Consider the following 66,077-nt stretch of genomic DNA (forward strand, 5'->3'; position numbering starts at 1 on the left):
TCTTCTAAACTCTAGTGAATACAGGCCTAGTCGACCCAATCTCTCCTCATATGACAGCCCTGCCATCCCAGGAATCAGTCTGGTGAACCTTCGCTGCACTTCCTCGATGGCAAATATATCCTTTCTTAGGTAAGGAGACAAAAACTGCACACAATACTCGAGGTGCGGTCTCACCAAGGCCCTGTATAACTGTAGTAAGACATCCTTGCTCCTGTACTCAAACCCTCTTGCAATGAAAGCCAACATACCATTTGCCTTCCTAACTGCTTGATGCACCTGCATGTTTGCTTTCAATGACTGTTGTACAAGGACACCCAGGTCCCTCTGTATATCGACACTTTCCAAGCAATCACCATTTAAACAATATTTTGTCCTTATGTTTTTCTTACCAAAGTGGATAACTTCACATTTATCCACGTTATACTGCATCTGCCATGTGTTTGCCCACTCACTCAACCTATCTAAATCGCCTTGCTGTGTCTTTGCATCCTCCTCACAACTCACAATCCCACCTAGTTTTGTGTCATCAGCAAACTTGGAAATATTACATTTGATTCCCTCATCCAAATCATTTATATATATTGTGAATAGCTGGGGCCCAAGCACTGATCCCTGTGGTATCCCACTAATCACTGTCTGCCACCCCGGAAAAGACCGTTTATTCTGACTCTCTGTTTCCTGTCAGTTAAACAATTTTCAATCCATGTCAATACATTACCCCCAATCCTATGTGCTTTAATTTTGCACACTAACCTTTTATGTGGGACTCTATCAAGGGCCTTCTGAAAATCCAAATACACTACATCCATTGGTTCTCCCTTATCTATTCTATCAGTTACATCCTCAAAAAACTCCAGTAGGTTTGTCAAGCATGATTTTCCTTTCATTATTCCCATGTTGACTTTGTTTAATCCCGTTGATATTATCTAAGTGTCCGGTTATCACATCCTTTATAACAGACTCCAGCATTTTCCCTACTACTGATGTCAGGCTAACTGGTCTGTAGTTCTGTGTTTTCTCTTTCCCTCCTTTTTTAAATAGTGGGGTTACATTTGCCACCCTCCAATCTGCAGGAACTGTTCCATAATCGATAGAATTTTGGAAGATGACAACCAATGTATCTACTATTTCCATGGCTACCTCTTTTTTGTACTCTGGGATGCAGATCATCAGGCCCTGGGGATTTATCGGCCTTCAGTCCCATTAGTTTCTCCAACACTGTTTTCTTACTAATAATCATTTCCTTTAATTCCTCTTGCTGACTCGACCTTGGTTCCCTAGCATTTCTGGGACGTTATTTGTGTCCTCTTCCGTGAAGACAGAACTGAAGTATTTATTTAATTGTTCTGCCATTTCCTTGTTCCCCATTACAAATTCTTCCGTTCCTGTCTGTAAAGGACCTACATTTGTCTTCACTAATTTTTTTTTACATACTTGTAGAAACTTTTGCAGTCGGTTTTTATGTTCCTTGCAAGTTTACTCTCATACTCTATTTTTCCCCTCTTAATCAATCTCTTGGTCCTTTTTTGCTGAATTCTAAACTGCTCCCAACCCTCAGGCTTGCTACTTTTTCTGGCAGCTTTGTATAACTCCTCTTTGGATCTAATACTATCCTTAATGTTTTTTGTTAGCCATAGTTGGGCCACTTTTCCTTTTGTGTTTTTACGCCAGAAAGGAATGTATAACTGTTGCAATTCATGCATTCGTTCCTTAAATATTAGCCATTGCCTATCCACCGTCGTGCTTTTTAATGAATCTTCCCAATCTATCATAGCCAATTCATTCCTCATACCTTCGTAGTTTCCTTTGTTTAGATTTAGGACCCTAGTTTCGGATGGACTATTTCACTTTCCTTCTTAATAAAGAATTCAATCATGTTATGGTCACTCTTCCCTAAAGGACTCCGTACAACAAGACTGTTAATTGACCCCTTCTCATTACACAATACCCAATCTAGGATAGCCTGTTCCCTGGTCGGCTCTTCAACAAACTGGTCTAAAAACCATCTCGTACATACTCCAGGAATTCATCTGCCACAGTATTATTACTAATTTGTTTTGACCAGCCTATATGTAAAGTCACCTATGATTACTGTAGTACGCTTGTTACATGCATCTCTAATTTCCTGTTTGATACCGTCCCCTACACTACAACTACTGTTTGGAGGCCTATAGACAACTCCCACCAATGTTTTCTGCCCCTTGGTGCTCCTTAGCTCCACCCAGACTGATTCTACATCTTGATTTTCTGAGCCAATATCCTTTCTCACTATTTATGTTAGGAACTGTATGTGTTAACTTGTCATGGTGTAATTACACCCTCCTGCAACTGTCTATTTAGGCACCAGAATCTTCCTTTCAGTTGTTCATTTTCAATGGGAGTTTCAGGTGTGAGCCTCATTGTGGCATTCCTCCACTTCACCGGTGGTCTTTCTCAAGACGTGGTCATATTGGATATCCCTTGTCTCCAAGATGCCAGCAAGCACCTTGCCCTTGATTCTGAAAGCATGCAGGGACATTGGACTGCTAAAGGATGCATATGGGGCATTCATAGAAATTTACAGCACGGAAGGAGGCCATTTCGGTCCATCGTGTCCATGCCGGCCGACAGAGAGCTATCCAGTCTAATCCCACTTTCCAGCTCTTGGTCCATAACCTTGTAGGTTATGGCACTTCAAATGCACATCCAAATACTTTTTAAACGTATTGACACACAGAAACCTATGAAAGAAAGAACTTGCATTTTCATAACACCTTTCATGACCTCAGGACGTCAAAAAGCACTTTACAATCATTGTTGTAATGTAGGAAATTTGGCAGCCAATTTGCACATAGCAAGCTCCCACAAACAGCAATGTGATAATGGCCAGATCATCTGTTTTTTTAGTGATGTTGGTTGAGGGATAAATATTGACCCAGAACACTGAGGAGTATTCCCCTGCTCTTCTTCGATGCCTGTAGTCCTGCCCTAATTGGACATTAAGGGACTGAAATCCCTTTCAGTTGACACGATCACGTGTGGATTGACCATGGGGGACACATAAGCCAATATGTACAATCTACAGGGTGCACTGCAGCAGCTCACCAAGGCTATTTCAACAGTACCTACCAACCCCACAACTCCGACCACCACGAAGGACAAGAGCAGCAATGACATAGGAACATCCATCACTTCCAAGTTCCCCTTCCAAATCACACTTAACTTAGACATACACCAATGTCCCTTCATTGTCACAATATCCTGGAATGCCCTACCTTAAACCATTGTGGAAACACCATCAACACAAGGACCGCAAGCACTTCAAGGAGAAGGTCCACCACCATCTTCTCAGGACACATAGGGCTGGGCAATAAATGTAGCCATTGCCCTAGAACAAATGAAAAAAAACACCTACAGCCCTCCATGCCCCCAAACTCTCTGTTCCTCTCACTTTAGCCACTTGTCCATCCCCTCTCACTTTACCTCACCACTGATGACCGTGCCTAAGTCTCATTTTCTCGAATTTCCTCGCTAAATCCTTCCTCCTACTTGAAGACTTTGCTTAACACCCAACCTTTTTGACCAAGCTGTTGGTCACCACTCCTAATCTCGACTTCTTTGGCTATGTTTTTGCTCATACTTCTGAAAAATGCATTGAAATGTTCCTTCTGCATTAAAGGTGCTATATAAATGCGAGTTGTTGTTGATAGGTAGCATAAAACTGTTTTGCAGCAATGTAGAAATGGCAGTGTAATGATATGCTAAACGAATCCCAAAGTCAGAACAGCCAGCGACTAGTTAATCAATCTACAGCTTAGAGGGCAGTTATTCTTGAGGGAATTAGTGTACTCCCAGTCACTTGATTTTTTGGGTGCGAGGAATACCTGGAATCTTAAGAGAACATGTCAAACAAACATCCATGTTATGTCCACCAAATGTTTTAATCTTCTGCCTTTTAAAATCTTGTGTTCTTTTTATTTGTTCTTGAAATGTAGCCGACACTGGCTAGGCTGCATTTATTGTCGCTCCTTTTGCCTTATAACACTCCTGTGAAGGGCCTTGGTACGTTTTACTACATTAAAGGCGCTATCTAAATACAAGTTGTTGTTGTTGTAAGAGCAGCATTGTGCCAGAAATCCATAACAAGAAATTCACTTGTAATAGATTTAAACTGAAACACTTCATTGATCGTTTGCACTGCTTCCAAGATATGTGCGGCCAATTCCTCTGCTGCTTTCTTACAGTTTTGCCCTCCCCATACAAAAGACCAGTTCACATAAGTTTCCTAGGTTTTCACGAATAATATGCTTGTGTAGATTTACACCCCAATATTTAGGTGCAGCACAGCTCAAAGTCACCTGATATTGGCATAACTGAGATTTCTGGAGTTTGATAACAATTTCTTTCATGATTTAAAAAAAATCTTACTGACCCCTGCATTATATTTAAGTGTCAGCTGTAAATCAGTGGGTAGTGATATACTCATAATAAAGGGTAAGGCTGAGTACTGTGTGTAATGAGCAAGTGTGACCTTAGCTCCTTTAATAAGATTCCAGAGTGCAGGTACCTCGTGGGTGGCCTGCTGAAATACTGTGATCTCCCAAGGGATGCTGGGATCCCTTGGGATTCCAACAGATGAACACTCTGGTGGTCAGGTGTCATGCAGGTTACAAAGGGTTAAATACATAACATCACTCCCCCGTGAAGTCAACAGTACAGTTATTTAAAGGTGAGACGATCTGGGGCTTTACTCTTCCTTGTCGATTGTCTCGGTACACATGCGGGTGTGGGTGAGTTGGTCAGTTCTTCACTGGGCTGTTGGGCAGCCGGCCTTGCCGGGCTGCTGGGGATGGTGAGTTCGGTTTTGTGGTCAACTATGATGTCAGTTGCCACTTGTGTGTGTATTGGAAGGTCAAAGTTGGTGGTGTCCTCTTCAGGTTGTTCATAGCTGTTGGTGAACCGCAATTTGATTTGGTCCAAATGTTTTCTGTGCATTTGTCCATTGGCCAATTTAACCTGAAACGCCCTACTCCCCTCTTTGGCTGTGACCATGCCAGCGAGCCATTTGGGACCATGTCCATAATTGAGCACAAACACAGGATCATTGATCTTAATATCACGTGACAAATTTGCGCAGTCATGGTACACACTTTGTTGATGACGCTTGCCCTCCACGTGATCATGGAGATCAGGGTGGACAAGAGAGAGCCTTGATTTAAGTGCCTTTTTCATGAGCACCCCGGTGAGTGAATGAGGTCTGGTGCGGTAGCTGAGCAGCACTCGGGACAACCAGGTCCGCAGGGAGCCTTCCGACACACGTTTCAAGCTTTGCTTGATGGTCTGAACTGCCCATTCTACCTGGCCGTTGGATGCGGGCTTGAACGGGGCAGATGTGACGTGTTTGATCCCGTTGCGGGTCATGAATTTCTTGAATTCAGCACTGGTGAAGCACGGCCCATTGTCGCTGACTAGGACATCAGGCAAGCCGTGCGTGGCAAACACGGCTTGTAGGCTTTCAATGGTGGCTGTGGACTTGCTTACAGACATTCTTGCACATTCAATTCATTTTGAGTAAGCATCCATAACAACCAAAAACATTTTGCCTCGGAATGGGCCCGCATAGTCTACATGGATCCTCGACCACGGTTTGGAGGGCAACGACCACAAACTTAGCAGTGCCACTCTGGGTGCATTGCTCAGCTGAGAGCAAGTGTTGCACTGGCGCACGCATGACTCTAAATCTGAGTCGCTGCCGGGCCAACACACATGGGATCTGGCTATGGCTTTCATCATTACGATGCCAGAGTGGGTGCTGTGCAGTTCACATATGAATATGTCTCTGCCTTTCTTGGGCAAGACCATGCAATTGCCCCACAATAGACAGTCCGCCTGCAGGGACAACTCGTCTTTGCTTCTGTGGAATGGCTTAATCACCTCCTGCATCTCCATTGGGACACCGGACCAGCAACCATGGATGACACAGTTTTTTTACCAAGGATAGTAAAGGATCCTGGTTGGTCCAGGTCCTGATCTGGTGGGCTGTAATGAGGGACTTCTCGTTCTCGAATGCCTCCATGACCATGAGCAAGTCCGCTGACTGTGCCATTTCCACCCCAGTGGTGGGCAATGGCAGCTGGCTGAGAGCATCTGCGCAGTTCTCTGTGCCCGGTCCGTGGTGGATTACATACTTGTATGCCGACAGCGTGAGCGCCCATCTTTGGATGCGGGCAGAGGCATTGGTATTAATCCCTTTGCTCTCCGAGAACAGCAATATGAGCGGCTTGTGGTCAGTTTCAAGCTCAAACTTGAGGCCAAATAAGTACTGGTACATTTTTTTTACCCCATAAACGCACGCCAGTGCCTCTTGTCAACCATGCTGTAGGCCCTTTCGGCCTTGGACAAACTCCTGGACGCATAAGAAGTGACCATTTGCAAAATCCCCGATTTGTTAGCCTGTTGGAGCACACACCCGACCCCGTATGATGACGCATCGCAAGCTAGCACTAATCGTTTACAAGGGTTATATAGGACAAGCAGTTTGTTAGAACACAACAGATTTCTGGCTTTCTTAAAGGCAGCCTCTTGTGAATTCCCCCATACCCAGTCTTCTCCCTTGCGCAGTAGCGCATGCAGGGGTTCTAGCAGGGTGCTTAACCCAGGTAGGAAACTACCGAAATAGTTAAGGAATCCCAGGAGAGATCACAGCTCCGTCACGTTCTGTGGTCACGGCGCGTTCTTGATCGCCTCCGTCTTGGCGTTGGTGGGTCTGATGCCATCTGCTGCGATTCTTCTTCCCAAGAATGTGCCAGGAAAACACACACGATCCAACCGACTAAGAACCTCCTCCAGATTCTTCAGGTAAGCTCCATGGTGTCCCGACCTGTAACCAATATGTCGTCCTGCAAGGAGCCGACTTTAGCAGGCTCTCCATGTTCTGCTGGAAGATCGCCGCGGCCGACCGAATCCCGAACGGGCACCGCTTGTAGATAAACAGATCTTTGTGCGTGTTGATGCAGGTGAGGTCTTTCGAAGACTCCTGCAGCTCCTGCGTCATGTAGGCCGAGGTCAGGTCCAGCTTGGGGAACATCTTCCCTCCAGCCATGGTCGCAAATAGGTCTTCTGCCTTGGCTGGCGGGTACTGGTCCTGCAGCGAAAAACGGTTAATCGTTACTTGATAGCCCCCACAAATTCTAACTGTACCGTCCTCCTTAAGTACTGGGACAATCAGACTGGCCCACTCGTTGAATTCCACCGGTGCGATGATGCCTTCACGTTGCAGCCTGTCCAGCTCAATTTCCACTTTTTCACGCATCATGTACGGTACCGCCCGAGCCTTGTGGTGGATGGGTCGCGTACCGGGAACCAAATGGATCGGCACTTTCGCCCCCGAGAAGCTTCCGATGCCTGGCTCGAACAAAGATGGAAACTTGCTCAGAACCTGGGTACATCAGGTGTCGTCGACAGACGAAAGCGCTCAGATGTCGTCCCAGTTCCAGAGGACTTTTCCCAGTCAGCTTCTGCCAAACAACGTGGGGCCATTTCCTGGTACAATCCACAGCGGGAGTTCATGTACTGCTCCGTCATAGGAGACTTTGACTTCTGCACTGCCAATTACAGGGATTAGTTCCTTGGTGTAAGTCCTTAATTTGGTGTGAATGGGGTTGAGCTTGGGCCTGTGTACCTTTTTGCCCCACAGCCTGGCGAAGGCCTTTTTACATATAATGGACTGACTTGCCCCCATTTCCAGTTCCATAGATACTGGAATGCCGTTCAGTTCAACTTTCAACCTTATTGGTGGACATTTCGTGGTGAATGTGTGTACCCCGTACACTTCTGCCTCCTCAGTTCGAGTCTCCAATTCAGCCTGATCCATGGTGGATCGATCTTTCTCTGCAACGTGGTGGTTTGCAGGGTTTTCAGCTCACCTGCACATTCGTAGGAGGTGACCCATTGTTCTGCAACCATTGCACGCATAGCGCTTAAAGCGGCATTGATGGGGCCGATGATCACCTCCACAGCGCCAACAAGGTGTTAACTGCCTCGTATTAACGATTGATGGCAGACTCTGGGTCATCTGAGGTCGGGCCGCAGCAGCCGGTGTGTACGTTCTGCCATGTACATTTCTGCTCAAGACCGACGTTACTTTATGCACAGTACTGGCCGAAACTTCTTTATTCTGTGAAATCTGCTTGGTGTTGTCGCTGGTGAACATAAATGCCTGGGCTATCATTATGGCTTTACTTAGATTCGGAGTTTCTACAGTCAACAGTTTGCGAAGGATTGTCTCATATCCAATGCCCAGTACAAAAAAGTCTCTGAGCATTTGTTCTAGGAATCCCTCAAACTCACAATGTCCTGCGAGGCGCCTTAGTTCGGCGACGTAGCTCGCCACTTCCTGGCCCTCCGATCGTTGACACGTGTAGAACCACTATCTCGCCATCAAAACACTTTCCTTAGGATTTAGGTGCTCCCGGACCAGTGTACACAATTATCCGTAGGATTTCTCTGTTGGTTTTGCCGGAGCCAGTAGATTTTTCATGAGGCCATAGGTTGTTGCCCTACAGACAGTTAGGAGGATCGCCCTTTGTTTGGTAGCATTCTCGTCCCCTTCCAGCTCATTGGCCACAAAGTATTGGCCACGTCTCTCCATGAAGGCCTCCCAATCGTCCCCTTCTGAGAACTTCTCCAGGATGCCGACTGTTATTTGCATTTTCACGCGGTTGTTCGTTACCTCGTCGCCAATTGATACACTCATAATAAAGGGTGAAACTGAGTACTGTGTGTAATGAGCAAGTGTGACCTTAGCTCCTTTAATAAGATTCCAGAGTGCAGGTGCCTCGTGGGTGGCCTGCTCATATACTGTACTCCCAAGGATGCTGGGATCTCTTGGGACTCCAACAGGTGGGCCCTCTGTGTCCAGGTGTCATGCAGGTTACAAAGGGTTAAATACATAATAGGTAGCACCCTTGCCTCTGAGTCAGAATATTGTGGGTTCAAGTCCCATTCCAGGGACTTGAGCACATAAATCTAGGCTCACACTCCAGTTCAGTGCTGAGGGAGCTCTCCGCTGTACTGTCGGAGGTGCCGCCTTTCAGATGAGGCGTTAAACCGAGGCCCCGTTGGCTCTCTCAGGTGGACTTAAAAGATCCCATGGCACTATTCGAAGACGAGCAGAGGAGTTATCCCTGGTGTCCTGGCCAATATTTATCCTCAATCAACATAACAAAAACAGTTTATCTGATCATTATCACATTTCTGTTTGTGGGAGCTTGCTCTGCGCAAATTGTTTGCCTCGTTTCCCACATTACAACAGTGACTACACTCCAAAAGTACTTCATTGGCTGTAAAGTGCTTTGAGACGTCCAGTGATCATGAAAGGCACCATATAAATGTAAGTCTTTCTTTTTCCTAGTTGCCCCGAGAAGGTGACAATGAATTGTTGCTGCCCTTGTGGTGACGGTGGTGCTAGGTAGGGATGTTCAGGGTATTGACCCAGTGACGATGAAGGAACAGCAGTACATGTCCAAGTCAGGTTGGAGTGTGCCTTCGCGAGAACTTGCTGTTGCCCATTATCTTGCTGCTTCTTTTTGTTCTTCTTTATGGTAGAGGTCACAGGGGCTGGGAGGTGCTATCGAAGGTAAGCTTGGTAAACATAACGTAAGAATTAGGAGCAGGAGTAAGCCATTCGGCCCTTCGAGCCCGTTCCGCCATTCAATAAGAATCTTCTACCTCAACTCCACTTTCTCGCACTATCTCCATATCCCTTGATTCCCTTCATATCCAAAAATCTAGCGATCTCTGTCTTGACTATACTCAATGAATGAGCCTCCACAGCTGTAGTGGTTAGGGAATTCCAAAGATTCACAATCCCTTTGAGTGAAAACATTTTTTTTCATTTCAGTCCTAAATGGCCGACCCCTTATTCTGAGACTGTGACCCCCTAGTTCTAGACTCTCCAGTCAGGGGAAACATCCTCCTAGCATCCACCCTGTCAAGCCCTGGTGAGTTGCTGCAGTGCCTCCTCTTGATAGTACATAACCACACCTGGTGGTGGAGGGAATGGATATCAGATGCATTTTATACAATAATGTTGAGTTAGATAACAAAATGTTTTTTAAATGTATTTATTTATTAGACCCTATTATAAATCATTTGGCTTCTGTTTTAAATAGCATCTAGGTAGCAGGTGCAGTTGGAAAAGTTCTAACGAAGTGAGTCACAGGATAGGACCGTGTGCTTGTCTTGTGATAGTCTGTAGTAATTTGACCTCAAGGAGACAGATCAATGAGGCCAAATCAATGACAGGGATCACAGCAGGAAAGGACCTGATTTCTGGAAGAACGAGGAGGGGGAAATTCCATTTTCTCTCTCTCTTTCTCTTTATTTTTAGAAGCGAGTGCTAATGTTTCACACCATGTGCAGGCCGTGTGATTGGAGATTGTTTTTTTTTTCGGCTGACAGTTTGCACAAGTCGTTTTTTTGAACTTACACCTTACGCAAAGCAATGATGAAATAAGTGAGATCCACCACAGCAGGTGGCAGTGCCAAAAAAACTCGGGTGTTTTGACAGCTGCCCTTTGCAACGAATTGCCTCACCTAAAAACAAAATCCCCCAAAAAATATTTCCGCGGTTTTCATATGAGTTCCAATAACAAGCTAATTAGAAAACAACTGAATCAACATTCCTCATACTGATTGCAGCTGAGAAACAAAAAGTAGAACAGTAATTTTGGTCTATTACAAGAGTTGATAATTGCCTGCCCTTTATATATATATTTTTAATTCATACTGGCATCCGAGGTCTCTGCGGCAGTGGCTGATGCATCCATGATAGAGAAAAGAGTGGCCTCAGGACCTCTGTAGGCCTGTGCTACAGATTTTCCTAGAACTACCACACACTCCGGGGTAGACTGTGCGCTCCGCACATATCCATCATGGTATCACAGATGTACTCTTCCAACTGACTCCTCGACCGCTGATGTCCCCATACATTTGGTGCTCCTCAAAGTATCCTTCCAGTAAAGGTAGAACAACAATTTGCATTTATTTAGCGCCGTTAACATAGTAAAAATGTCACAAGGCACTTCACGGGAGTGTTATAAAACTAAATTTAACACCGAGCAACATAAGGAGATATTAGGATAGGTGACCAAACACTTGGGCAAAAGAGGAAGGTTCTGAGGAAGAACTTAAAGGAGAGAGAGGCAGCGAGGCGAAGAGAATTAGGGAGGGAATTTCTGAGCTTAAGGCCCAGGCAGCTGAAGGCACGGCCACCAATGATGGAGTGATTAAAATCGAGAATGCTCAAGAGGTCAGAATTGGAGGAGTGCAGAGTTCTCTGAGGGTTTAGGGCTAGAGGGCGGAGCGGGGCGGGGGGGCGAGCCATGGAAGGATTTGAACACAAGAACCTCTGAGATTTGTTTCCTGAGGCTTCTCATCCAAGGTTGGACCATCTGGACAAAAATATCTGCTTCCTCATCTCCCACTCCCCCACTCCCAGATCCCCTTGCCCACTTGTGTTCTATGTATCATCCTGTACACACCCCCTTCTGGCTTGTTGTCTAGTGCATCCCAAATGGCCATCTTGGCAGGGAGTGGGCAAGTGCCAGAAAACTCCTGGCAAAGCCAGAAGCAGAGGAGCCTGGATGCTGGTATCCTTTTCCCTCTATTCATGATGGGTTGGTACAAATGCATGTGGGAGAAAGGAATAGAAGGTTATGCTGATAGGGTTAAATGAAGAGCGGTGGGATGAGATTCATGTGGAGCATAAACACCGGCATGGACCAGTTGGGCAAAATAACCTGTTTCTGTGCTACAAACGCTATGTACAAGCTATGTAAATGCAAGAGGACAAGAAGAGAGATCAGAATGAGTAGCTGAGGAGACGTGTGACTTCATAGAATAGTATAGCATCAAAGCAGGCCATTGAGCCCATCGAGACCGCACTGGAAATATTACAATAATATTGCTCCACCTTACCAGAACTGAATCTCAAATCTTCTCCATAGTACTTAGTGTTTTTTGTGCAACTTTGGTGTATTAATTGTACAAAGCATTTCTAACTCTGGAGTGGGACTTGAATCCACAACCTTCTAACTCAGAGGTGAGGGTGCTACACACTGAGCCAGCACTGACACTGCCAATTGGTAGATGGAATTAAATTAGGGTTTCATCATCAGGTTCACTGTTACATTATGTATGGTGCAGCATGAAAAGGAAGACAAGTTGAATGTCATGACGAAACTGTTCTTGGTACCTACCACCTAATTACCCCATCTCCCACAAAGAGAGAATACAGCATCATGATCACCAGGATACCAGAGATGAGAAACTGCAGCTTGAAATAGTGGCACCCCTTCGACGAAAGGAAAGACTTGCGTTTATATAGCGCCTTTCACGACCTCAGGATGCTCCAAAGCACTTTAAAGCCGATGAAGTACCTGAAGTGTAGTCACTGTTGTAATGTAAGGAACGCAACAGCCAATTTGCATACAGCAAACTCCCACAAACAGCAATGTGATAATGACCAGATAATCTGTTTTAGTGATGTTCATTAAGGGATAATTATTGACCAGGACTTCCCTGCTCCTTTTTGAAAAAGTGCCATGGTATCTTTTACATCCACCTGAGAGAAGAGACAGGCCTCGGTTTAACATCTCATCTGAAAGACGACACCTCCGACAGTGCAACACTCCCTCAGCACTGCACGGGGATTGTCAGTCTAGATTTTGTGCTCAAGTCTCTGGAGTGGAATTTGAACCTACTACCTACTGACTCGGAGGTCAGAGTGCTACACACTGGGCCACAGATAACACCGTCCACTGGAGTAGAGAAGGCTGAGGCGATTAGGAAAGATTTTAAAAATGATAAAGGGTGAATATGGAAAGACTATTTCCTCTGGTGGGGAAGTCAGTGAGAAGGGGCCATCATTTTAAAATAGTTCCCAAGAGAGTGAGGAGAGAGGCTGGGAGAAATTCTTTATGTAAGAATTGTTAAAGCATGGAAAGTGTTATCATGGAGAGACCACCGCATATTAAAAGAGTTGAAACAATAACTTGCAATTATATAGCTCCTGTAATGTAGTAAAACATTCCAAAGTGCTTCACAGGAGAGGTTTTGACACTGAGCCACATAAGGAGATATTCGGACAGGTGAGCAAAAGCTTGGTCAAAGAGGTAGGTTTTAAGGAGCATCTTAAAGGAGGTAGAGAGGTGGAGAGGTTTAGAGAGGGATTTCCAGGGCTTAGGGCTTCGGCAGCTGAAGGCACGGCTACCAATGGTGAAGCAATTAAAGTCAGGGATGCACATGAGGCCATAATTGGAGGAACACTAAGTTCTCAGAGGGTCGTATGGCTGGAGAAGATTACAAAGATAGAGAGAGGGTGAGGCCATGGAGTGATTTGAAAATAAGGATGAGAATTTTAAAATCGAGAAAGATAGAGGAATATGGAAGAGTGCAGTGCTGTGAGATTCGTTTTGGATTGTTCTAGTAAAGAGCTGGCATAGATACAATGGCACAAATGCCATCCTTATGTGCCGTAAGCTTCTAAAATCAATAAACATGTTGAAAAAGATAGGACACAATGTTGCCAGCCCATCTCTACCCATGATCTTGGAGTTTCTTGGAGCAGCTCTCGCTTTAGCGTCGTAACTTCAGTGTCAGTACAATGGAGACCCCGGAGTTTCTGGCCTACTTATAGCGAAGTTACGGCGGTGGAGAAAGAGCAGCTCTGAGGAAATCCTGCTCCTATAAGATTTGCAAACTCTCCAGTTTAAAATATTCAGCTCCTTTGGCTTAAAGATGAAGTAGCAGCGCATTTGGAAAGCAGTGACAGGATCGGTCCAAGTCAGCATGGATTTATGAAAGGGAAATCATGCTTGACAAATCTTCTAGAATTTTTTGAGGATGTAACTAGCAGAGTGGACAAGGGAGAACCAGTGGATGTGGTGTATTTGGACTTTCAAAAGGCTTTTGACAAGTCCCATACAAGAGACTGGTGTGCAAAATTAAAGCACATGGTATTGGGGGTAATGTATTGACATGGATAGAGAACTAGTTGGCAGACAGGAAGCAGAGAGTCGGGATAAACGGGTCCTTCTCAGAATGGCAGGCAGTGACTATTGGGGTGCCACAGGGCTCAGTGCTGGGACCCCAACTATTTACAATATACATCAATGATTTAGATGAAGGAATTGAGTGTAATATCTCCAAGTTTGCAGATGACACTAAGCTGGGTGGCGGTGTGAGCTGTGAGGAGGATGCTAAGAGGCTGCAGGGTGACTTGGACAGGTTAGGTGAGTGGGCAAATGCATGGCAGATGCAGTATAACGTGGATAAATGTGAGGTTATCCACTTTGGTGGCAAAAACATGAAGGCAGAATATTATCTGAATGGCGGCCGATTAGGAAAAGGGGAGGTGCAACGAGACCTGGGTGTCATGGTACATCAGTCATTTAAAGCTGGCATGCAGGTACAGCAGGCGATGAAGGCAGCAAATGGCATGATGGCCTTCATAGCTAGGGGATTTGAGTATAGGAACAGTGAGGTCTTGATGCAGTTGTACAGGACCTTGGTGAGGCCTCACCTGGAATATTGTGTTCAGTTTTGGTCTCCTAAACTGAGGAAGGACGTTCTTGCTATTGAGGGAGTGCAGCGAAGGTTCACCAGACTGATTCCCAGGATGGCGGGACTGACATATGAGGAGAGACTGGATCGACTGGGCCTGTATTCACTGGAGTTTAGAAGAATAAGAGGGGATCTCATAGAAACATATAAAATTCTGACGGGACTGGACAGGTTAGATGCAGGAAGAATGTTCCCGATGTTGGGGAAGTCCAGAATCATGGGTCACAGTCTAAGGATAAGGGGTAAGCCATTTAGGACCGAGATAAGGAGAAACTTCTTCACTCAGAGAGTTGTTAAGTTCTTGAATTTTCTACCGCAGAGAGTTGTTGATGCCAGTTCGTTAGATATATTCAAGAGGGAGTTAGATATGGCCCTTATGGCTAAAGGGATCAAGGGGTATGGAGAAAAAGCAGGAAAGGGATACTGAGGTGAATGATCAGCCATGATCTTATTGAATGGTGGTGTAGGCTCGAAGGACCGAATGGCCTACTCCTGCACCTATTTTCTATGTTTCTATGTTTCTATCACCAGATCTGATCGATGCTGGGGGCAAATAAATGGTGAAGGTGGTTCTAAAAGCTGTGATGGAACAATTAAAATCTCAGGTAAACTGAGCTTCACTTGTCACTATTGATGATGACTCCCTCAGTGCATCATCATAGGCAGTCCCTCGGAATCGAGGAAGACTTGCTTCCACTCCCAAAGTGAGTTCTCTGATGGCTGAACAATCCAATACGAGAGCCACAGATCCTGGTACAGGTGGGACAGACATTTGTCGCGGCAAGGGGTGGGTGGGACTGGTATGCCGCGCGCTCCTTCCGCTGTCTGTGCTTGACTTCTTCACGCTCTTTGCGTTGAGACTCGAAGAACTCAACGCCCTCTCGGATGCACTTTCTCCACCTCGGGCAGTCTCCCAGGTGTCAGTGGTGAGGTCGCACTTTACCAGGGAGGCTCTGAGGGTGTCCTTGTAACGTTTCCGCTGCCCATCTTTGGCTCGTTTACCATGAAGGAGCTCCGCATAAAGCATTTGCTTAGGGAGTCTTGTATCTGGCACGCGAACTATGTGACCTGCCCAGCGAAACTGATCAAGTGTGGTTAGTGCTTCAATACTGGGGATGTTGGCCTGGTCGAGCGCACTGACGTTGGTGTGTCTGCCCTCCCAGGGGATTTGCCGGATCTTGCGGATCCAGCGATTTGAGTTGTCTACTATATATGGTCCATGTCTCTGAGCCATACAGGAGGGCGGTTATTACTACAGCCCAGTAGACCATAAGCTTGGTGCCAGATTTGAGGGCCTGATCTTCGAACACTCTCTTCCTCAGGCGACCGATGGCTGCGCTGGCGCACTGGAGGCGGTGTTGGATCTCGTCATCGATGCCTACCCTTGCTGATAATAGGCTCCCGAGGTATGGAAAGTGATCCACGTTGTCCAGGGCCGCGCCATGGATCTTGGTGTCTGGGGGGGGGCAGTGCTGTGTGGCAGAGTCAGGATTGTGGAGGACTAGTGTCTTACGGATGTTTAGTGTAAGGCCTATGCTTTTGTACACCTCGTTGAAGATGTTGGCGAGGACTTGGGAGTTCAGCCTCTGAATGCGTGCAGATGCAAGCGTCTGCGTATTGTAGTTCAACGACAGAGGATGGCATGGCCTTGGATCTGGCCTGGAGGTGACGAAGGTTGAACAGGTTCCCATTGGTTCTGTAGTTTAATTCCACTCCAGCGGGGAGCTTGTTGAGTGTGAGGTGGAGCATTGCAGCAAGGAAGATTGAGAAGAGGGTTGGCGCGATGACGCAACCCTGCTTGACCCCAGTCCGGATGTCAGCAAGATAGCGGATGAGATAGCAGCTCCCTAGAACAAACCTTCCTCTGGCCACCTGCTGCCATCCTTCACTTCTCTCTCCCTCAACCTTCCCCCACCCCCACACCCTCTAAGCCCCCCTCCTGCCCTAACTGACCCCCAAAGTATCTTTCCTACCTCTAAAATCCATGTTGCAAGGGCCCACTGCCCACCCCCAATCTCGACTTACCTTCCAGGTCGACCTCCCTACTACCAAGGGCCCTCCAACTGGACTCTCGCTCCCCACTGGCCGACTCAGCCCCTCCAACCAACCCCCTGCGATCTCAACGGCGGTGAGCCTTCGACCAGCTTCAAATATAGATTTGGGCCTTACCTTCACTCCTCGCCCTTATGAGCCTTCCCTCCGGCGATGTTCGGGCCCTCAACGCTCTGGCGATGTTCGGGCCTCCAACCCTCCGCCGATGTTCAGGCCTCCAATCCTCCGGCGACGTTCGGGCCTTCATTTATCCGGTGACGTTCGAGCCTCCAACCCTCCGGCGACATTGAGGCCTTCAACCTTCCGCCGATGTTCAGGCCTCCAATCCTCCGGCGATGTTCGGGCCTCCAACCCTCCGTCGATGTTCGGGCCTCCAACCCTCCGTCGATGTTCGGGCCTCCAACCCTCCGGCGATGTTCGGGCCTCCAACCCTCCGGCGATGTTCGGGCCTCCAACCCTCCGGCGATGTTCGGGCCTCCAACCCTCCGCCGATGTTCGGGCCTCCAACCCTCCGCCGATGTTCGGGCCTCCAACCCTCCGCCGATGTTCGGGCCTCCAATCCTCCGGCGATGTTCGGGCCTCCAATCCTCCGCCGATGTTCGGGCCTCCAGCCCTCCGCCGATGTTCGGGCCTCCAATCCTCCGCCGATGTTCGGGCCTCCAACCCTCCGGCGACATTGAGGCCTTCAACCTTCCGCCGATGTTCAGGCCTCCAATCCTCCGCCGATGTTCGGGCCTCCAATCCTCCGGCGATGTTCGGGCCTCCAACCCTCCGTCGATGTTCGGGCCTCCAACCCTCCGTCGATGTTCGGGCCTCCAACCCTCCGGCGACATTGAGGCCTTCAACCTTCCGCCGATGTTCAGGCCTCCAATCCTCCGCCGATGTTCGGGCCTCCAATCCTCCGGCGATGTTCGGGCCTCCAACCCTCCGTCGATGTTCGGGCCTCCAACCCTCCGGCGACATTGAGGCCTTCAACCTTCCGCCGATGTTCAGGCCTCCAATCCTCCGGCGATGTTCGGGCCTCCAATCCTCCGGCGATGTTCGGGCCTCCAACCCTCCGTCGATGTTCGGGCCTCCAACCCTCCGGCGACATTGAGGCCTTCAACCTTCCGCCGATGTTCAGGCCTCCAATCCTCCAGCGATGTTCGGGCCTCCAACCCTCCGCCGATGTTCGGGCCTCCAACCCTCCGTCGATGTTCGGGCCTCCAACCCTCCGGCGATGTTCGGGCCTCCAACCCTCCGGCGACATTGAGGCCTTCAACCTTCCGCCGATGTTCAGGCCTCCAATCCTCCAGCGATGTTCGGGCCTCCAACCCTCCGCCGATGTTCGGGCCTCCAACCCTCCGGCGATGTTCGGGCCTCCAACCCTCCGGCGATGTTCGGGCCTCCAGCCCTCCAGCGACATTCGGGCCTCCAACTCTCCGGCGACGTTCGGGTCTCCAACCCTCCGGTGACGTCCTGGCCTTCATTCCACCGGTGATGTCCTGGCCTTCACTCTACCAGCGACGCCCTGGCCTTCATCGCTCCAGCGACGTCCTGGCCTTCACTCCATTGGTGAAGTTCTGGCCTCTTCCTGGCTGCTGGCCCCACTCAACGGCGGAGTCTCTGTCGAGCATGTGGTGTGCACAATGGCTGTGGTCACTCTGACCTATTTGACCTCGCCTCCTTCCACAAAGTGGACCTCTGATCATCCCAATGCCTGCCCTCAGCCAGACTTCAGTTTTCTCACCACCTCATCAAAGGGCGCTACCCAGTGCCGAGCTTACGGCTCGCATCTCGCCGTAGGAAACTAGGCTCATACAGCAGTGCCTGGTCTCCAGTCGTCTTGGACCCCCTTGCCACTGGACCAAGACCTTGCTCTGCTAAGCCCGTGTGGTAGCCAGTGTGCAAGCCACCCCACGTTAAAAGAACTCACGCACAGGCATCTTCCACCCTTCAAAATGAAGTTCAGGACCTGGAATTTCAGGACCCTCATGGACAACTCCAACAGCGACACCAACAGGAATGCCGCACCGCCATAGTTGCCCGGGAACTTAAACGCTTCGATGTCGACATCGCCGCCCTAAGTGAGACTCTGTGGGTAGGGGAAGGCCAGCTCAAAGATCAAGGTGGAGGTTACACCTTCTTCTGGAAAAACAAACCAGAGGAAGAACGCTGCCTCCGTGGAGTCGGTTTCGCCATCAAGACCGAGATAGTCGACCGCCTCAGAGACTCCCCTGTGGGATTAGCGAATGTCTCATGACTCTCCGACTCACCCTATCCCGGAACCAGTGCGCCACAGTCATCAGCGCGTAAGCCCAACACTCAACGCAACAAATGTGGTCATTACCACAGTGCTGTTTGCGGGAGCTTGCTGTGCGCAAATTAGCTGCCGCATTTCCTACATTACAACAGTGACTACATTTCAAAGGTACTTCATTGGCTGTAAAGCACTTTGGGACATCCTAAGGTTGTGAATGACGCTATATAAATATAAGTCTTTCCAATAAAAAAATGTTTTTAAAATTACAACAATGTCATGTGATACCCTCATGCACTTCAGATAAATATGTATCTGTCATGCACTCGTTCTCAGCCAAGCACAGAATTACAAGACACCAAATCATTTTCCGTTAATTCGCAGAATCATTCAGCACAGGAGGCCATTCGGCCCATCTTGCTTATGCTGGCTCTTTATCCCATTCGTCCCACTCCCTGCTTTTTCCCCACAACCCTGCAACTTTCTCCTTATCAGGCATATATCCAATTTCCTTTTGAAAGTTACTGTTGAACCTACTTCCACCGCCCTTTCAGGCAGCGCATTCCAGATCAGAACTCGCTGCGAAAAGAAAAATGTCTCATCTTCCCTCTGATTCTTTTGACAATCATCTTAATTGCTCTGGTTGTTTTGGGCTGCAAAGCTGTATTTATTCAATTGCATACAATTATTCAGCCACTGCGTTTCATTGTTTGTTCCACTGTTCAGTACACTGAATATACGCTTAACTTCTAGCGCAGATTATACTTTGCACAATAAAAGTCCTGTTCGGCTTCAACAGGAGTTGAGGAAACATGTTGGCGGGTCGTATGCACACGCTCACCTATCACAAGCACAAGTCCTTGGAAAAAGTAAAACTTGATCTGCAAGGGCTTTACGAAGGGCTTGCATAAATTATACATCGCAGCTGCGAGGGAGGAATGGGTGGAAGGATGGTGTGAGAGCTGAACGCTACAAGCCCTCCCTTCCCCTTGTTGTGCAAGCTGCACCGGGTCACGCTGTTCCAGCGGAGTGCAGAAAAACAATGTGCCACGTGAACAGCCTGCATGACTTTGGATTGCACTGTGCAGATGGCCAGCTGCCCGGGAGAGGCGGGGCCACGCGCTCCGGGCTCACTTCCGGCAACAAAGAGGCTGGACCACCCGGGGATAAATAAGAGGCTGCAGCAACTTTGTAGCCCCAAAAAAACAATCGGAGGGAGAGCGAGCGAGCGAGCGAGCGAGCTACACACACACAAAAAAGCCAAGACCACTAGAAGAATCAAAAAAAAGAAGCAAAAAGCAAAGAAAACAAGAGCATCACTGCTTAAAAAATAAAGCAACGCAACTTTTAAAATTAAACAGCCCCTTTCTCCCCACAGCATCCGTACCGGGAGAAAAGTTCTGTCAAAGCGAAGCAGGCGCAGCAAGTGACGCTGTCATCTTCTTTGCAACAACAGGAAGAATAAGTTTCTCCTTTCTAAAGATGCCGTTTTTGGGCCAGGACTGGAGATCGCCCGGGCAGAGCTGGATCAAAACTGACAACGGCTGGAAAAGATCCAACGATGAGACAAATAACAATGTAGCGCCATTGAACAGGTCAGTTGCCGTTGTGTGCGCAGTTTAGAAAACTTCTGAGATCAGCAAGAACTCCTTTAACTTGTTTGTAGTTTTTTTTTAAATTCTTGTGTGCAGCTTACGTGTAGTTCTGCATTAATAATGTGATTGGGGTCAGATTTATTTTTATTTAATTGTTATGCTAAGTTAATCGTGGAGAAGGAACGGGTTGGGAGTTACTCTGAGAAAGAAAAAAGATCTAAAATACTAAAACCAGAGGGGATAGTTTTGAGGAGAATCTGTAAGAGCCAGCGGAAGGAAATCGGGCGAAATAATATCATTAAGTTGCATCTTTAGTAAGAAACATGAAATTGAACACGTCAAGATTGCAACTGAACAGTAATTGCATCTTAAAGTAAATATTCAGAGTTGGCAATCTTGTCATGAAAAATAATAAACAGTGTCTTTATTTTTGAAAGCTGGGTCTTGTAATCACGGGTTCAACAAAGTATACATTCTTGTGTGAAAATGTGACTGTACATAGTGTCTCCTAAAGGGGACTGGTAGAATGTTCCAACCGATGAGAATAAAGTCTTTATTCACACTGGAGAGATGACGTTTAAAATCCAGATTTCTCTTGTGTGTTTAAGAGATTGTGATTTGGGTATGAAAGTACGCCGAGAGCACCATTTTCTTTAATAAGCATCACTTACGTAAACTTTCAGCTGGGCAGCTGCATGAAGCTAAACAGATCCCACTGACAGCATTACTTATCTGTACTTGTAGTAAAGCTGCATACTTTTAAACACCAAACGGTAATTCATCTAACAGTGGAAAACTTTATTACTGCTTTACCTGTTAAAACGCAGAGCCTTTTTCATTTATTTACTTGGAGTTTCTGGGTTTAAAATAAATAATTATACCGCATCTTCCATTCACTCTTGTTCGAGTTGACTAGGAAGCATTCTCAACGTCTTGATAAATGGAAATGTACTTTCTTTTTTTTTACCGAACTATTGTGTAGTAGTTATGTCTAGATTCAACCAAGCACCTCTTGGATGAAAACTGTTGTCTTCCTTCAAATTGCATCGTGGCCTAACAATTCCTGCTGTCCAACAATTCCTGCTGTCTTTAGAAGACCACGTTGACGAGCTGTCAGAATAGCCGTGTGACAGTTGTTAGTTGCGGAGGATATATCTTTTCCCTCACTCCAGGTTTATGGGAGAAAGTTGGATTAGTGGCGGAGCAAGGTCCTTGGTGAACAGGGCGGGGGTCCTCAAACAAGAGCTGTTTGCCGTTCGATCATGTGTGAGTCCGGATGGTGAGTGTCAGCGGATTTCTCGATGTGGGTGGCATTTCAGCCAAGCCCGATCCATGTCCAGACACATTCTCATTCCAGCAGTGGTCACGGGGTAGTGATTAGGAGTTGGGACACTCAAAGCAATGGCCAGACAGGGACCAAAGATCAGGTCTGGGATCTTCTCCGTTTGCATGGCTTAATAACAACAACTGGCATTTATATAGCACCTTTAACGTAGTAATAAAACACCTCAAAGCACTTCACAGGCGTGTTATCAAACACAATTTGACACACAGCCACATAAGGAGACATTAGGACAGGTGTCCAAAAGCTTGGTCAAAGAGGTAGATTTTAAATGTCTTATAGGAAGAGAGAGAGGTAGAGAGGAGGAAAGGTTTAGGGAGGACTACCCAGAGCGTTGGGCCCAGGCAGCTTAAGGCACAGCCACCAATAGTGGAGCGATTAAACTCAGGGATGCATAGGAGGCCAGAATTGGAGGAGCGCAGAGATCTTGGAGGGATGTAGAATCGCAACTGGCAGTGCATTTACCCAGTGAGCCACAGGGGGAGCAAAAGCATGATGTTAAATTGTCTCAATACAGTTTACCTCCATGCGATACCCTTTAAGGTTAATTCAAATGCGTTTATAAAACTCCCTACAACCATCCAAGATCTCTGCTCCTACAATTCTGGCCTCTGGTGCAACCCCGATTTTAATCGCTTCACCATTGGAGGCCGGGCCTTCAGCTGCCTAGGCCCCTAAGCTCTAGAACTCCCTGCTAAACCTCTCCACCTCTCTACCTCTTTCTTCTCCTTGAAGACACTCCTTTAAAACTAGGGCAATGTTCTCTGTAAGCTGCGTGGCTGCGCAGTGCTCAAAGGAACTCATGCAACCGGTTTGTTGGTTTTTCAATACAAAAATCGCGCATGCGCGCTATTTTGAATGGCCTGCGCAGCCCCTTAAAGGCCAAACAAAATTAGAGGGAACATTGAGCTAGGGATGGGCAATAAATGCTGGCCTAGTCAGCGACACCCACATCCGAGAATAAACTTCAAAAAGGCAGCTGGCACCTGTGCGACCAGACTCCAGCGAGGAGTCAACCTTCAGCAGAATGGAAGGAAGAAAATTGGCAAACAAGTAACCTGGTATTGTGCTATTAATAAATCTCATCTCTTTCTTCCCCACCCAAACCTGTATTTACCATTTCACCATTGGTACTTTGCCCACTCCTTAATCAATACTGAAGTACAGTCTCCTAAAGACAACAGGAATTATTAGGTTATGAGGACAGGTGAGCTAACTAGGCTTGAATTCCCTTGAGTATAGAAGATTAACAGGTGATCTAATTGAGGTGTTTAAGATGATTAAAGGAGTTGATAGGGTAGATCGAGAGAAACTATTGCCTATTGTGGGGGAATCCAGAACAAGAGGGCATAACCTTAAAATTAGAGCTAGGCCATTCAGGGGTGATGTCAGGAAGCACTTCTTCATACAAAGGGTAGTGATGATCTGGAACTCTTGCTCCCAAAAAGCTGTTGAGGCTGGGGGTCAATTGAAAATTTCAAAACAGAGATTGATAGATTTTTGTCAGGCGAGGGTATTAAGGGCTATGGAACCAAGGCGGGTAGATGGAGTTAAGAAACAGATCAGCCATGATCTAACTGAATGGCGGAACAGGCTCGAGGGCTGAATGGCCTCCTTCTGTTCCTAAGGTGAGGGAATACAATAGCTATGATGATGAGTGACAGTTCAGATTGACTGATATGTCAGCGGAACTCTGTGGAAGCGGTCGGTTTCTTTCAGTTTGTTTCCCTCCCCCTCTCCCTCCGTCTCTCTCCTTCCTCAAGACTGCTGCACGCCAGGCCTCCATTGCTTTTATCGACTGTGGCTTACTGCCAAGGAGTCAGTTTACGGGCTGCAGGGTAACATCTTTCAAATCTTTTTGTCAGTGGCCTCCAGCTAGTTTCTCTGGATAAGAATAGGATGGAAAGAACTCGCTGGAGCCAGGTGGACCTGCTAATGTTGCTTGTGCAGTTTTATTGCATTCTCAGTTCTGCAGGATGGTGTTTGTTTTTCAAATCCTATTGAGCTCATTCTACAGACATGGGACCGTCTGACAAGCCACAGAGCAATGCTATAAATAACTTGCACGCAGATGCCTGTTCAGAACAACTTCCCCTTTTGAATGGTAACATGTGGCTAAAGATTGTTATGCCTGTGTAGAATTTTGCATTTCCCCCTTCCTCCTCCCCACATTGAATAGTAACCTTTTAAAAAAAGTACTAAAGATTTTTCGAACTACAATGGCCATGTAATTTTTCTTTTAGTTGGAGTGACAGATATTTTGAAGAGTGGAAACTGTTTTTACATAGAATTAGTTAGAATTTACACCCTTTGGCCCAACTGTTTCATGCCGGTGTTTATGCTCCACACGAGCCTCCTCCCACCTTACTTCATCTCACCCTCTCAGCATAACTTCCTATTCCCTTCTCCCTCATGGGTTTTGCTTCATTGCAGAGCCTTCTTCTTCCCACTCTTCACTTTACTGCAAACCTCTCTCATTTTGCAGGACAGTTTGTCCCAATCTAGAACATGCATTTAATTTATACAAACCAAGACATGTCGGAACAAAAGTTACTTCATTAGCACACAAGAGGCCTTGGAAATGTGGTGGGTGGTGAGACAACAACAAAAGAAAATCCACCATATGGAAACTAAGTCTGAAATGGGGGTGGTTAGAAAATAAGCAGATCCCAAAGTAGATCCATAGACATGACATTTAATGCCTTTTACAACTTTATGGGCTCTTTAGGGAAGAGCAACTATAACATGAGTTAATTCTTTATTAAGATGAAAAGTGAAGTAGTCCAATCCGAAACTAGGGTTCTAAATCTAAACAAAGGAAACTACGAAGGTATGAGGAATGGCTATGATAGATTGGGAAGATTCATCAAAAGGCATGACGGTGGATAGGCAATGACTAACATTTAAGGAACGAATGCATGAATTGCAACAGTTATACATTCCTTTCTGGCACAAAACAAAAAAGGAAAAGTGACCCAATCATGGCTAACAAAAGAAATTAAGGATAGTATTAGTTCCAAAGAGGAGTCATACAAAGTTGTCAGAAAAAGTAGCAAGCCTAAGGATTGGGAGCAGTTTAGAATTCAGCAAAAAAGGACCAAGTGATTGATTAAGAGGGGAAAAATAGTGTAAACTTGCAAGGAACATAAAAACCAACTGCAAAAGTTTCTACAAGTATGTAAAAGGAAAAAGATTAGTGAAGACAAATGTAGGTCCTTTACAGACAGAAACGGGAGAATTTATAATAGGGAACAAGGAAATGGCAGAACAATTAAATAAATACTTCGGTTCTGTCTTCACGGAAGAGGACACAAATAACGTCCCAGAAATGCTAGGGAACCAAGGGTCTAGTGAGCAAGAGGAATTAAAGGAAATGATTATTAGTAAGAAAATAGTGCTGGAGAAACTAATGGGACTGAAAGCTGATAAATCCCCAGGACCTGATAATCTGCATACCAGAGTACTAAAAGAGGTAGCCATGGAAATAGTGGATGCATTGGTTGTCATCTTCCAAAATTCTATCGATTATGGAACAGTTCCTGCAGATTGGAGGGTGGCAAATGTAACCACACTATTTAAAAAAGGAGGGAAGAGAGAAAACAGAGAACTACAGACTGGTTAGCCTAACATCAGTAGTAGGGAAAATGCTAGAGTCTATTACAAAGGATGTGATAACGGGACACTTAGATAATATCAATGGGATTAGACAAAGTCAACATGGATTTATGAAAGGAAAATCGTGTTTGACAAACCTACTGGAGTTTTTTGAGGATGTAACGGATAGAATAGATAAGGGAGAACCAGTGAATGTAGTGTATTTGGATTTTCAGAATGCCTTTGATAAAGTTCCACATAAGAGGTTAGTGTGCAAAATTAAAGCACATAGGATTGGGGGTAATATATTGGCATGGATTGAAAATTGGTTAATTGATAGAAAACAGAGAGTAGGAATAAACGGGTCTTTTTCTGGGTGGTGGGCAGTGACTAGTGGGGTACCAGAGGGATCAGTACTTGGGCCCCAGCTAGTCACAATATATATATAAATGATTTGGATGAGGGAACCGAATGTAATATTTCCAAATTTGCTGACGACACAAAACTAGGTAGGATTGTGAGTTATGAAGAGGATGCAAAGATGCAAGGCGATTTAGATAGGTTGAGTGAGTGGGCAAACACATGGCAGATGCAGTAGAAAGTGGATCATCATCATAGGCAGTCACTCGGAATCGAGGAAGACTTGCTTCCACTCTTAACATGAGTTCTTAGGTGGCTGAACAGTCCAATACAAGAACCACAGACTCTATCACAGGTGGGGCAGATAGTCTTGAGGGAAGGGGTGGGTGGGACATGTTTTCCACATGCTCTTTCCGCTGCCTGCGCTTGATCTCTGCATGCTCTCGGCGATGAGGCTCGAGGTGCTCAGCGCTCTCCCGGATGCACTTCCTCCACTTAGGGCGGTCTTTGGCCAGGGTCTCCCAGATGTCGGTGGGGATGTTGCACTTTATCAGGGAGGCTTTGAAGATGTCCTTGTAATGTTCCCTCTGCCCACCTTTGGCTAGTTTGCCGTGAAAGAGTTCCAAGTAGACCACTTGCTTTGGGTGTCTTGTGTCAGGCATGCGAACAATGTGGATTGCCCAGCAGAGCTGATCAAGTATGTGGTCAGTGCTTCAATACTGGGGATGTTGGCCTGACCGAGGACAATGATGTTGGTGCGTCTGTCCTCCCAGGGGATTTGTAGGATCTTGTGGAGACATCGTTGGTGGTATCTCTCCAGCAACTTGAGGTGCCTGCTGTACATGGTCCATGTCTCTGAGCCGTACAGGAGGGCGGGTATTACTACAGCCCTGTAGACCATGAGCTTGGTGGCAGTTTTGAGGGCCTGGTCTTCAAACACTCTTTTCCTCAGGCGGCCGAAAGCTGCACTGGCGCATTGGAGGCGGTGTTGAATCTCGTCGTCAATGCCTGCTCTTGTTGGTAAGAGGCTCCTGAGTATGGGAAATGGTCCACGTTGTCCAGGGGCATGCCAAAAACATGGATAAATGTGAAGTTATCCACTTTGGTAGGAAAAACATAAAGACAAAGTATTATTTAAATGGTGATTGCTTGGGAAATGTCAATGTTCAAAGGGACCTGGGTGTTCTTGTACACCATTCATTGAAAACAAACATACAGGTGCAGCAAGCAGTTAGAAAGGCAAATGGTATGTTGGCCTTCAATGCAAGAGGATTTGAGTACAGGAGCAAGGATGTCTTACTACATTTATACAGGGCCTTGGTGAGACCACACCTGGACTATTGTGTGCAGTTTTGGTCTCCTTACCTAAGAAAGGATATTCTTGCAATAGAGGGAGTGCAGCGAAGGTTCACCAGATGATTCCTGGAATGGCAGGATTGTCATATGAGGAGAGATTGGGTCGACTAGGCCTATATTCACTAGAGTTTGGAAGAATGAGAGGGGATCTCATTGAAACGTATAAAATTCTGACTGGGTTAGATAGACTGGATGTGGGGAGGATGTTTCCCCTAGCTGGGAAGTCTAGAACAAGGGGTCATAGTCTCAGGTTACGGGGTAGGAAATTTAGGACTGAAATGAGGAGAAATTTCTTCACTCAGATGCTGGTGAATCTGTAATTCTTCACCACAGAAGGCTGTGGAGGCTAAGTCACTGAATATATTTAAGAAGGAGATAGATAGATTTCTAGACACAAAAGGCATCAAGGGCTATGGGGAGAAAGCGGGAATATGGTGTTGAGATAGAGGATCAGCCATGATCATATTGAATGGCGGTGCAGGCTCGAAGGGCTGAATGGCCTACTACTGCTCCTATTTTCTATGTTTCTATACATTAGAAGTTAAACTAGTTCAATTTAGTACCATTAAAGTGTTTACATTGGGTGGAACAAAGTCCATTATTGCTGCTAGAGTTGGGCTAGGGTTGCCAACTCCAGTTGGATGTAATCCTGGAGGTTTGATCACATGACCTCCTGACTCCAACTGCCCCATCCCCATTCTCCCGCCATTGGTCGCCCAACACGTCCCTCTTCCTGCAGTCTATTGGAAAGCAGAAAGACTCCTCATTATCGGATTGGATGATTCTTGACTGTCAGTCAAACACCCTTTTTTTCCCATCTCCAATTTTTTAATAACTAATAATCAGAAATGTTCAAAGAAAATGGGGGAAAAAAAAAAAATTTTCACCGCCCCTTATGATTTTTCTCCAGGGTTTGGTCGCAGCAGTGTCCTGGAGACTCTAGGCCAACCCTGGAGAGTTGGCATCCTCAGCTTAGGCCAAAAGGCCTATTTCTATGTTTTAAATTCAATGTCATTTTATGTAATTGTGCATCTTGGAACTTGAGAAATGCTTGAGGTGACGAATGAGGAATCTCCCATTCCCTGTAAGTTTTTCCCTGATCAAACTTCTTCCGCATTCATGCTCAGAACTGTACCAACCAGGCTATGATTCTTATGTTGTTGAGCACCATCGTTTCCCCCACAGAACAATGATTAACAAAAGCAAAATACTGCGGATGCTGGAGTCTGAAATAAAAACAGAAAATGCTGGAACTACTCAGCAGTCAGACAGCATCTGTGGAGAATGAAACAGTTAGTGTTTCAGGTCGATGACCCTTAATCAGAATTAGAAAAAGTTAGCGATGTACCAGGTTTTTAAGCAAGTGTAGGGGCAGGGAAATGGTGGAGGAGAGGAAAGAACAAAAGGGAAGGTCTGTGATAGGATGGAAGGCAGGAGAGATTAAGAGACAACAGTAATGATGGTAGAAGGCAGAAGGAGATGGTAATGGGACAAGTTAAAAAATAAAAGATGAGTCTAGATAGGGTGTAAATGGAGATGGCAGAATCATCAACAGCTGCCGTGGGAAAGAGAAAAAAACAAAAAAAGTAAAAAACTAGGGGCAGTGATTATGGTTTGAAATTGTTGAACGCGAATGATTAATAAAGGTTAACGGGTTTCCATTTCTCTATAGTGGTCAAAAGCAGAACATTTCCTCCTGGTTAATGAGTCATATTTTGCATTGAGGTGACCTGTTTTATAGTACAGTGCGTGTTTGATTTCTGTCTATACACAGTTTCTGCGATGAAGAGGAGTTTAATAAGGAGAACTTTTTGAACAGCGTTGGTTACGACATGATGACGAAGAAGAGGAAGAAGGATCTGCTGAACAACAACACAAAAATCCAATGTGAGTTTCAGTCTCTCTTTGAGTAGACTTTAAAGCATTTAGAATTAGAGAACTCTTTAAAACATCACTTTTTTCCTCCAAACTTGCCTTTTGAGCATGTGGTATAATTTTTTGGGGGGTAAGTATTCCTCCCATGGAGCATCCCATAATATACATAGAATAATAATAATACAGCACAGAAGGAGGCCCATCAATTCATATAATATATAAAATGACAATGGTGATAGTGAAAAAGTTGGCTGTGACACTCATGCTCCATGAAAGAGGTGTTGAGCACATTAATAGATCTCGATTAGTTCATTTAGGAATTTTTTTGCTAAACTTTCCTGTTGAAAGAAGAAAGAAGCATTTATACAGTACCTCAGGATGTCCCAAAGCACTTTACAGCCAAATAAATACTTTTGAAGTGTAGTCACTTTTGTAATGTAAGAACTGCGGCAGCTAATTTGCGCCCAACAAGCTCCCACAAACAGCAACGTAATAATGACCAATTTCTATCCAGTGTTGTCCATTGAGACATCACCTCAAGCCACTGCAAACAGCAGCAGAGCCATTGTAGCTTCCCTCTGTTATTTTAGTCCTTTTTGCTTAATTTTTCCCCCTGACCCCACAACAATCAGTGCCACAAACATTTTCACTCTCCATATTTAGACCTGCAGCACTTTCTATCAGGACTGCTGGTTTGGCAGTTCAACGCCCAGTGGAACACGAAATCTGCAGCGGGGTCCTACAGAAGGGGTAGGACCATCCATTTTACATATTCCAATAGGCCTCCATCTGATTTGGGCGGGAGGCTCTGAGGCAGAAGTTTGTGAGTTCAAGTCCCACACCAGAAACTTGAGCACAAAGTCGAGGCTGATACTCCCAGTGCCGTGCTGAGGGAGTGCTCCACTGTCGGAGGTGCAAATGAGACATTGAACCGAAGCCCCATCTGCCTTCTCAGGTGGACGAAAAAGATCTCACGGCACTATTTAGAAGAAGACTTCAAAAGTACTTCATTGGATGTAAAGTGCTTTAGGACATCTTGAGGTTGTGAAAGGCGCTATATAAAAGCAAGTTCTTACTTTGATCTTTTCTCTGGGGAATTGTCATGTGAAATATGTATAGTTCAAGTTTCCTGTACCTCCCAGTAGATGAACACTAGGGATGGGTACGGAGCTGTCCCAGACAAGCAGTTCTGATTCTGTTGACCTTATCTAAAAATGTTTTCTATCTCCCGAGAGATTAGACTGATGGGATTACGTCAATGTTGTTGCGTCTTTGCCATTTTAAGATAAGATTGCTGCTGTCATGTTCGGCGGTGTGGGAAGGAGAAGTTAAACAGGTTGCTGTCAGGGGGTTAAGAGCTTGGTTTATCGGGCCTGCAACTGCCTGGTGGGTCAGAGGCCTGGAATTTCCTCAGAGCTGCTCCTACTCCACCACCATAACTTAACCGGAAATGCGGTGGAAACTCCGGTTACGTGTGCAAGCGGGATTTCCCCGCATTTACGGCCAAGGTACAGCCTAGCAGCTCTGAGGACATTCCCGGCTGTGATGTTTTTAATACCATTAAATATCATTACTATTCAGGCTGTACATAGAATTACATAGAATTTGCAGCATCGAAACAGGTCATTCAGACCAACTGGTCCATGCCGGTGTTTATCCTCCACACAAGCCTCCTTCCACCCCTCTATCTAACCCCATCAACATATCCCTCTATTTGTTTCTCCGTCATGTGTTTATCTAGCCTCCCTTTAAATGCATCTATACTATTCGCCTCAACTACTCCCTGTAGTAGCGAGTTCCACATTCTAAGCACTCTTTGGGTAAAGAATTCCCTATTGGATTTATTGGTGATTATCTTATATTTATGGCCCTAAGTTTTGGTCTCCCCCACAAGTGGAAACATCTTCTCTACATCTACCTTATCAAACTCTTTCATAATCTTAAAGTCCTCTATCAGGCCACTCCTCAGCCTTCTCTTTTCTAGAGAAAAGAGCCCCAGCCTGTTCAGTCTTTCTGGACAGTTATAGCCTCTTAGTTCTGGTATTATCCTTGTAAATGTTTTAATGCACTGACAGTCTACAGTCTGAAGGGGTTTCAGGTTAGGGCCTTTACAAGTATCACTTTCACTGCATCTTAATACTAAATCCTAAATTCTCCAGATTTAGACAGTGATAGAGATGAAGCTGCTTTTTTTGAGGGCCAGTTTTCTCTTGAAGTTTGGGTTTTTTCTGCCAGGGTTAGTCTGACCCTGAAATCTCAAACTGATTCACTTGCCAACCATGCACAGCCTTATATTGCTAAAAACATTTGATTCAGGGCTGGAGTAAAAGGAATGGGAAGATGAATGTTGAAATTCTTAATTTTATTTTTAAAAGATTTAATTGTCTAATCCCAAGTGATATCAGAATGTACTCTTTTCCACAGATGTGTGATATAAATACCCAGCAAAAACAGCGAGTACTATATTGAATAACTACTTTAAAGGAAGGTTGAATAAATATGTCCAAGGAGTTTGAAGGTGATCAGGTTGGATATAGATGATCAAATTTGCAATGATTCGTCCATTGCTGTAACATGTTGAGTCATCTGAAGAATCCAACTAGTCAGAGTTGTATTGGTGGGTTGCAAATGTGGTTTAATATTTTGGAGTTGTGCAGGGCTATGGGTAAAGAGCAAGGAGAGTGGGACTAATTGGATAGCTCTTTCAAAGAGCCGGCACAGGCACGATGGGCCGAATGGCCTCCTTCTGTGCTCTATGATTGGTTAACCTTTGTCATCTTTGAGGGATGCTTGTGGTTGGTCACCTTTAAAAATGAGATGGTTTGAATGGAGTTCAAGAGGGGAGAGGCTCGGCGGGGGTGGGTTCGGGGTGCAGGATTGTGCATGCTCTGGAGGGAATGGACTTGATGAACTGAAACAACATAAGAAAACTTAAGGACAAGAAAAGGCCACTCAGCCCATCGAAGCTCATGCTTCAAAAGGTTTAGGGGGAGAAATTAGGTGCATTTGCGGTTAGTGCCCTCGGCCAAGTAAATGGGGTAACGATCGGACAGCACTGACGACGACTCCCGCCATATTAGGCGGGAGTTTAGCGACGGCGCTGCCAATGTGCGCCCTGATCTCCTGCGCTCGGAGATCGTGACATCATCGCCGCGCGCATTGCCCCATTCACGCCCCGGCTCCAAAATTGGCTTTCACCCCCTGCAGCAGCACGGGGCGAAAACACCAGCAGCTTCAGGGGACACGTGTCAGGTGGCTGGTCGCTACCGGGGCGAAAAGTAACGATGAGATGGCCGAGTGAAAATTGTTTAAAAACTTACCGTCTTATTGTCGCTCCTGATCCGGTTTCTTCGCGGGGTCCTGGCCACAATCACTCAGCCCGGCACTCCTCTTTAATGCTGGTCTAATCGCGCAGCACCCTCTGGTCCAAGTAGGTCCCTTTTTCTTCTGCAGAGTCAGCAGCATGGGCTCTTCCCTTTAATTAAGGGAAGAGCCCCTCAGACGCGGAGGCGTCTGCATTGTTAGAACCCCAGGAAGGAAGTGGAGTGTTTGATTTAGCACCCCACTTCCTTCCGGGGGGGGCGGTAACCCGAATTTCTGGAGAGGGGAGAGACTTCAGCGCCTGGCACTAAGTCTCGCACCTCCGACTGTTAATGCCCCCAAACGGGGCAATACCGAATTTCTCCCCCTTAGCATCATGAAGTGAATTTGTCCAGAGCCACTCTGTGGCCCCAAGTTTCCACACGCAGCAAAACAGGCGCCCCTCTGAGCTGGGCGCCTGTTTTTTTGCGCCGAAAACGGCGCCTGAAAAAAAACGCACTATTCTCGAGCGCTTTGCAGCTCGATGTCTGCTTGGCGCGGCGCCCAGGGGGCGGAGCCTACCACTCGCGCCGATTTTGTAAGTAGGAGGGGGCGGGTACCATTTAAATGAGTTTTTTTCGTGCCGGCAACCCTGCAAGTGCGCGTTGGAGCGTTCGCGCACGCGCAGTGTGAAGGAAACATTGGCACTCGGCCATTTTTGTAGTTCTTTGTAGCTGTTCAATTTTTAAAATTTTTTACTAAAACCACATTGCCCTTCCATGATCAGCACTGAGGCTTCTTGCAGCTTTCTCCCCCTGCCGTCGGTCGGGCCCGTCGGGAACGGCTGCCTCAACTTGTGAGGCTCCCTGCAGCCTTCTCCCTGCCTCCCCCCCGCTGCTGTCGGTCGGGCCCTCACTGCCTCCCCCCCCCCCCTGCCGTCGGGAACGGCTGCCTCAACTTGTGAGGCTTCCTGCAGCCTTCTCCCTGCCTGATGGGCCTGCCTGAAGCACTTCCACACAGGTAGGAACATGGTTTATTTAAACTTTTCTTTGCTTATAAATTTTTATTCAGGTTGGAATTATTTGTATAATATTTGTATAAGTATAACTAAGGATTTATTGTAGAATGTAATGACTTCCCACCCCCCCCCCCCCCCTACCTCGTTCCGGACGCCTAATTTGTAACCTGCGCCTGATTTTCTAATGTGTAGACAAGGTTTTTTCAAGCCTACAAAAATCTTCACTGGCTCCATTCTAAGTTAGTTTGGAGTACGTTTTCACTGTGGAAACTTTCAAATCAGGCGTCAGTGGCCGGACACGCCCCCTTTTGAAGAAAAAATTCTGTTCCAAAGTGAAACTGTTCTAACTGACTAGAACTGCAGAAAAAAAAATGTGGAGAATTGCGATTTCTAAGATACTCCATTCTCCACCAGTTGCTCCTAAAAATCAGGAGCAAATCATGTGGAAACTTGGGGCCAATAAGTGTTAATAAAAATGAAACAAATTCAATTGAGTCAACAAGGGCTAGTAGATGATGATAAATAGATATATAAAAGAAAAAGTAAGACTTGCATTTATATAACACCATTTACGACCTCAGGATATCCCTGAGCGCTCAACAGCCAATTAAGTACTTTTGAAGTGCAGTCACTGTTGTAATGTAGAAAACATGGCAGACAATTTTCACACAGCAAGCTCCCAACAGCAATGTGATAATGATCAGATAAACTGTTTGTTATGTTGATTGAGGCATATATATTAGCTGTAGGACACCGGGGATAACTCCCCCACTCTTCTTGGAAATAGTGCCATGGGATCTTTTATATCCATCTGAGAGAGCAGACAGGGCCACGGTTTAACATCTCATCTGAAAGACAGCACTCCCTCAGTACCGCACTGGAGTCAGCTTAGATTTTTGTGCTCAAGTCTCTGGAGTGGGACTTGAATCCACCACCTTCTGACTCAGAGGTGAGAGTGCTATCCACTGAGACACAGTTGACACAGACAAATGTGCATGTATTTATTCCTTTTAACAACAAGTGGAACTTTTGAGTTTTACTGGGACTATGATTGCAGTTAACAAATAATGGCTGCAATTTTTGTCTTTACACTCAGATTTTCACCAAGACACTTGGATCTCTGTTCACAAAGGAAGCACAAAAGAGGTAAGTAATATTGGGTTATATCAATATAATTAACAGCAGCATGTTCAAAGATCCTGTATTAATCAGATCTGTACCAACAATATTGACAATCTGTTCCTTCTCTCCCAGCGTCACGGATATTGCACCTTGGGCGAAGCTTTCAACCGTTTAGACTTCTCCAGCGCAATACTTGATGGCAGAAAATTTTACTACGTAGTACGGGTAGGTGGCCCTTACAGTTCTCTTAATAAAGTTTCAGCTGATCGCTTTATCTTGATAGATTATTTTCACCTCGTTTATTATTAATTTGCAATGTTACACCATCACAAGGACCTCTCGGGACTACAATGAATCCCTGATTGTTCAGGCTCCAGGGGTAGTAATTCCATCCGATGCAGTAACATGGAAATTGTACAGATCTGAAATTGAATCTGCTTGTCAAGTGCAAAACAAGGCAGCGTTGTAAATTGCATTGGTCCAGCGGAACACAATGGGCATGTGCGTCACATTCCTTTCTGAATCCTAATCAGAGCGGTTTGGATTTCTTTAATGCTTTTGCCGATTTATATCTGATTCAAACTGATATACTTATCAAGAAACACAAGAACATAAGAAATAGGAGCAGGAGTAGGCCACCTGGAGCCTCGAGCCTGCTCCGCCATTTAATAAGATCATGGCTGATCTGATCATGGACTCAGCTCCACTTCCCCGCCCACTCTCCATAACCCTTTATTCCCTTATCACTCATAAATCTGAATATCTCCGCCTTAAATATATTCAATGACCCAGCCTCCTCAGCTCTCTGGGGCAGAGAATTCCATACATTCACAACCCTCTGAGAGAAGAAATTTCTCCTAATCTCAATTTTAAATGGGCGGCCTCTTATTCTGAGACTATAATCGCCTCGTTTTAGTTTCCCCATGAGTGGAAATATCCTCTCTGCATCCACCTTGTCTAGCCCCCTTATTATTTTATATGTTTCGATAAGATCACCTCACATTCTTCTGAACTCCAATGAGCATAGGACCCCAACCTACTCAACCTATCTTCATAACTCAACCCCCTCACCTCCAGAATCAACTGAGTGAACTTTCTCTGAATAGCCTCCAATGCAAGTATATCTTTCCTTAAATACGGAGACCAAAACTGTACGCAGTACTCCAGGTGTGGCCTCACCAATACCCTGTACAGTTGTAGCAGGACTTCACTGCTTCTATCCCCCTTGCAATAAAGGCCAACATTCCATTTGCCTTCCTGATTAATTGCTGTACCTGCATATTAACTTTTTATGTTTCATGCACAAGGACCCCCAGGTCCCTCTGTACTGCAGCACTTTGCAATTTTTCTCCGTTTAAATTATAATTTGCTTTTCTATTATTTCTGCCAAAGTGGATAACCTCACATTTTCCCACATTAAAGCCATCTGCCAAATTTTTGCCCACTCACTTAGCCTGTCTATATCCCTTTGCACAATTTGCTTTCCCATCCATCTTTGTATCATCAGCAAACTTGGCTACATTACACTCGGTCCCTTCATCCAAGTCATTAATATAGATTGTAAATAGTTGTGGCCCCAGCACCGATCCCTGCAGCACCTCACTAGTCACTGTTTGCCAACCGGAAAATGACCCATTTATCCTGACTCTCTGTTTTCTGTTAGTTAGCCAACCCTCTATCCATGCTAATATATTATCCCCAACCCCGTGAACTTTTATCTTGTGCAGTAACCTTTCATATCGCACCTTATCAAATACCTTCTGGAAATCCAAATACACCAGATCCACTAGGTTCCCCTTATCCACCCTGTTTGTTACATCCTCAGAGAACTCCAGCATTTTCCCAATGACATGTTAGGCTAACTGGTCTATAGTTTCTTGCTTTTTGTCTGCCTCCTTTTTTAAATAAGGGCGTTACATTTGCGGCTTTCCAATCCGCTGGGACTGTCCCAGAATCCAGGGAATTTTGGTAGATCACAACCAATGCAGCCACTTCTTTTAAGACCCTAGGATGTAAGCCATCAGGTCCAGGGAACTTGTCTGCCTTTAGTCCCATTATTTTACAGAGTTCTACTTCTTTAATGATAGTGATTGTATTAAGTTCCTCCTTCCCTATAGCCCCTTGATTATCCACTATTGGGATGTTTTTATGTCTTCTACCATGAAGACCGATACAAAATATTTGTTCAACGCCTCTGCCATTTCCCTGTTTTCCATTATTAATTCCCCAGTTTCACCCTCTAGGGCACCAACATTTACTTTAGCCACTCTTTTTCTTTTTATGTACCTGTAGAAACTCTTACTGCCTGTTTTTATATTTCATGCTAGTTTACTTTCCTAATCTATCTTCCCTCTCTTGATCATTTTTTTAGATGTCCTTTGCTGGCTTTTTAAAATTTCCCAATCCTCTGGCCTCCCACTAGTCTTGGCCACATTGTATGCCCTTGTTTTCAATTTGACACCACCCCTATTTCCTTTGTTAGCCACGGATGGTTATCCCTTCTCTTACCGTTTTTCCTTCTCATTGGGATATATTTTTGTTGCGAGTTATGAAATATCTCCTTAAATGTCTGCCACTGCTCATCAACCGTCCCATACTTTAATCTATTTTCCCAGTCCACTTTAGCGAACTCTGCCCTCATACCTCTGATGATTGGAGAACTGCCCTCCAATCATCAAGATCCACGGCGCGGCCCTGGACAACATGGACCATTTCCCATATCTCGGGAGCCTCTTATCAACAAAGGCAGACATTGATGCGGAGATTCAACATCGCCTCCAGTGCGCCAGTGTAGCCTACGGCCGTCTGAGGAAAAGAGTGTTTGCAGACCAGGCCCTCAAATCTACCGCCAAGCTCATGGTCTACAGGGCTGGAGTAATACCCGCCCTCCTGTATGGATCTGAGGCATGGACGATATATAGAAGGCACCTCAAGTCGCTGGAGATATATCACCAATGATGTCTCCACAAGATCCTGCAAATCCCCAGGGAGGACAGGTACACCAACATCAGTGTCCTCGACCAGGCTAGTATCCCCAGTATTGAAGCACTGACCACACTTGATCAGCTTCGCTGGGCAGGCCACATAGTTCGCATGCCAGATACGAGACTCCCTAAGCAAATGCTTTATGCGGAGCTCCTTCATGGTAAACAAGCCAAAGGAAGACAGCAACTTTCTCACCCTCCAACTGAATTTGAAATTCAACCATGTTATGGTCACTCATTCCTGGAGGATGCTTTACTTGGAGATCATTTATTAATCTTGTCTCATTACACAGTACCAGATCTATGATAGCCTGCTCCCTGGTTGATTCTGCAACATACTGTTCAAGGAAACTATCCCGGATACACTCTGTGAACTCTTCCTCAAGGCTACCCTGGCCAATTTGCTTTGTCCAATCAATGTGAAGGTTAAAGTCGCCCACATTATTACCATTCCTTTATTACAAGCCTCCATTATTTCTTAATTTATACTCCGTCCAACAGTGTAGCTACTGAAAGACTGAACAGGCTGGAGCTCTTTACTCTACACGGGTGACCAAATAGAAGTCTTGAAAATTATAAACGGGTTTGATTGGGTAGACATAGAGAAGTTGTTTCCACTTGTGGGGGAGACCAGAACTACAGGCCATAAATATAAGGTAGTCACTAATAAATCCAATAGGTAATTCAGGAGAAACTTCTTTATCTAGTGACTGATGAATATGTGAAATTTGCTACCATTAGGAGTGGTTGAGGCAAATAGCATAGATGCATTCAATGCGAAGCTGGATACGTACTTGAGGGAGAAAGGAATAGAAGGTTACGCTGGTAGGGTGAGATAAAGAAGGGAGGGAGGAGGCTGGTGTGGAGTGTAAACACTGGCACAGACCAATTGGGCCGAATGGCCTGTTTCTGTGCTGTAAATTCTATGTAATTCTATATAAAAGGTCCTATTCACTGTTGACCAACAGCCTGTAAATCATGGTAAACGCTGAGTCATTTCTGAAGGCAGACTGCTTCATGGAGAGGAAGGTGCTTGTCCCTAAGGGTAGTTTTTTTTGTATGTATTTTTTGCCGTTTTGCAACACAAACCCTTGAAACTGATCTGTTTGCGCTAGTCACCATACAGTTGAAGTAGGGATCCGTTACCCTGAGTCATACCAGGGCGCTTTGTAGCAGCAGCCCTGGCTATCAATCACAAGTCAAGTCATCACGCTGAGCGATCAAGCCAGCAGCTGATACAGTATCCCAGTGTGTTGTCGATGTGGGTTGATAGGTGATGATGGAACTGGAACTGTTTTGAATTCCTGCCATGTTCCGCTCCCACCCGCCCCCCACCCCACTCACCCCCAACTCATCTCCAGCTTGCATCTTGTGACTCATTAACTGCTGCTCATCAACAGGTGCTATTCAGGGTCAGACGCTGAATTGATAGTTCACTTATTTCCAGATCTGTCCTGATTGTGAAAGCGCAGTGGAGCTGGTGGTGTCATTAGCATGAAGGATTATCTTTTAACTGCAGGACATCCCAAAACGCTTCACAGTCAATGAAGTACTTTCTGAAGTGTAGGAAACTCAGCAACCAAATCACACACAGCAAGCCCCCACAAACAGCAATGTGATGTTGACCAGATAATTTGTTTTTAGTGATGTTGGTTGAGGGATAAATATTGGCCAGGACACCAGGAAGAACTCCCCTGCTCTGCTTCAAAATAGTAGCCATGGGATCTTTTACATCCACCTGAGAAGGCAGATGGGGACTCGGTTTAACGTCTCATCTGAAAGACGGCGTCTCTGACAGTGCAACGCTCCCTCAATACTGCACTGGAGCGTCAGCCTGGATTTTTGTGCCCAGGTCTACTGTGCAATTTATAAATGTCTTGAAGTGCGATTCAAGATAAATGAACAGAAGAATAGACACTGCCTGCCCTGGATATGAACAGCCCTGAGGCTAACAGTCCTTTGTTGCCACAACACTGGACAGATCCATCCCACTTCCCCTATACAGGCTGCTGAGTATTGAGCACTCTTCAAGGGTCAAAAGGCAGTCTAGACCGTAAAACTTTTGTCATCAGTGATGCTCTGTACTCGAGTGACAGGAGGAGTGATGTAAATGAATGAACAGAATGATGGCTGGTCTTTCTTTCATTTCTCCTCCTCCTCCATTCACAGAGGTCCACAGAATTAATTTGTGTAGCAGACAATTTTGTGACTATTGCTCCACAGCACTCGGGAACGGAGTGCTGACCTATTGGAGTTAGTGAGGTAGAAATTCGTCTTAGGAGGTGACGCAAAGGGCGGCCAATCTGATACCACCTGTTTTGCTCTACCGCCGACGACAAATTTCTACCCTACTGTCCCCCTTCCCCCAAAAAACTGTGGTTTTTGAAAGCTATTTTGTCCCCACACAAGGCTAAGCATCAATTCCTCCAACTTTCCCTGATGAAGTACCCTGGCTGTCCATGGCTGTCACTATGAATCTCCCATTTTTGATAATTTCTATCCTTTAACCGTTTTCAGCAACAAACTAATTCCCAGTCCAAGTATTTTGAATCTTGGATCAATTTTACAGTAGTTCAGTACTAATTAAGAAGTGATATGAATTAATTTTAGGGGAAACGTTGATTAATGTTGTACAGTTCTGAAGCATCCAGAATTCATCATACTAAACTTCACTTAACCGTTGCCACACGCCCCCCCCTCCTCCACCCACACCGCTCCTTTATCTGTTTCCTAGCAACTTTGATAGCCTTTCACACACAAAGCTCTTGATACATGATGGGTGAGCTGTATATATACAGCTGCCATGGCCTAAACTGTCACATTTGAAACAGCTGAATAACTGGAGGAATGGCTTTGTTGTGACACCACTTAATTTTCTATTTGCAGTTGCTGGAGCTCATTGCAAAATCCCAGCTCACATCCCTCAGTGGGATTGCCCAGAAAAACTACATGAACATTCTGGAGAAAGTTGTGCAGAAAGGTGAGCAATAATTGTGTACCATTCTGGTCTCCATATTACTGGAGAAGTTGCAAAACAGATTTACTAGAGTGATACCAGAACTGAGAGGTTATAACTATCAGGAAAGTTTGAATAGGCTGAGGCTCTTTTCTCTAGAAAAGAGAAGATTGCTGGGTGACCTGATAGAGGTCTTTAAGATTATGAAAGTATTCGGTAGGGTAGACATAGAGAAGATGTTTCCACTTGCAGGCGAGACCCGAACTAAGGCCCATAAATATAAGATAGTCACTAATAAATCCAATAGGGAATTTAGGATACATGTCTTTACCCAGACAGTGGTTAGAATGTGGAACTCTCTACCACATGGAGTAGTTGAGGCATAGATGCATTCATGGGGAAGCTAGATTAACACATGAGGGAGAAAGAAATAGAAGGTTATGATGATAGGGTTCGATGAAGAGGGGTGGGAGGAGGCTCGTGTGGAGCATAAACACTGGCATGGACCTGTTGGGCTGAATGGCCTGTTTCTGTGCTGTAAATACTTTATAATACTTGGTAATACTTTGTACTAATAAAAGGTAAGGTTTACAGAGGAGGTAATGTCTATAGCACTAATCTTCTTCTTAAATTAGATCTATTAAAATAGTAAGAAGAATAGCAAATCGACAAAGGCAATAATTGACAAAAGAACCAGAGGGGGAAATGAGGAGAGTTTTTTTTTTAACGCAGCGAGTTGTTGTGATCTGGAATGCGCTGCCTAAAAGGGCGGTGGCAGTAGATTCAATAGTAACTTTCTAAAGGGAATTGGATAAATACTTAAAAAGGAAAAAAAATGCAGGGCTATGGGGAAAGAGCAGGGGAAGTCAGACTAATTGGGTAGCTCTTTCAAAGAACCGGCATAGGCAAGATGTAAGATTCTATGATACTGGCCAGAATTGAAGCACACGAGTCATTTAACGTCCACACTCTGATTAACAAGTGTGTGGTGCTTTTCTTTTAATTATGTAACTTTATTGAACTTCCCCCTCACCAACACTGCCTGAATTGCCAACTTGAAATTGGGTCTCCAAAATACAAAGCTATCCCATCATGCATTTTATGGCAACATTTTTAAATAATAAAAAAATAATGATTTTATAATATTATTTAAAGTAAAACATTTCTACAATTCCTGAAGTTTCAATCAGTTTTTGGCAGATTTTATAGCATGTATCACCTTTAATTCATGATGAAATATACCTAATTATGAATTAAGCAGTAATACAAAATGTTCATTTAATCCTAAAGTGCGTTCACCATTTATACGCTCAGTGATGGTCAAAAATTACAAGATTGTTAATTTGATTTTTACTGTAAATTTTATTTTGGGAGCATAGATAACACTTTTTACAGAATATTTTTTAAGTGGTGAAAGGCTGGAAAATATTAGTATGAGGAGAAACCTGGATGTCCCTTTTACACGAATCACTGAAAGTTAACATGCAGGTACAGCAAGCAATTAGGAAAGCAAATGTTATGTTGGCCTTTATTATAAAAGGATTGGAGTAAAAAATTCTTACTGCAATTATTTAGGGCCTTGGTGAGACCATACCTGGAGTACTGTGCACAGTTTTGGTTTCCTTACTTAAAGAAGGATATACTTGCCTTGAAGGGGATGTGACGAAGGTTCACTAGACTTAATTCCTGGAATGAGGAGAGATTGAGTAGATTGGGCCTATATTCCCTAGAGTTTAGAAAAATGAGAGGTGATCTTATTGAAAAACATAAGATTCTGAGAGGGCTTGACAGGGTAGGTGCTGAGAAGTTGTTTCTCCTGGCTGGAGGGTCTAGAATTAGGGGGTCACAGTCTCAGGATAAGTGATTGTCCTTTTTGGACGGAGATGAGGAGAAATTTCTTCACTCAAAGGGTTGTGTATCTTTGGAATTCTCTATCCCAGAGGAATATACTCAGTCATTGAGTATATTTAAGGCTGAGCTAAATTTTTGGATACTAAGGGAATCAAGGGAGATGGGGACAGGGAGGGAAAGTAGAAAGTATAGTTGAGGTAAAAGATCATCCATGATCTTACTGAATGGTGGAGCAGGCTCGAAGGGCTGAATGGCCTACTCCTGCTCCTATTTCTTATGTTCTTATAACATCTAGACGATCAGAATTCCTCTGGCCACTGCACATAGGAACTCAGGCCGTGTGCTTAAACAAACCACCTTTAAAGAAAGTTAAATATTCTTACAGTCGCATTCCTTGTCCCATTCTAATGATGGGAAGTAATCAGGAAATGTGTAACTGTTTGCATTCTTTTACTGTTAAGAATCCATTAAGAAGGCCTTCGAAAATCAGTGAGCAGTTCTGGTAAATCCTTTTGCTCAAATCCACTTGTCTGGAGATATGGATAAATAGCAGACTGTGCAGCTTAAGTCTGCATTGATAAGGGAACCATCAGCATCTCCTGAGCATGGTGTAAATACGTGCTATGAGAGTCTAAATGCTAAAGGTTGAGCAGTGATGGTATTTTGGGGGAGGAGGGTTAGTTTTTAGAATCAACTTTTTTTTGACGGTTCATGGCAAATAGTTACAGCATTTATGTGTCAACCATAAGTCTTTAGGGCTGAGAAGAGGATTATAAATTCCACCAATGATTCCCATAAAGAACCTAGTACATGGGGACTGAGTGGAAATGATCCCATTATTTACCACTGCCGTGGAGACGCAATTGCCGTATTTGTGTATTTTGTTCAAGTTAATTTTTTTGGACATTCTCACAATTTTTGACAAAATAACAATCCGATTAACCAATTTCAAATGCCTCGATTTAAAAATTCTCATCCTTGTGTTCAAATCCCTCTATGGCCTTGCCCCTCCCTATCTTTGTAACCTCCTACAGGCCTAAAAGTCAACCTCCTCCCCCGTTCTGAAGTTACAGTAAAACTATTTTTGGTGCATCAGTTTTTTTATGTTAAAAATATTCTGGTAACATAACAATTTGTTTTGTTCAGTGCTTGAAGACCAGCAGAATATCAGACTAATTAAGGAGTTGCTGAACAGTCTATATGCAACCCTCTGTGCACTGGTCAAAGGTGTGGGGAAGTGCGTACTTGTGGGAAACATCAACATCTGGGTCTACAGAATGGAGGTCATTCTACACTGGCAGCAGCAACTGAACAATATTCATATCATCAGGGTAAGTGACAGTCACAAGCAGCAACTCCGAGACACAATCAAGAAAGCGTGCCTATTCTGTGGTTCTATTTGGATCTCACTCGTATATCAGTCACTGCAGTTTGTAATAAAATAGTGATAAAGAAAGACTTGCATTTATACAGTGCCTTTAATGAACTCAGCACATCCCAAAGCACTTCACAGCTTTTTGAAGTGTAGTCACTGTTGTAATGTAGGAAATGTGGCAGCCAATTTGCGCACAGCAAGCTCCCACTAATGACCAGATCATCTATTTTAGTGATGTTGGTTGGGCGATAAATATTGGCCAGGACAATGGCGAGGGGGGCGGTGAGGGGATCTCCTCTGCTCTTCTTCAAAATAGTGGTTAAGGGATCTTTTACGTCCACTTGAGCGCGCAGACGGGGCCTTGGTTTAAACTCTCATCTAAAAGATGGCACACTCAACAGTGCAGAACTCCCTCAGCACTGCAGTGGGAGTGTTAGCCTAGATTCTGGGCTCAAGTCTTTGGAGTGGGACTTGAACCCACAACCTTCTGACTCAGAGGTGAGAGTGCTACCCACTGAGCTACGGCTGACAAGCAAAGTGCTGCAGAAATGACAACAGGGCAAGACTGGAAATGAAAAACCAAAGAACCCTTAAACTCACCTTGACCCAAATGTTTTAAGTTCCACAGTGAAATACCTTCACCTTTGCCCTCTATTCCCCCAAAATGCTCAGTAGAGGAATGCACCACATGGTGTATTATACAGAATTGGAAAGTCTCAAATAGGATTCCAAGTCTGTGCTGACGAAATTGATAGCAGGGCCACGTCTCAAGCTAGGGAGGGGAGAAAAATAAACTTGAATGTTATCCATTGACTCCCTCGTGAATGAGCGTGTGCGGATATAATTGGGCGCTGTGTGATGTCCTGCACTGCCAATATTCATTTCTAAATTTGCATATGAAGATTGGCTGCTTGGGAGCACCCATGGAAATTTGCCCCAGAGTCTTTTTGCTTTCAGGACCAGGGAGTGAATCCCTACATCCTGTGACACTGATGATGAACATGATTCTCGGTTCCAAATTCTGTTGCAATACATCAAGGTAAATTGCAAAAGCCACGGCAATAATTGCAGCAATAATTACATTACCAGACACTTCCCAAAACATTTGATTAATTGCTCTAGCCATCAACTGAGGATGCTCAACTGTGGGTTGTATTCTGCCAAAACAATCTACCTGACCTCTAGCCTCTGAACCATTGTGTCATTTGCACTTGCCATGCTAGTCCTTCTTGTAATCCAGTTGAACAAGATTGGCAGATTAGTTCCCTTGTAATTTATCTTGTATGGCATCATTTTATAACAACAACGTGACATTTATAAAGCACCTTTAACATAGTAAAACGTCCCAAGGTGATTCACAGGAACGATTATCAAACAAAATTTGGCACCAAGCCACATAAGGAGACATTAAGACAGATGACCAAAAGCTTGGTCAAAGAGGTAGGCTATAATAAGAACATAAGAAATAGGAGCAGGAGTAGGCCATACGGCCCCTCGAGCTTGCTCTACCATTTAATACGATCATGGCTGATCCGATCATGGACTCAGGTCCACTTCCCTGCCCGCTTTCCATAACCCCTTATTCCCTTATCGTTTAAGAAATTGTCTACTTCTGTTTTAAATTTATTCAATGTCCCAGCTTCCACAGCTTTCTGAGCCAGCAAATTCCACAGATCCACAACCCTCTGAGAGAAGAAATTTCTCCTCATCTCAGTTTTAAATGGGCGGCCCCCTATTCTAAGATTATGCCCTCTAGTTCTAGTCTCCCCTATCAGTGGAAACATCCTCTCTGCATCCACCTTGTCAAGCCCCCTCATAATCTTAATGGTTTCAATAAGATCACCTCTCATTCTTCTGAATTCCAATGAGTGGAGGCCCAACCTCCTCAACCTTTCCTCAAAAGTCATCCCCCTCATCTCTGGAATCAACTAATGAACCTTCTTTGAACTGAATCCAAAGCAAGTATATCCTTTCGTAAATATGGAAAGCAAAACTGCATGTAGTATTCCAGGTGTGGCCTCACCAATAGCCTGTATAACTGTAGCAAGACTTCCCTACTTTTATACTCCATCCCCTTTGCAATAAAGGCCAAGATTCCATTGGCCTTTCTGATCACTTGCTGTACCTGCATACTATCTGTCATGTATCCTACATGGCTACTGTTTGTATTATCACAAGGTGTGCCACCAGAGGGCATAGCAGTGGGAGACTTGTAGGTTACCCATACAGGTGTGCCTGGCCTAGTATAAAAGGCAGGCCACCAGGTGTGATCCTCACTCTGGAATTATCAATAAAGGACTGAAGTTATTACAGTTCAAGTACAACACATTGCCTCGTGGAGTCATTATCAGAGCATCCAAAGACATAACCTAACCTTTTGTGTTTCATGCACAAGTACCCCCAGGTCCCGCTGTACTGCAGCACTTTGCAATCTTTCTCTATTTAAATAATAACTTGCTCTTTGATTTTTTTTCTGCCAAAGTGAATGACCTCACACTTTCCAACATTATACTCCATCTGCCAAATTTTTGCCCACTCACTTAGCCTGTCTATGTCCTTTTGCAGATTTTTTGTGTCCTCCTCACATATTGCTTTTCCGCCCATCTTTGTATCATCAGCAAACTTGGCTACGTTACACTCAGTCCCTTCTTCCAAGTCATTAATATAGATTGTCAATAGTTGGGGTCCCAGCACTGATCCCTGCAACACCCCACTAGTCACTGTTTGCCAACCAAAGAATGAACCATTTATTCCGACTCTCTGTTTTCTGTTAGTTAGCCAATCCTCTATCCATGCTAATATATTATCCCCAACATCCAAAGGAGCGTCTAAAGGAGGATTAGATTTAGGAAGGGAATTCCAGAGCTCAAGGGCTTGGCAGCTGTAGGCAAGGCCGCCAATGGTGGAGCAATTAAAATTGGGGATTGGAGGAGCGCAAATATCTCAGAGGGTTGTAGGTCTGGAGGAGATTACAGAGATAGGGAGGGAGCGAGGCCATGGAGGGATTTGCAAACAAGGATAGAAATTTTAAAATCGAGGCGTTGCTGGACCGGGAGCCAATGTAGGTCAGTGAGCATAGGGATGATGGGTGAACGGGACTTTGTGCAAGTTAGGATATAGGCCTGTATGCTTGAGATCCTTAAGTCACATGCTAAGTTCACTATCTCTTGTTTCGCAGCCTCTGTCTACGGGAATGATCCTCACAGACCTACCAATGTGCCTGCAGTTGAACATCATGGAAAGGCTGTCCGATGGAAGAGACATTGTCAATCTTGGACAGGCATCACCGACCCTGCAAGTGCTGAGTGAGGACCGTCTTCTCTGGAAGAGACTGTGCCACTACCACTTCACTGAACGTCAGGTATGTAAAGCATGAGTAACATCTGCTTTCAATTTAAAACTCTCGCCTCATTGTACCCTTCAGCATGTTTCAAGGGACCTGCTCAGCTTTTGTCTTCATGTTATTTCTAGATTCGCAAACGTCTCATTTTATCTGAGAAAGGTCACTTGGACTGGAAGAAGATGTACTTTAAGCTTGGAAGGTGCTACCCAAAGAAAGAACAATATGGGGACACACTGCAGTTCTGTAGACACTGCCACATCCTCTTCTGGAAGGTACGCTGATGGCTTCATCAACACACAGGGTCTGATCACAGCAACCCCTTCATTTCTCTTCCTTTTGGTAAAATGTAGTTTCCTGTGATCCTCTCAAACTCCAAAATAAAAGATCTCTGGACTGCAGTATGTTAATCTCAATATGTTCAACTTCTGTATATTGATATAAACCTATCCAGTGTTCTGACCTGTTGAGTTTAGCATCAGAAAATACAAGAGTACTTTGTTAACATGGATAACATGGTGTCAGCCGTGTCTCAGTGGGCAGCACTCTTGCCTCTGAATCAGAAGGTTGTGGTCCACAGACCTGAGCACAAAAAACTAGGCCGACAGTCCCAGTACAGTGCTGAGGGAGGGCTGCACTTCTGGAGGTGCCGTCTTTTAGATGAGACATTAAACCCTGTCTACTTTCTCAGGAGGATGTAAAAGATCCATGACACTATTTTAAAGAAGAGCAGGAGAGTTATCCTGGTATCCTAGCTAATATTTATCCCTCAGTCAACATCACTAAAAACAGATGACCTGGCCGTTACCACATTGCTGTTTGAGGGACCTTGCTGTGTGCAAATTGGCTGCCACATTTCCCACATTACAACAGTGACTACATTTCAAAAGTACTTCATTGGTCGTAAAGCACTTTGGGATGCCTTGGTTGTGAAAGATGTTATATAAATGCAAGTTCTGTCTGTCTATGTTCTCATTCCTAAAACTTTTTAATTGCCCGGTTCATTCATTTACAAATGTCATAAAATGTTTCTCTTTGTATTTTTAGGACACAAATCACCCCTGCACAGCCAATGACCCAGCGGACTCCTACACTTCCATTTCACCTCTCGACTTCATCAGTCTCTTCAAGTTCTGAACACGGAGATTCCAAGGGACTCCCACTGCGGAAGAAATTCCCGTTCTGACTCGAGAACTGAGCTACTAACTTTAAATACTTTGCTTTTACACGTGTAAATAATGTACAATAATATTTATACTTACCTTTTTATAGTGAAGCTGAAATAGAAGTGGATTAAGGTTTCTTCAATGGTTTGTAAATATCACTTCAGATGATGCTGGAAGCAGAAAGTCACTGAGGCAACACATTAAGGAAAAGCTCTTTCTTTTTTGCCTAAGGTGAAAAGTCAGGTTGGGGTGTCAAATAGGATGTAGAACATCACTAGAACACCACCGGGGATCCTGATATATTTGCTCCTAAAATGGGGTCGATATGTGTTGCAGGGGCAATGCACAGAAAGAGCCCAGTTTTCAGCTTTTTGACTAATAGTATGTCAGGGAGCCTATCTGCTTCTGCATTGGCAGAAACATCCCCTGTGCTGGTTTGTCAAGTTATAATAATACCTACACGTTGCATAGCACATATGAGTGGATTTGAGAATTTCCAGCATTGTAACTGTTACTCAGTTGCTGAAATACTGTGGAAGTGATCCATATTGCCTCAAACCAGTTTATTCATCCGTCTGATCTCAACTGGTTGGTGGTAATGTTAGCTGAACCCACTAGTTGTGAAATGGAATAAACACCAATCCAGATGAGGAAGTTGGCTTTTGAGCTCATCACTAGTTTGAGATGGACATTCACTAAGTCTCCAGTTTTATTGAAGCGGTAACGTCACTGAATCACTGCTTGGAACACTGCTCATTTCTTTGCACCCCTGAAATACATATCGACAAAATCCCCTTTTCCCATATATTGTATTTAGCATGGGACATCCCTGGGTGATGTGAACATTGTACAGGAAATCTGTTCTGTTTGAATATTGGCAGTGGGGCTCAGGAGAGGCAACTGCTTGGTGTAGTACTTGAGTTTTGCTCAGTTCTGTCCTAAGAATTTCATATTGCTGTTGGCATCGGAGCTATTATCTCTCAACTGTTTTTGTACTTTTTTACTATATATTATAGACCTGTTGGATTGTAGAGAGTAATGCCTGATTGATGATTACCTTCCTACGTTTTGCCGCGATAAAGGCGCTTATATAAATGCAAGTCGTTGTTGACACTTTGCGACCAGAGAATTATATACAGAGATGTGTTTTTTTGCAAGAGAGAATGCGCAATAATTGAGACATCATGGGTTGGGGCGGAGGGGGTGATTTTCGATTATGATGTCGGGCGTGAGGCTCCACCCATTTTCCTAGTGGGGACTCGGTTTAATACGCATGGCAACCTGTCAGCATTGAGCGGGGGCAGGAGGGCAGCTCGCTGATTGGGGAGGGGGCAGGAAATATGGCAGCTCCTCCACAGAGCATGAAGTATCAATAAAAGAGGAGGGTCAATCCCAGAGTTGGAGTGGGTGGGGCGAGGGGGTGGGGGCTATGGCATGTTTGACAGGGGGTGGGGTCCGGTAGCAGGCAGAAAGATTTTTCTGAGACCAGGATTCATGCTCCACAAACATCATTGGACAGCAGAGCAAACTGGCCAACGAGCTCCACTCAACTGATTGGGACAACTGTTCTCTTTCTGGAGCGTCCTGCAGCTGTCTCTTTAAGGGTCGCTGGTTTGGCCGTTAAATGCTCAATCCCAGCGAAAGGCCAAAATTGCATTGGGGGGGATCCAAATGCGTCTTAAGTGCTCCAATTTAAATATTTGAATGAGGCTTCCACCTGTTACAGCAGGCACATTGGCCGCCTAAACCAAGGCCTGTTCTAAATTGACCATCGCATGAGCCTCTGGCACAACGCTTAGCTTCATTTTCAACCCACTGCCACCTAGGGTTGTCAACTCTCCAGGATTGCCCTGGAGTCTCCAGGAATTATAGACAAATCTCCAGGGCACTGCTGCGTGCAATTCCAGGAAAAAAATCATTGGGTCAGCAATAAATTATGTTTTTTTTTACATTTTCTTTGAACCCTTTTGCTTAATAGTTATAACAAATTTGGACGTGGGAAAAAAGGCTGTTTGACTGACAGTCAAGAATTGTCCAATCGGGGTGTGATGAATCTATTCGCTTTTTGATTAGTCATGGGAAGGCGGGCCGCTGTGAGGATGAACGTGTTGGGCAACCAATGGCGGGAGCTGGGGACAGGACGTTTGGCGGCAGGAGGTCATATGATGAAAACTCCGGGAATAAGAACAGGGCAGTAGACAGACATAGCTACCACCCCCATCCACCCATCCCCCATGAGTTTAAATGGTAAACTGACTTGAGAAGTAAGCCTTCAGTCTGTTTCTGTACAGAAATGTTCCAACCTGCATTTTGAAGCAACATGGACGTTCGGCATTAGAAGAATTTAAAAGCTTTGAAAGGATTGTGATCATTCAGTTTACATGTTCTCAGTTTGTTTGCTGGTTTTAATAAGAGCAGTAATGGTACTGCTGTACAATTTACTATAGGAATATTTTGTACCAATTAGTTTTCTATGATTCTTAAGCATAGATGACCACTGGTACTGTGTAACCATGCTCTATTTACATAATTCACCGCATTGAAAAAAACATAGGTATACGGCGTACCTTTAATTATCTAAAACCTTATAGGGGCAACAGCTTTGTTTATATAACCTGGTGGCAGTGATCTGAAGAGGAAGACACATTCAGAGGTTCAAGCTGAATAGTGGGTACTTATACTGTAGTATGCAAAGTATTAACTTTTATGTTCTGTTTCGAAGTTCATCTGAGTGCAGCAATACACGCATACACCAACAAATACAACACATACTTTTCTAACCACTGTGAGGGCTCACAGCTGTGCAACACTGGATTAAGCTATAGATAGGACAAGTTATCAGCTTGTTTTAAGAACTGAAAATTATCATTGCTAAAGCAAATTCTGAAAGTCAGTGCACCTTTTCCCAGTCTTGGAATTTGGTTTATTTGGTGCACACTGGCAACAGTTAGAAAAGGTCTATTGGCTGGCTTTGCTGTCCAGCTTTAATCTCTTTAAAACCCATGGGGTAGATCTTAAGAGTGTCAACCTTGCCTCTGAGTCAGAAGGTTGGAAAATGTATGTTTCTATCATTTTTCCTGGAAAACCATTTTTTTTTGTTTCGCACTCAGAAAATATTAGATTTCATTTGACCATTGCAACTCATGGCAAGGAACTGTTTATAACAGTGGTGATTTATGAATAAAAGGTTAGACAGTACAATCCATGGATTTAAAGCCAATTTTATAACCTGATTTTGATGATTGTTTTGTAAAGGAAACTTGTTCCTGACTCCTAAAGATAGCAGTTTGCTGTTTCCACCAAGATTGTGCCTAATCATTACCGTTCTGCTTTACATTTTGGACTTGGCGTAGCCATCTCCAGATAATGACCTTCCTGTTCTTTCCTTTGAATCTCAGGAATTGTATGCCTAAAATTCAGATGCAGTTGAAGTGCTACTTGTCTTCTGCATGTTCAAAGAACATTTCATTCACATTGGCCTTTTGTCTTGTCTCCACGGAGACACACTGTAAGCTTCTAAACATCTGTAATATAATAGCACTATACTCTGATGTAAAATACTTCTGTGTAAATTTTTAATTGATATCTTTTTAATAAATGATATCTTTCAAATTTAGTGTGCTTCTGTGTTTTAAATGAATCATTTTTCGTTTACATATTTACCCCTTCTGCCAGCTTCGAGATGTTGGCCTGGAAATTCTCCCGATTTCCTCGTCAGTCGTGGCTCAGTGGGTAGCAGTCTCGTCTCTTTGTGGGCTCAAGTCCGACTCCAGAGACTTGAGCACAAAATCTAGGCTGACAACCATGTGTGCAGGAACTGTCACCAGCTACAGCAACCCGAGCTCCGGGTTTCGGAGCTTGAGTGGCAGCTGGAGTCACTGCAGTGCATCCACGAGGCTGAGAACTTCGTGGATAGCACATTTCTAGAGGTGGCCACCCCGCAGCTTAAGATTGTGCAGGCAGAGAGGGAATGGGTGACCGCCAGACAGGTTGTGCAGAAGTCCCCTGAGTGCATCTCGCTCTCCAACCAATATTCTGTTCTGAGTACTGGTGGGGACAATGGTTCCTCTGGGGAGTGCAGCCAGAGCCAAGTCCACAGCACCACAGGTGGCTCAGCTGCACAGGTGGGAGGAAGAAGAGTGGAAGAGCAATAGTGGTAGGGGATTCGATAGATAGGGGAGCGGACAGGCATTTCTGCAGCCGCAGACGTGACTCCAGCGTGGTATGTTGCCTCCCTGGTGCCAGGGGCAAGGATCTAACTAAACGGCTGCAGGGCATTCTGGGGGGAGAGGGTGACCAGCCAGAGGTTGTGGTACCAATGACATAGGCAGGAAGAGAGATGAGGTCCTGCAGGCAGATTTTAGGGAGCTAGGAGAGAGATTAAAAAGCAAGACTTCAAAGGTAGTAATTTCCGGATTACTCCTGGTGCCACGAGCTAGTGAGTACAGAAATAGGAGGATAGAGCAGATGAATGCGTGGCTGGGGAGATGGTGCAGGATGGGGGGGCTTTAGATTCCTGAGGCATTGGGACTATTTCCGGGAGAGGTGGGACCTGTACAAGCTGGATGGGTTGCACCTCAATAGAGCCAGGACCAATATCCTCGTCGGGCCAGGGGGGTGGGCGAGGGGTTGTTAGTGCTGTCGGGGAGGGTTTAAGTTAGCTTCACAGGGGGGTGGAAACCTGAGAATAGATTCAGAAGGGAGAGAAGCAAAGCTGAAATTGGAAAACAGAAAAGTGGAAAATGGATTTGGAAGACAGAGGAAACACGGACTAGAAAATAGGCAACAAGGGAATTTGGCAGCGCTAAATGGTATAGACTTCAATGCAAGAAGTATAGGTAATAAGGCAGATGAGCTGAGAGCACAGATAGACATTTGGGAGTATGATATAGCTATTACTGAGACATGGCTGAAAGAAGGACAGGTATGGTAGCTCAACATTTCTGGTTACAGGGTTTTCAGACAGGAGAGAGAGGGGGTAAAAAAGGGGAGGGGGGATCACAGTATTAAAAACAATTATAGCTGTGAGGAGGGATGATATGTTAGAACGATCATCAAATGAGGCCACATGGGTTGAATTGAAGAACAAAAAAGGAGTGAGCATACTGCTGGGCATATACTATAGACCCTCAAACAGTCAGAGGGAGATAGAAGAGCAAATATGCAGGCAAAATTCTGAGAAATGCAAAACCTATAGGGCAGTAATTATAGGGGATTTCAACTACCCTAATATTAACTGGGATAAAATTAGTGTGAAAGGTCTAGAGGATGCGGAATTCATAAAATGCATTCAGGAGAACCTTTTTAGCCAGTATGTAGCAAGCCCAACAAGGGAAGAGGTGGTTCTGGACTTAGTTTTAGGGAATTAAGTTGGGCAGGTGGAAGGGATATCAGTGTGAGAACATTTTGGTGCTAGTGATCATAATTCAATTAGATTATGGTAGTTATGGAAAAGGACAAAGACTAGGAATAAAAGTTCTCAATTGGGGAAAAGCCAATTTTGCTAAGCCGAGATGCGATTTCGCCAAATTGGACTCGAAACAGCTACTGGAAGGTACATTAGTGTCAGAGCAGTGGGAGGCATTCAAGGAGGAGATAGTAAGGGTTCAGAGCAAATATGTTCCCTTCAAGAAAAAGGGTGGGACTGACAAATCCAGAGCCCCCTGGATGTCAAGGGACATTAAAAAAAAAGGAGGCTTATGACAGATACCGAGGGTTCAATACTGCAGAAACTCTAGAGGAGTATAGAAAGTGCAGGGGTACAATTAAAAAGGAAATTAGGAAAGCCATGAGAGAGTATGAAAAAATCTTGGCAAGTAAAATCAAGGAAAACCCAAAGATGTTTTATAAATACATTAAGAGCAAGAGAATAACTAAAGAAAGAATAGGGCCTATTAGAGACCATAAAGGTAATCTGTGTGGAAGCAGAAGATGTGGACATGGTTCTTAATACTTTGCGTCTGTTTTCAAAAAGATAGGGGCGATGTAGACATTGCAATCAGGGAGGAGGAGTGTGAAATATTAGATGAAATAAACATAGTTAGAGAGGAGGTATTAAGGGGCTTAGCAGCCTTGAAAGTGGATAAATCCCCAGGCCAGGATGAAATGTATTGCAGATTGTTAAGAGAAGCAAAAGAGGAAATAGCAGAGGCTCTGATCATCATTTTCCAATCCTCTCTGGCTACAGGTGTGGTACCAGAGGACTACTAATGTACCTTTTTTAAAAAGGGCGAAAGGGATAGACCGAGTAATTACAAGTCAGTCAGCCTAACCTTGGTGGTGGGAAAATTATTGGAAAAAATTCTGAGGGACAGGATAAATCTTCATTTAAAAAGACATGGATTAATGGACAGTCACCATGGATTTGTTAAGGGAAGGTCGTGTCTGACTAACTTGATTGCATTTTTTGAGGAGGTAACAAGGAGGGTCGATGAGGGCAGTGCATATGATGTAATGTTTATGAATTTTAGTAAGGCTTTTGATAAGGTCCCACATGGCAGACTAGTCACAAAAGTAAAAGCCCATAGGATCCAGGGCAAAGTGGCAAGTTGGATCCAAAATTGGCTCAGAGGCAGGAAGCAAAGGGTAATGGTTGGGTATTTTTGTGACTGAAGGGCTATTTCCAGTGGGGTTCTGCAGGGCTCAGTACTAGATCCCTTGCTTTCAATGATTTGGACTTGAATGTAGGGGGTTTGATTAAGAAGTTTGCAGATTATACTAAAATTGGCTGCATGGTTGATAATGAAGAAGAAGTCTGCAGACTGCAGGAAGATATCAAGGTACTGGTCAGGTGGGCAGAACAGCGGCAAATGGAATTCAACCCGGAGAAGTGAGAGATAATGCATTTGGGGAAGGCTAACAAGGCGAGGGCATACACATTAAATAGTAGGACAAGAGAAGTGTAGAGGAACAAAGGGACCTTGGAGTGCAAGTCCATAGATCCCTGAAGGTAGCAGGCCAGGTAGATAAGGTGGTTAAGAAGGCGTACGGAATACTTGCCTTTATTAGCCAAGGCACAGAATATAAGAACAGGGAGGTTATGCTTGAACTGTATAAAACATTAGTTAGGCCACAGCTAAAGTACTGCGTGCAGTTCTGGTCACCACATGACAGGAAAGATGTGATTGCCTAGATTGGGGACAGAAGAGATTTACGAGGATGTTACCTGGACTGGAGAATTTTAGCTATGAGGAAAGATTGGATAGGCTGGGTTTGTTTTCTTTGGAACAGAGGAAGCTGAGGGGAGACCTTATTGAGGTGTATAAAATGATGAGGGGCCTAGATAGAGTGGCTAGGAAGGACCTATTTCCCTCAGCAGATGGCTCAACAACCAGGGGACATAGATTTAAAGTAATTTGTAGGAGGTTTAGAGGGGATTTGAGGGGAAATTTCTTCACCCAGAGGGTGTTGGGGATCTGGAACTAACTACCTGAAAGAATGGTAGAGGCAGAAACCCTCACAACATTTAAAAAATACTTGGATATGCACTTGAAGTGCCGTATCCTACAGGGCTATGGACCAAGAGCTGGAAAGTGGGATTAAGCTGGATAGCTCTTTGTCAGCCGGCCCGGACACGTTAGGCCGAAATGGCCTCCTTCCATGCTGTAAATTTCTATGATTCTATGATATTCTAGTGCAGTACTGAGGGAGTGCTGCCATGTTGGTAGGTGCCATCTTTCGGATGATATGTTAAACCCAGGCCCCATCTTCTCTCGCAGGTGGGTGTGAAAGATCCCATAGCACTATTTCGAAAAGCAGGGGAGTGTCCCGGCCAATATTTATTTCCCAATCAACATCACTAAAACAGATTATCTGATCATTATCACATTGCTGTTCATGGGATCTTGCTGTGCCTAAATTGGCTGTGTTGTTTCCTACATTACAACAGTAATGATACTTCAAAAAATACTTCATTGGCTGTGAAGCGCTTTGGAATGTGCTGAGGTCGTAAAAGGCGCTATAGAAATCCAAGACTTTGTTTTCCTCCTTTAACTTCAGCAGGGCACCGGCAGAATTTCAAAAGAATCAGCATAAATGCTGAGGTTGCCCGATCCTTCTGCATAGCACAAGGAGCTCTGGCAATCGTGAAGCGGCTCAATAGGATAGAAGTAGAGAAAATGTTCCCGCTTGTGGGGAGACCAAAAATATAAATATAAGATAGTCACTCATAAATCCAAAGGGAATTCAGGAGAAACTTCTTTGCCCACAGAGTGCTGAGAATGTAGAACTCGCTAACACAAGGCGTGGTTGAGGCGAATATCATAGATCCATTAAAGGGGAAGCTGGATAAGTACATGAGGGAGAAAGGAATAGAATGATATTCTGAAAGGATGAAGTGACATAAGTTGGGAGGAGGCTCGTGTGGAGCATAAACGCCAGCATGGGCCAGTTGGGCAGAATGACCTGTTTCCGTGCTGTACATTATATGTAATTCTATGCAATCACTATAAAATTTGCAGACACTTCAACCTGACGAGCTTACCACTTTCTATGGCAGTTTCAATATAAATTTGCTCATGGCTGTTTAAAGTTATCAGCTTTTTCGTGATAGTGTGTAACTTTAGTGATAACGGGGATGTGTTTTGCAAACTTTTGGCTGCAGTGTGAAATACTGCAAACCATGTGATGGGATGTTTTGTCACCGAGTTCAGACTTGACAGAGAGAACATTTGTGTTTATAATTGTAATCTAAACGATCTTCAACAGTACTTTGAAGATAAATTAAACCGAAAGGGGAAAACTTAATTTGCAAAAACAGTGTGATAATTTCACTTATTTGACAGCTGCAGAAGTTATTGCACAAAACAAACAACCAATAACCTTTTCTTGATTAAACAGAAGAAAAAAGCTGGTTGCCAAAAGGTATGCAATGTGCTGAAAGAATGGCAGGATCTCACTGGCATACCAGACTAATAAAACAGGCATCAGAAACTGAAATGAACACTCTGATAAACTCATCTGAAACTCTGCACTGCCTGTATCCTAACTCGCACCAAGTCCCGTTAACCCAGTATCCCCCCCCCCCATGCTCGCTGGCTCCACCGGTCCAACAAAGCCTCAATTTTAACATTCTCACCCTTGTATTCAAATCCCTCCATGACCTCGCCACCTCCCTATCTCTATAACCTCCTCCAGCCCTAAAACTCTCCGAGATCTCTGCACTCCTCCAATTCTGGCCTCTTGCGCATTCCGATTTCCATTGCTTCACCATTGGTGGCTGTGCCTTCTGTTGCCGAGGCTCTAAACTTTGGGATTCCCCGCCTAAACCTCTCTACCTCTCTAACTCTCTCGCCTCATTTAAGACACTCCTTAAAACCTACTTCTTTGACCAAGCTTTTGGTCATCTGCCCAAATATCTCCTTATGTGACTCGGTGTCAAATTTTGTCTGATAATGCTCCTGTGAAGTGCCTTGGATCGTTTTTGCTACAGTAAAGGCGCCATATAAATATGCAAGTTTTAAACAAAAATATGAAGAAAGCGTTAGAAAAGTTCAAGCAGCGTTCTGAGAAAGTAGCAGCCTTAAACACATCAGCTCAGTTGTATTTTTATAAAAAGCAATAATGAGTGAAAAGAGCTGTACAAAAAGGAGAAACAGTGAAAGACATCCAACAGTTAGAAAGATAGAACCTGCCAAAATATAATGGGTGTGAGAATGATTATATTATGTACACCTACAAATCTTGGAGACCTTGGTGAGGGTGCAGAGAAAACATCAGAATTATACTAAGAATGAGAGTTACGTGAAGAGACCACAGAAGCTGGGATTGTTCTCCTTAAAGCAGAGACGGTTAAGAGGATATTTCATAGAGGCGTTGAAAATGATGAAGAGTATTGATGGAGTAGATAGAGAGCAACTGTTTCCTCTGGCAGGAGGGTCAGTAACCAGAGGACACAGATTTAAGGCAATTGGCAAAAGAACCAGAGGAGGAGATGAAGAGAATGTTTTTTACTTGGCGAGTTGTTATGATCTGGATTGCACTGCCTGAAAGGGCAGTGGAAGCAGATTTAATAGTAACTGTCAAACAGGGATTGAAAAGGGAACATTTGCGGGGCTACGGGGAAAGAGCAGGGGAGTGAGACTAATTGGATAGCTCTTTCAAAGAGCCGGCACAGGCACGATGGGCCGAATGGCCTCCTTCTGTGCGAATACTATGACAAACAAAAAACACAGCAAAATCAAACAGCAGATGCAATTAGGAATGGGCAATAAATGTTGGTCTTGCCAGCGACGCCCATATCCTGTGAATGACCAAATAAATAAATAAAAACATCCTTCTCAGAGAGGACTAGCTTGAAACACCTGGCAGAAGATAGCTGACTGGGCAAAAGCTCCCTCAAACCTGGTATCATTCTGCTATAGCTTCTGGAATAGAATCATACAGCACAGAAGGAGGTTATTGAATTGAAAGAATGGTAACTTATTGCTCAACTAAGTCCTGTGTAAGTCTCTAGAGTTAGGAACTGCCGAGAACAAAAGTGAACAAACTTTGAAATGAAAAAAAATGCTCAATTAATTCATCTGTTCTTTTTTGAAAGAATTGCGAACAATCTGTGAGCCAACTATGGTGCAAGACAGTTTTAAAAGGTAGAAACATAAAGCATGCTATTCTCTAGTGCCGTGCACATGAGTGTGCGATCACTCGGTGTGAACAAATATCACCAGTGATAGTGAATGCATAAACTGATAATGAGCGCCAGAAAAAGAACATCTGCATTATGTCTTCAGGAAGTGAAACAATCCCAGGCTTAACACAAGACACATTGCTGAAAGGAGCTGTTAACTAGATGTGACCAAAAAGCACAAAGTCTGTGCTCAGCTATGTTCCTGTATTCCAGTTGTTCTTCTCTCATTGTAAAACAGCAGCAGCAAATACCTGTAATTAAGTCTAGAATGATGGCGGGTTGAGAGTGAGACGATATCATAAGCCATAACAACAATATTTCAAGTAGTTAATGGACAGCATCAAAATCTCCCAAATTAAATTCATAGAATCTTACAGCCAAGAAAGAGGCAATTCGGCCCATCGGCCTGTGTCGGCTCTATGAAAGAGCTATCCAATTAGTCCCACTCCTCCTGCTCTATCCCCACAACCTTCAAATATTTTTCATTTCAAATATTTATCCAATTTCTTTTTGAAAGTTACTATTGAATCTGCTTCAACCACCCTTTCAGGCAGTGCATTCCAGTCGCAACAACTCGCTGCGTTAAAAACATGTTAATTTCCCCTCCTATTCTGGCCTCTTGTGCATCTCCCACTTCCTTCGTCCCACTATTGGCGGCCGTTCCTTCAGCTGTCTGGGCCTCAAGCTCTGCAATTCCCTCCCTAAACCTCAACACATCTCTAGCTCACTTTCCTCCTTTAAAACACTCCTTAAAACCTACCTTTTTGACCACCTTTCCTGATATCTCTTTATGTGGCTCGATATCAAATTTTGACTGATAATGCTCCTGTGAAATGCCTTGGGATGTTGGGAGAGTTGTGAGCATGTGGAATTCTCTACCACATAAAGTTGTTGAGGCCAGTTCGTTAGATATATTCAAAAGGGAGTTAGATGTGGCCCTTATTGCTAAAGGGATCAAGGGGTATGGAGAGAAAGCAGGAATGGGGTACTGAAGTTGCATGATCAGCCATGATCATATTGAATGGTGGTGCAGGCTCGAAGGGCCGAATGGCCTACTTCTGCACCTATTTTCTATGTTTCTATGTCTCTGTTTCTATGTTAAAGGCGCTATATAAATACAAGTTGTTGTTGTTATATGAGCCTGGGCTGTGAGAACTGATCAACCTATTCAAATGTGGGAGCATCACAGGTAAGCCCGAATCTTCACTCATCCAATAACAACAGACGTGCACTTTCCAGCGGGGTTGACTGGGTAATGATCAGGAGTTGGGGTACCCTGGATGACCTTCATTTTCTTAGCGCAAAGATACTGAGGCTCCAATTGCTGCCTTGGCTGAGATCAATGTCCAGCAAATGAATCTTGGGCCTTTCAGTCTGTATGACTTCATTCTGCACTGGGCAGTATACTGTATAGCACAGAAACTGGCCATTCGGCCCAACTGGTCTATGCTGGTGTTTATGTTCCACATGAGCCTCCTCCTATCCTTCTTCATCTCACCCTATCACTATATCCTTCGATTCCTTTCTCCCTTTTACTCATCTAGCTTCCCATTAAATGCATCTGTGCTATTCGCTTGAAGTATTTCTTGTGGTAGCGAGTTCCACATTCTTAACACTCTCTGGGTAAAGAAATTTCTCCCTGATTTCTATAATGGCCCAGAAATCCCGGTTTCTCCTTCCCGCGAGCGTTCGACTGGATTCTGGAAAAAAGAAGCACACCTACCTGAGGCTGCTGCGCCCACGCGAGATCCCGGTCTGGAAGCCTCTCCTGACTGCGCATCGCAGCGCATGCACGTCGGGACGTGCGCAGGCCTGGAGCTGGAGTCATATGGCTCTGGGCAGCCAATCAGGTATAGTATATTCTCATTCATAGTAATAGGAGTTTCATAAGTCCAAAACTCCTATTACTATGAATGAGAAACACCCCCAAATACCCAAACACCGCATTAAAAAAACACCTCACATAAATACACTATAGAAATTAAAGTTGATAGAAATGTTTTTGAAAAAAAAATATTTGCCGATTTTTAAAAAAAAGTTTTAATTATGGTTTAAAATAAAATTACCTAAGTGGGCATGGTTTTTAAGATAAATATGTATTTTTAAATTTTATTTTAATATGTTTTTGATATGTTTTAAACTCTTATGCTGGTAAAAGTAGGCTATGTGTCTGCTTTTACCAGGCACAAGAGCTTTAAGGACATTCGCAGGGCAAGGGATGGGCAAATAGCACAATCTCTGTCGTGGTAATGTCCTCACTCCCGATATGCGGGAGATCCGTCAAGCCAGAAACTTGACAGATCGGAAAAGCCGGTTTTCAGCACATGCGCATTGCACGCCGAAAAACGGATTTTCCGATGCTTTTCCAGATCCGTAGAAACACCGTACGGACCCGGGGAGGCTGCGATTTCTGGGCCATTGTATTTATTAGTGACTATTTTATATTTAATGGACTCCCTCATAAGCGGAAACATTTTCGCTACATCAACCCGATCAAACCCATTCATAATTTTAAAGACCTCTATCAGTTATAACTTTTCAGTTCTGGTATCATCCTTGTGAATCCTTTTGGCACCCTCTCCTGTGCCTCTCTATCCTTCCTGTAATATGGAGACCAGAACTGTGCGCAGTACTCCAAGTGTGGTCCAACCAAGATTCTATATAAGTTCAACATAACTTCTTCGCTTTTCAATTCTATTCCTCTAGAAATGAACCCCAGTGCTTTTGCATTTTTATGGCCTTGTTAGCCTGCATCGCTACTTTTAATGATTTGTGAATCTGTACCCCTAGATCTCTTTGCTCCTCTATCCCATTTAGACTCTTATCATCCAAGGAGTGTGTGGCCTCCTTATTTCTCCTAACAAAATGCACCTCACACTTATTTATATTGAAATTAATTTGTTATTTACACCCCAATTATGCAAATACCTACCAACGAAGCCACACTGGAAACCCAAAATAGTTTTTAAAACTATGTGGGAAATTATTTATAAAAGACCATATATAAGCAGATAGGTACAGTCATGCAGTGGTTATGTTACTGCACTAGTAGCCCTAGTTACTAGGCTTGGACTAATAATCTAGAAAACGTGAGTTCAAATCCCACCATGGCAGTTTGAGAATCTTTGAATTTCGTTTTTTTTAAATCTGGGAATAGAAAGCTGGTAGCAGTAAAAGTGACCATGAAGCTATCGGATTGTCATTAAAAACCCAACTGGTTTACTTCTTCAAGAAAGGTGACAAGTCCAATTGCGGTAATTACAGAGGAGTTTCCTGCTGTCTGCCACAGGGAAAATTATTGCAAGAATCCTCTTCAATCATCTCCTCCCAGTGGCTGAAGAGCTCCTCCCAGAGTCGCAATGCAGATTCCGCCCACTAAAGGGCACTATGGACATGATCTTCACCGCGCGACAAATGCAATAAAAATGTAGGAAGCAGCACCAACCTCTGTACATGGCCTTCTTTGACCTCACAAAGGCCTTCAACTCTGTCAACCGCGAGGGATTATGGAGTGTCCTTCTCAAATTCGGCTGTCCTCAAAAATTTGTCACCATCCTCCTCTTGCTTCACGATGGCATGCAAGCCGTGATCCTGACCAACAGATCCACCACAGACCAAATACAAGTGCAGACTAGGGTCAAGCAAAGCTGTGTCATTGCACCAACGCTCTTCTCAATCTTCCTCGCTGCAATGCTTCATCTCACCTTTAACAAGCTGCCCGCTGGAGTGTAGCTAATCTACAGGACAAATGGGAAACTGTTCAACCTCCGTCACCTGCAGTCCAGATCCAAGGTTGTTCCAACCTCTGTCATTGAACTACAGTAAGCAGATGACACTTGCATTTGTGCACACTCGGAGGCCGAACTCCAAACCATCGTTAACACCTTCACTGAAGCGTACAAAAGTCTGGGACTTACATTAAACATCCGTCCAAGATTCTCTACCAACCTACCCCCACCACACAGCACTGCCACCCCCCCCCCCGATTATCAAGATCCATGACGAGACCTTGGACAATGTGGACCACTTCCCGTACTTCGGGAGCCTACTCTGGTTTGGTCTATACGTGACTCCAGTCCCACACCCAATGTGGTTGACTCTCCACTGCCCTCAGAAGTGGCCTAGCAAGACACTCCGTTGCATTTCAAGGCAGCGGCCCACCACCACCTTCTCAAGGATAACTAGGGATGGGCAATAAATGTCGGCCTTGCCAGTGACGCCCACGGCCCAAGAATGAATAAAAAAAACAAAAAGACAATTTTTCCTGTGAATATTCTTGGATGACTCACAATTTACAACCTTATTCCAGAGTATGTCTTAATTCTGAGACACGCTGTGTAACAGAAGACAGGAGCAAGCTGTTTTTGTCGTGTTGCTTGCAGTTTTATAAACTGTTTACTTGAATGGGTAGTGGCTGGCTAGCAACAAGTGAAATCTTCAGAAGATGGAACAGCTTCAAATAGAAGACAGCTGCACAGTAAAAAATTCCTTACTGCTATTCGATAATCAGAGAGTGGCTGCAAGTGCAGTTCACTTCACGTTCACCTGACACGTATGACTGCTAGTCATAATAAGAGTGATGGGGGCTGTGGGGGGAGGGGGAGGAAGGGAGCTTTCCAGGAGGGTTGTAGTGCCCTCAGCTGGATATTCGAGCAATTTCCCTGTCTGTGTGTTTCATTAGGGGAACTTTTGTTGTCATGCAATAGGTGCTCTGTATCATTTCAATGCACTTGCCTTTCCGCCATACTTAATTCAAGGTAAATCCCTTGCAGTCGGATTCAGGTGAATTTATAATGGGGAACAAAGAAATAGCAGACCAATTGAACAAATACTTCGGTTCTGTCTTCACGAAGGAAGACACAAATAACCTTATGATTGTACGAGGGGACAGTAGGTCTAGTGAGAAGGAGGAACTGAAGGATATCCTTATTAGGCGGGAAATTGTGTTAGGGAAATTGATGGGTTTGAAGGCCGATAAATCCCTGGGGCCTGATAGTCTGCATCCCAGAGGCCCTAGAAATAGTGGATGCATTGGTGATCAATTTCCAACAGTCTATCGACTCTGGATCAGTTCCTATGGACTGGAGGGTAGCTTATGTAACACCAGTTTTTAAAAAAGGAGAGAGATAGAAAACGGGTAATTATAGACCGGTTAGCCTGATTCAGTAGTGGGGATAATGTTGGAATCAATCATTAAGGATGAAATAGCAGATCATTTGGAAAGCAGTGACAGGATCGGACCAAGTCAGCATGGATTTATGAAAGGGAAATCATGCTTGACGAATCTTCTGGAATTTTTTGAGGATGTAACTAGCAGAGTGGACAAGGGAGAACCAGTGGATGTGGTGTATTTGGACTTTCAAAAGGCTTTTGACAAGGTCCCGCACAAGAGATTGTTGTGCAAAATTAAAACGCATGGTATTGGGGGTAATGTACTGACGTAGATAGAGAACTGGTTGGCAGACAAGAAGCAGAGAGTCGGGATAAATGGGTCCTTTTCAGAATGGCAGGCAGTGACTAGTGGAATGCCGCAGGGCTCATTGTTGGGACCCTAGCTCTTTACAATATACATTAACGATTTAGATGAAGGAATTGAGTGTAATATCTCCAAGTTTGCGGATGACACTAAACTGGGTGGCGGTGTGAGCTGTGAAGAGGACGCTAAGAGGCTGCAGGGTGACTTGGACAGGTTAGGTGAGTGGGCAAATGCATGGCAGATGCAGTATAATGTGAATAAATGTGAGGTTATCCATTTTGGGGGCAGAAACACGAAGACGGAATATTATCTGGATGGCGGCAGATCAGGAAAAGGGGAGTTGCAACGAGACCTGGGTGTCATGGTTCATCGGTCATTGAAAGTGGGCATGCAGGTACAACAGGCGGTGAAGGCGGCAAATGGTATGTTGGCCTTCATAGCTAGGGGATTTGAGTATAGGAGCAGGGAGGTCTTACTGCAGTTGTACAGGGCCTTAATGAGGCCTCGCCTGGAATATTGTGTACAATTTTGGTCTCCTAATCTGAGGAAGGACGTTCTTGCTATTGAGGGAGTGCAGCGAAGGTTCACCAGACTGATTCCAGGGATGGCTGGACTGTCATATGATGAGAGACTGGATCAATTGGGCCTGTATTCACTGGAGTTGAGAAGGATGAGAGGGGATCTCATAGAAACGTATAAGATTCTGACGGGACTGGACAGGTTAGATGCGGGAAGAATGTTCCCGATGTAAGGGAAGTCCAGAACCAGGGAACATAGTCTTAGGATAAGGGGTAGGCCATTTAGGACTGAGATGAGGAGAAACTTCTTCACTCAGAGAGTTGTTAACCTATGGAATTCCCTGGCGCAGAGAGTTGTTAATGCCAGTTTATTGGATATATTCAAGAGGGAGTTAGATATGGCCCTTACGGCTAAAGGGATCAAGGGGTATGGAGGGAAAGCAGGAAAGGGGTACTGAGGGAATGATCAGCCATGATCTTATTGAATGGCGATGCAGGCTTGAAGGGCCTACTCCTGCACCTATTTTCTATGTTTCTATGTAAGAGATTTACTAACAATTCAAAAGCCCTCAAGAAGCTTTCTTTAAAATTTGGTATCAGGTTCAAGTGACAAAATCAATCCACACAAATTTATTGGTTGCTTCAACAGGAGTCCCACTCACTAGTCTGTTGTTAAACATTTCTCTGCCAGTACAGGTGCATATCACTGCTGTGTCTCTTTTACGTCCACCTTATATCAACACAGTGCTAGCTGTGCAGCAGGTAGCCCTCTCACCTCTGAGTCAGAAGGTTGTGGGTTCAAGTTTTACTCCAAGTACTTGAGCACAAAATCTATGCTGACACTCCAGTCCAGAATTGGGGGAATGTTGCACTGACTGAGTTGCAGTCTTTCAGACGAGACGTTAAACTGAGGCCTCGTCTGCTCTCTCAGGTGGACATAAAATATCCCATGGCACGAGTCGAAAATGAGCAGAGGAATTCTCCCCTGTGTCCTGGCCAATATTTATCCTCAACCAACATTGCTAAAAAAAAGAATATCTGGTCATTATCACATTGCTACTTGTGGGAGCTTGCTGTGCACAAATTAGCTGCCACGCTTCCTACATTACAACAGTGACGACACTTCAAAAGAACTTCATTGGCTATAAAGCGCTTTGGCAATTCCTGAGGTCATGAAAAGTGCTATAGAAATGCAAGTTCTTTCTTTTTTTTCCGTGTCTCCTGTTTGTTCCTCTCTTGCTGCTCTTGTTGTTCTTTTTCTTCCTACACTATTCCTTTTCCAGACATTTCACTATCATGTTGCTGGCAGCCAGGCCAACTATAACTCTCT

At 44.6% G+C, this 66,077-nt stretch overlaps 1 protein-coding gene across 1 annotated transcript; it reads left to right on the plus strand.

Moving 5' to 3' along the window:
* The first annotated feature begins 20,075 nt into the window (after positions 1-20,075).
* fbxo32 (F-box protein 32) lies at positions 20,076-49,263 on the plus strand. The gene is made up of 9 exons (XM_070888655.1): positions 20,076-20,490; positions 28,917-29,029; positions 34,432-34,481; positions 34,590-34,682; positions 40,328-40,421; positions 43,395-43,579; positions 46,802-46,984; positions 47,095-47,238; positions 48,011-49,263. Exons 1-9 carry the CDS (start codon positions 20,378-20,380, stop codon positions 48,098-48,100), a joined length of 1,065 nt encoding a protein of 354 aa, XP_070744756.1. The 5' UTR covers positions 20,076-20,377; the 3' UTR covers positions 48,101-49,263.
* Positions 49,264-66,077: the final 16,814 nt, after the last annotated feature.

The sequence above is a fragment of the Pristiophorus japonicus genome, chromosome 1 (genome assembly GCF_044704955.1).
Source record: "Pristiophorus japonicus isolate sPriJap1 chromosome 1, sPriJap1.hap1, whole genome shotgun sequence".
NCBI lineage: Eukaryota > Metazoa > Chordata > Chondrichthyes > Pristiophoridae > Pristiophorus > Pristiophorus japonicus.

Bases quoted from the DNA above. Each gene is read 5' to 3' on its own strand.
- fbxo32 (XM_070888655.1), top strand. From the start codon at position 20,378: ATGCCGTTTTTGGGCCAGGACTGGAGATCGCCCGGGCAGAGCTGGATC. The intron at 34,482-34,589 runs GTAAGTAATATT...CTTCTCTCCCAG, and splicing joins ACAAAGGAAGCACAAAAGAG to CGTCACGGATATTGCACCTT. The intron at 40,422-43,394 runs GTGAGCAATAAT...TGTTTTGTTCAG, and splicing joins GGAGAAAGTTGTGCAGAAAG to TGCTTGAAGACCAGCAGAAT.